At 44.4% G+C, this 72,089-nt stretch overlaps 2 protein-coding genes across 3 annotated transcripts in view; one reads left to right on the top strand and one right to left on the bottom strand.

The window, feature by feature from the left end:
* Nucleotides 1-5,641: 5,641 nt before the first annotated feature.
* On the bottom strand, nt 5,642-34,961 carry LOC138645677 (uncharacterized). Of its 2 annotated transcripts, none has more exons than XM_069735139.1 (10): nt 33,188-34,961; nt 26,719-26,933; nt 26,446-26,643; nt 26,123-26,211; nt 21,610-21,877; nt 19,427-19,699; nt 13,588-13,616; nt 10,668-10,938; nt 10,361-10,582; nt 5,642-6,338 (listed from the first exon to the last, which is right to left on the bottom strand). In XM_069735139.1, the coding sequence occupies exons 1-10, from the start codon at nt 34,741-34,743 to the stop codon at nt 6,229-6,231; spliced, it is 3,231 nt and encodes a 1,076-aa protein (XP_069591240.1). In that variant the 5' UTR covers nt 34,744-34,961; the 3' UTR covers nt 5,642-6,228. The 2 variants fall into 2 exon arrangements, with proteins under 2 accessions (XP_069591240.1, XP_069591239.1); XM_069735138.1 differs by having other exon boundaries at nt 13,588-13,619; nt 33,188-34,953.
* A 35,571-nt stretch (nt 34,962-70,532) lies between these two features.
* Nucleotides 70,533-72,089, top strand: part of LOC138645678 (uncharacterized) — a 5,613-nt gene continuing 4,056 nt past the window's right edge. Inside the window, exon 1 of the mRNA XM_069735140.1 lies at nt 70,533-70,897. Coding sequence (XP_069591241.1) covers nt 70,582-70,897 — 316 coding nt within the window. The 5' untranslated portion in view covers nt 70,533-70,581. The remainder of the gene's footprint in view (nt 70,898-72,089) is intronic.

The raw sequence follows: 72,089 nt of genomic DNA on the forward strand, positions 1-72,089 counted from the left end.
CTATACCAAGTTGTTAGGGCACTCTACACCAGGATGATAGGGCACTCTACACCAGGCTGTTAGTGCACTCTACACCAGGCTGTTAGGGCACTCTACACCAGGCTGTTAGGGCACTCTACACCAGGCTGTTAGGGCACTGTGCACCAGGATGTTCGGGCACTCTACACCAGGCTGTTAGTGCACTGTGCACCAGGCTGTTAGGGCACTCTACACCAGGATGTTAGGGCACTCTACACCAGGCTGTTAGGGTTCTCTACACCAGGCTGTTAGGGCACTCTATACCACGCTGTTATTGCACTGTGCACCAGGCTGTTAGGGCACTCTACACCAGGCTGTTAGGGTACTCTACACCAGGCTGTTAGGGCACTCTATACCAGGCTGTTAGTGCACTGTGCACCAGGCTGTTAGGGCACTCTACACCAGGCTGTTAGGATACTTTACACCAGGCTGTTAGGGTACTCTACACCAGGATGTTAGGGCACTCTACACCAGGCTGTTAGTGCACTGTGCACCAGGATGTTAGGGCACTCTACACCAGGCTGTTAGGGCACTCTATACCAGGCTGTTAGTGCACTGTGCACCTGGATGTTAGGGCACTCTACACCAGGATGTTAGGGCACTCTACACCAGGCTGTTAGGGCACTCTACACCAGGCTGTTAGTGCACTGTGCGCCAGGCTGTTAGGGCACTCTACACCAGGCTGTTAGTGCACAGTGCACCAGGCTGTTAGGGCACTCTACACCAGGCTGTTAGTGCACAGTGCACCAGGCTGTTAGGGCACTCTACACCAGGCTGTTAGGGCACTCTGCACCAGGCTGTTAGGGCACTCTACACCAGGCTGTTAGGGTACTCTACACCAGGATGTTAGGGCACTCTATACTAGGCTGTTAGAGCCTGCATTTATAGAGGCTTGGTCACATGTAGTGCCAGTCAATCACAGTCAAGCCAATACTTGGCATTGCTGTGATGGCTCCAGAAGTGCCAACAGCCTGAAATCTTGCTGATTGGCTGCACTGCAGTGTTTCAACAACTTTATTCATCATCAAACCTGAAAAGTTTACCAGAGTTCTGGAAAAAGTCTGAGTTCAGCACAGACACTAGGTTTCCGGTACACACCTCGAACTTTCCAGTTCGCTTTCACTCATCGCTACTTGGCTTATTAGTTGGAGGTGACTGAGCATGTGTTTCTGCCAGTTCACGACTCATTAGGTGAAGGTCACTGAGTCTGTGTTGCCTCCAGCACTTGGCTCATTAGGTGGATGTGACTGACTGTTTTTGACCACCAGCACTCGACTTATTAAGTGGAGATTATTAAGTATGTATGACCACCAGAACTCAGCTAAGTAGGTAGAGAAGACTGAGGATGTGAGTCCACCAGCACTTGGCTCATTAGGTGGAGGTAGCTGAGCATGTGTCTCATCAAGCATACAGGTCATTGGTTGGAGGTGAGTGACCATGTGTCTCCACCACTCTCTGCTAACTAGGTGTAGTTCACTGAGCATGTGTGACCACCAGCACTAGGCTTATTAGGTGGAGGTGACTGTGCACGTGTGTCCATCAGAACTCAGCTTATTAGGCGGTGGTGACTGAGCGTGTTTGTCCACCAGCATTCGAATCTTTAGATGAAAGTGACTGAGTGTGTGTGTCCATCAGCCCTCACCTCCTTAGGTGGAGAAGACTGAGGATGTGTAAGCGTGAGGAGACTGCAGGCATGTAGGATGCAGTAATGGACCGTACACGGACCAAGGGTGATAGGGGTTTATTTTACAACAGAAAAACTCCACGCAGGGAAAAAACAGAGGGATATTATTCTCTAATACAGCGAATGACTATTGGGGATAACTTAAGGCACAAGAGTAAGGGTACCATCACACAGTGCCATTTCGATCGCTACGACGGTACGATTCGTGACGTTCCAGCGATATCGTTACGATATCGCTGTGTCTGACACGCTCCTGCGATCAGGGATCCTGATGAGAATCGTACGTCGTAGCAGATCGTTTAGAACTTTCTTTCGTCGCTGGATCTCCCGCTGTCATCGCTAGATCGGTGTGTGTGACACCGATCTAGCGATGCGATCTAGCGATGCGTTCGCTTGTAACCAGGGTAAACATCGGGTTACTAAGCGCAGGACCGCGCTTAGTAACTCGATGTTTACCCTGGTTACAAGCGTAAAACTAAAAAAAAAAAAACAGCACATACTTACATTCTGGTGTCCGTCAGGTCCCTTGCCGTCTGCTTCCCGCACTCAGTGACTGCCGGCCGTAAAGTGAAAGCAGATCACAGCGGTGCTGTGCTTTCACTTTCACTTTACGGCCGGCAGTCACTGAGTGCGGGAAACAGACGGCAAGGGACCTGACGGACACCAGAATGTAAGTATGTGCTGTTGTTTTTTTTATGCTGGTAACCAGGGTAAACATCGGGTTACTAAGCGCGGTCCTGCGCTTAGTAACCCGATGTTTACCCTGGTTACCCGGGGACCTCGGCATCGTTGGTCGCTGGGGAGCTGTCTGTGTGACAGCTCCCCAGCGACCACACTACGATTTACCTACGATCACAGCCAGGTCATATCGCTGGTCGTGATCGTAGGTAAATCGTATAGTGTGACGGTACCCTAAGGCGGATAGTACAATTAAATACTACTTATCCCTCAGGTGTCAGTCACGGTTAAACTCCTGACCTTGACTGGAGCCGCTTAGGATGCGTTGCAGTGGAGGTCTGACACAGTCCTGAGGATAATATATCCTGACAATGGTGGTGTCCTCTCGTGGTCCTGACGATGGTGGTGACTCCTCGAGATCCTGATGCAGGTCTTGGATCCAGAAGATGAAGCGATGAAGAGGGAAAAGTCTTTTTCCTCAGCGTTGAGTGTCCCAACACATACGGAGACTTGCAGCACTGCCCAAACACAGATTACAATGGGCAGCCCGGTTCGCTGTGTTGACTCGACACACACCTAAGTCCCGTTCACAGACCTTGTCTCTCACGGTCAGTGCTGTCGGCGGGGGCGGCTGCGGCAGAGCTGTCAGCTGTGTCAGCGGTCACAGCGAGTAGAGAGATGTCAGCGCAGACAGCGGTGTCTCAGCGGTAGTCAGTCGGTAGTCTCCTGTCATAGCGCTCTGCCGTCCCAGGCTCTGCTCTATTCTGCCCAGTCGCCCCTCAGCTGATTTTACCTCACAGGTCTCTCGCGCGCTCAACGTTCCCACCCAAACTGTTTGAATCCTGGCGCGCGAACGTTCTCTTAGTTTGGCCACACACCCTTCTCTCGAATACAGGGAGCAGTCTCGCACTTTAAGCTTTGTCCCTGCGACTTAGGTGACAGCCCCAATGGTTCCGGACCCATCATGGAGGAGACATGCCTAACTAGTTCCTTCCCCTTACATATCCACCAGAGTTTGGCTCATTAGATGGAGGTGCCTGAGTGCGAGTGTCAATCTGCACTCATTTCATTAGGAGGAGGTGATTGAGTGTGTGTCCACCAGCACTCAGTTCATTAGGTGGAGATTACTAAGCATGTGTGTCCACTAGCAGTCGGCTCACTAGGTGGAAGAAACTGGGCATGTGTGCCCACCAGCACATGACTCGTTAGGTGGAGGGGAGTGAGCGTGTGTGTCCATCAGCACTCGGCCAGTTAGGTGAAGGTCACTGAGCATGTGTAACCACTAGCAGTCCTCTCATTAAATGGTGGTGACTGAGCGTGTGTGTCCACCAGCACTTAGTTCATTAGGTGGAGGTGACTGAGCTTTTGTGTCCACCAGCACTTAGATCATGAGGGGAATGTGGACTTTCCTAACCACTTTTGACCCCAGGCGGCCCCAGTAACGGTGCAAGTAAATGTCAGAACTCTGCTCAGTGTGCAAGTAAATGTCAATTATACGATCTCCACAATGAATGTGAAATGTAATGAGACATTCCCATACACTTTTATATTATTATTATTATTATTATTCATTTTTATAGCGCCATTTATTCCATGGCACTTTACATGTGACAAGGGGCAAATATAGACAAGAACAATAAACAGGAGCAATACAAGGTACACGGGTACAGAAGGATATCATCATTTTCCGTTTACAGCTGCACCATCCACTCATTTTCCCCATAGAATCATTATCCACCATTGTTCCTTGTGTATGAAGATGATTACAAGATGATTGTTTGCTTTCAAGTGATTTTTATTTTGTAGCATATTAATACCTTCTACTTAATGAAAGAAAACATCGACTGGTGCCCTGGACTGACCGAGTGTGCGAGCGTCTGTGAGTGCGAAATTAAAGAGACCAAGCGCCCCTATAATAATGATCACTATAATAACCATCGCCCTGGGGAGCTGAGCAAAGGAGGAAGAGAACAAGGGAAGGAGGAAGGAAACCAGAAGGGGGAAACTAAAGAAAGGGAGGAGCGAAAGCAAGAACAGGGAAAAATAAAACAGGAAGGAAAAAGGGTAGGAAACAAATAACGGAAAAAAGGGAGAAGAAGATAAAGAAACAGAGCAAGGAAAGAAGGGGGAAAGAAAGGGATGAAGAAAGTGAGGGGAAGAGTAATGAAAGTAGGGAGATCAATGAAAAAAGGAAACACAAGATTGCTGGAAATGGAAATATGAGAGCAATAAGGGAGGCGATGGGAGAAAAACAGAAGCTGGAGAAGCAAAAAAGGAAAAGGGCAGAATGAGAGAAGGAAATGAGATAAAAGGCGAGAAAGAGGGAAGAGAAAAGGAAAGACAGGAAGGGAAATGTAAGAGGAACAAGTGATGGGAAGGGAGGGAAAACGGAAGAAAAGAGTGAGAACTAAGGGGAAAAGAACAAGAAATTAAAACAGGAACAAGGAAACTAAAAAAAAGAAAAGGCGTTAAAGACAAAGAATGGATGAAACAATAGGGAAAAGGGGGAAGAAAATGGAACGGAAGAGTAAGAACAAGTGAACGGGGAGAACAGGGGTAGGAAAGAAGAGGAAAAGGGTCAAGCAGAAAACAGAGGACAAGAGAAGGGAGAAGAACAATGGAGGGAGAATAGAGGAGCCTCTCAAAACCTTAACCCCAAGGGGAAAAGAAAAGCAGGAGCCCTCACATGTCCATGTTCACACCTTCATAGACAGTCCAGGATGTATGAACAGACCTGACATCTACAGAACCAAATAATGTTACGATTACTGATGAGGCCACAAGAAGAAACCATTGATCCCGTGTAAATCCTCAGAAGCTTCCTTACTCTGTTCACAGGATAAATCAGCCCAAAACTGATTCCAAAGGATTCCGCTAGTTCTTCTTAGTGAAGACTTTGACCCAATCCATCCTCATTAGAAGTCTCTGTGCTGGGAGGATAGCCGTGATTGCTGCAGGGACTGTCCCAGCCACTATTACATCTGACATATACAGATATATCTTGTTTTTTTATTCTCCCTCTTCAATTCAAAAATGTGCTGAGAACATAAAAATCCTTTTGTTGGCTCTTCCAGTGTTTGTGCATTGTGTTTGCATTGCTGCTTTGTGTGTATTTTATTGCACTGTCTTGCATTACATTTGATTTGCTTGTGCCCATTGCAATGATGAACGTTTTGGTGATTTCTGTGCCGATGCCGATGCGTGTCCATCTTTGTGATTTTCTGACTGGAGCTTGTGTTTTGTTGGTTTATGTACTGTATGTTGTGTTGTGTTTTTTTTGTTTTGTTGGTTATGTATGTTGTGTTTTGCTGCTCTTTATGCATGATATCACGTTGTGTTTGTTGCTGTATGTGCATTGTGTTACATTTGTTAATTTGTGTGCACGATTTTGTATTATGTTTTCATGGTTTATGTTTATTTTGCTGTGTTTTACATATTGTGTTGTATTTTGTTGGTTTCTATGCATTACATGATGTTACTGTCGTTACCTTTGTGGGTTTGTGTGTGTTCTGTTGTGCTGGTTCTGTAGGTTTATACATTTTGTTGCTTTCTGTACATCACGTTACTTGTGTTGTTTTCTGTGTTGCAGATTGTGTTGTGCTGGTTTGTGAATGTTGCTTTATATTTTGATGATTTATGTGCATTGTTTTACATTTATTACTTTGTTTGCTTTACAGTTTGTCCAATTTCTGGTGTCAATTATTGATCAATATATAAAGTTAGAATATTTTCTTTTGATTCTTTTTTATTCTTTGTAGAATAATAATGAGATCCAGATCAGGTCTTGTCCATCAGGGTATAAGTCCCTGAATCTACACATTAGACGTCCTTTGTTAATAGTAATTATGTTAAAGAGAGGAACACATTGACGCCGTCTTCTCATTGTTACTTTGATCGTCTTGATTGCCGGTGTTTTTTTCCTTAATTTCAGGCTGATTTTTACGTGAATTCCTTGTGCCTGTAGAAGACAGAAAACATGAGACAGGAGTGTGACGCGGATGACGAGCCTCCTCTGCCAGATAGTGACCCCCAGATGTGGGGAATATTCTGCAGGGATGTGGTCGTGGGGTGGGTCGTGGATAGACGGCGGCCTCTACCAGGAATCTGCCTCATTGTTTATACTGCAGCGAATGGGAACCAGTTTTGGGGTAGGGATTGAGCCCCGTCCAAGTGCCCCTATTACAGTATGATGGTCGGTGTACATGATAGACATGGTCATTGTCACGCCCTGCAGGGTCACAGTTATGACCTGGATGTTGTCTGTAGGACAACTGTTCTTACATTGGTTGTAGGTCGTAGATAAGTGAAATGTCCCCAGGGGTATAGAGTTGGTGGGTGCTGGTGTGTAGTTGCCCCGGGGCCCCGGAGTCTAGGAGAAGATAAAGGTCCATGTTGCCCAGGTGATAATGACAATACTGCTAAATAGCCCTAAGAATTGGGAGCTTGGCTGGAGTTACCGCATTGGGCACATCACTGAATATTCCTCCACCCAATCATACGATGAGATGACAAGATTACCAGATTACTAGTAGTGATTGGGTGACATGATGATCTGCCTCCTAATCAATGCACATGATTTCCGTAACTCTATGGACAACTGCACGGCAAGAGGGAATATACACAGTCAGCCATAGTCCTACATGGGCGCTACAGGTCAGCGGATTGGTTTAAGATCAATCACATTTGCCAAGAATTTCGATTATTCTGATTTTTTGGTAATTTGCTTATAATAATAATAATTTTTATTTATATAGCGCCAACATATTCCTCAGCGCTTTACAAATTATAGAGGGAACTTGTACAGACAATAGACATTACAGCATAACAGAAATACAGTTCAAAATAGATACCAGGAGGAATGAGGGCCCTGCTCGCAAGCTACAAACTATGAGGAAAAGGGGAGACACGAGAGGTGGATGGTGACAATTGCTTTAGTTATTCGGACCGGCCATAGTGTAAGGCTCGGGTGTTCATGTAAAGCTGCATGAACCAGTTACCTGCCTAAGTATGTAGCAGTACAGACACAGAGGGCTATTAACTGCATAAAGTGTATGAGAACATGATGCGAGGAACCTGATTGCCTATTTAAAAAAAATAAATAAATAAAAATAATAGTTTTTTTTTCCTAAATAGGCCACACCGGGATAGTTAGTTTAATGCATTGAGGCGGTAGGCCAGTCTGAACAAATGAGTTTTTAGGGCACGCTTAAAACTGTGGGGATTGGGAATTAATCGTATTAACCTAGGTAGTGCATTCCAAAGAATCGGCGCAGCACGTGTAAAGTCTTGGAGACGGGAGTGGGAGGTTCTGATTATTGAGGATGCTAACCTGAGGTCATTAGTGGAGCGGAGGGCACGGGTAGGGTGGTAGACTGAGACCAGGGAGGAGATGTAGGGTGGTGCTGAGCCATGGAGTGCTTTGTGGATGAGGGTAGTAGTTTTGTACTGGATTCTGGAGTGGATGGGTAACCAGTGTAATGACTGGCACAGGGTAGAGGCATCGGTGTAACGGTTGGTGAGGAATATGATCCTGGCAGCAGCATTCAGGACAGATTGGAGCGGGGAAAGTTTGGTAAGAGGGAGGCCGATTAGTAGAGAGTTACAATAGTCCAGACGAGAATGAATAAGAGAAACAGTAAGAGGTTTTGCAGAGTCGAAAGTAAGAAAAGGGCGAATTCTAGAAATGTTTTTGAGATGCAGGTAAGAAGAGCGAGCCAGTGATCGGATGTAGGGGGTGAATGAAAGGTCAGAATCAAGGATGACCCCAAGGCAGCGGGCATGTTGCTTTGGAGTAATGGTGGAACCGCACACGGAGATGGCAATGTCAGGCAAAGGTAGGTTAGTAGAGGGAGAGAACACGAGGAGTTCAGTTTTTGACAGGTTTAGTTTCAGATAGAGGGAGGACATGATGTTAGAGACAGCGGTAAGACAATCACTGGTGTTTTCTAAAAAGGTCGGCGTGACAACAATTTGCTTTATTAAACAATTTGCTTTATTAAACCTAGAAAAATGGCAGTTTTCTGGATTGAAGAAAACTAAGAAAAGGGTTAAATTAGCAAAGTCACCTGATCGCTCACCTATCCGGCTGCAGCAGCTCCATGTACTGTATGTACTCATATAAAGTATATACTAACATGCATACACACACAAATATACAGTGGGTGCAGAACGTATTCAGACCCCTTTATATTTTTCACTCTTTGTTTCATTGCAGCCATTTGGTAAATTCAAAAAAGTTCATTTTTTTCTCATTAATGTTCACTCTGCTCCACATCTTGACTGAAAAAACAGAAATGTAGAAATTTTTGCAAATTTATTGAAAAAGAAAAACTGAAATATCCCATGATCATAAGTCTTCAGCCCCTCTGCTCAGACACTCATATATAAGTTCCATGCTGTCCATTTCCTTGTGATCCTCCTTGAGATGGTTCTCCTCCTTCATTGGAGTCCAGCTGTGTGTAATTTAACTGATAGGACTTGATTTGGAAAGGCGCACACCTGTCTATATAAGACCTCACAGTACATGTCAGACCAAATGAGGATCATGAGGCCAAAGGAACTGGCCAAGGAGCTCAGAGACAGAATTGTGGCCAGGCACAGATCTGGCCAAGGTTACAACAGAATTTCTGCAGTACTCAAGGTTCCTAAGAGCACAGTGGCCTCCAAAATCCTTAAATGGAAGAAGTTTGGGACCTCCAGAAGTCTTCCTAGACCTGGCCGTCCAGCCAAACTGAGCAATCGTGGGAGAAAAGTCTTGGTGAGAGGTAAAGAAGATCCCCAAGATCACTGTAGCTGAGCTCCAGAGATGCAGTAGGGGGATGGGAGAAAGTTCCACAAAGTCAACTCTCACTACAGCCCTCCACCAGTTGGGCCTTTATGGCAGAGTGGCCCGACGGAAGCCTCTCCTCAGTGCAAGACATATGAAAGTTTGCAAAAAAAACTCCTGAAGGACTCCCAGACTATGAGAAATAAGATTCTCTGGTCTGATGAGAGGAAGATAGACCTTTTTGGTGATAATTCTTAGCGGTATGTGTGGAGAAAACCAAGCACTGCTCATCACCTGCCCAATACAATCCCCACAGTGAAGCATGGTGGAGGCAGCATCATGCTATGGGGGTGTTCTTCAGCTGCAGGGACAGGACGACTGGTTGTCATTGAAGGAATCATAAATGCGGCCAAGTACAGAGATATCCTGGATGAAAACCTCTTCCAGAGTGCTCTGGACCTCAGACTTGGCTGAAGGTTCACCTTCCAACAAGACAATGACCCTAAGCACACAGCTAAAATAACAAAGGAGCGGCTTCAGAACAACTCTGTGACCATTGCTGACCGGCCCAGCCAGAGCCCTGACCTAAACCCAATGGAGCATCTCTGGAGAACTGAAAATGGCGTCCACCAACGTTCACCATCCAACCTGACGGAACTGGAGAGGATCTGCAAGGAAGAATGGCCGAGGATCCCCAAATCCAGGGGGGAAAAACTTGTATCATTCCCAAGAAGACTCATGGCTGTACGAGCTCAAAATGGGCTTCTACCCAATACTGAGCAAAGGGGCTGAAGACTTATGACCATGGGATATTTCAGGTTTTCTTTTCTATTTCTACATTTCTGTTTTTTTCAGTCAGGATGTGGAGCAGAGTGAACATTAATGGGAAACAATGAACTTTTTTGAATTTACCAAATGGCTGCAATGAAAGAAAGAGTGAAAAATTTAAAGGGGTCTGAATACTTTCTGCACCCACTGTATATTGATATGCACACATACACAGTATATACGCACATATATCTATCTATATATACATAGACAGTATACACACACAGTATATACACACACATACACAGTATATACACACATATATCTATCTATATATACATAGACAGTATACACACACAGTATATACACACACATACACAGTATATACACACATATATCTATATATACATAGACAGTATACACACACAGTATATACACACGCATACCTTCTGTCTTCTTCCCGGCAGCCAGTGATATAATCGCCTGCCTCAGTCTTTCCTTATGTTCACCATCTTTCTTCTCTTGCTCGCTGAACAGCAGCAGGTCGAAGGCATAGTCATCAATGCTGGGCTGAGTTTCTAGAATCCGTTCTTTTTCCTGAATCCGCTTTTTTTCCTCTAATATGCTGCTACTCAGATCATCGATCACCACGATGACATTTTCCCTCCCTGAGGACATAAGATGTGGGACATTGTGAGCCCTCAGTAGGTACCAGATGTGATGACTTCCCCTGTAGTCATGGCTGCCACTTACTGAGAATGAGGCTCATGGCCGCCAGCTCCTCGTCGTACAGGGAGTCTGTCACGTTGGTCACATTCACTCTGCCCCTGTTCTTGGTGTGATACAGGATCCCGAAGGAGCACAGGCCCAGTTCTTTATAAAATGTCCCAATTTGGTTATTGGATATATAAAAGGGTCTGACCCCGGAGACCACCGGACTCAGATCTGGAGACGTGAGCTCCTTCTCTATCCAGGAATAATCAGTGATAGAAGATCGAGAGAAAATCCCAACAATCCCGAGGTGCTGAAAGAAACAAAAGCAATGGATGACTGCTGGTAATGTGTGATCAACATGCCCAATGTCCAGACCTCCATTATCAGCACACTAGAAGATGAGAAGGACGAAGGCGCCATCATAGTCAAAAGAACAAAGGTCCTTCACCCTGCAGGAGATGAAAGGGACAGCAGAGGAGGAGGCAGCCTGGACATCCGGCCCTACACTCAACCTCCACCATCAGCTCCATCTGCAATAAGAGGGGATGTAGAAAAGAGCACAGGTCACCTGCTAATGGGGAGAGGGAAGAGGGGGCACAGTGCTGGGAACCCAGGGTAAGCCATGGTGAAGGTGACTGCTGCCAGTGGGGAGGGGGACAGGGTACTGCACAGAGGGGAAGAGGGGGCACAGTGCTGGGAACCCAGGGTAAGCCATGGAGAAGGTGACTGCTGCCAGTGGGGAGGGGGACAGGGTACTGCACAGAGGGGAAGAGGGGGCACAGTGCTGGGAACCCAGGGTAAGCCATGGAGAAGGTGACTGCTGCCAGTGGGTGGGGGACAGGGTACTGCAGAGAGGGGAAGAGGGGGCACAGTGCTGGGAACCCAGGGTAAGCCATCGTAAAGGTGACGGCAGCCAGTGGGGAGGGGGACAGGGTACTGCACAGAGAGGAAAAGGGGGCACAGTGCTGGGAACCCAGGGTAAGCCATGGCAAAGGTGACTGCAGCCATTGGGGAGGGGGACAGGGTACTGCAGAGAGGCGAAGAGGGGGCACAGTGCTGGGAACCCAGGGTAAGCCATGGTAAAGGTGACTGCAGCCAGTGGGTGGGGGACAGGGTACTGCAGAGAGGGGAAGAGGGGGCACAGTGCTGGGAACCCAGGGTAAGCCATGGTAAAGGTGACTGCAGCCAGTGGGTGGGGGACAGGGTACTGCACAGAGAGGAAAAGGGGGCACAGTGCTGGGAACACAGGGTAAGCCATCGTAAAGGTGACTACAGTCAGTGGGGAGGGGGACAGGGTACTGCACAGTGGGGAAGAGGGGGCACAGTGCTGGGAACCCAGGGTAAGCCATGGTAAAGGTGACTGCAGCCAGTGGGGAGGGGGACAGGGTACTGCAGAGAGGGGAAGAGGCGTATGAAGGGTATATATTACTGCTGCCAGTGAGGGGGGCTAGTACTGTGGACAGTGCATACCAGGGAGGCGGGGGTGCGGCACTGTGTGTTGGGTGCTGCTGGGGGGTATTTAGTGCTGCATTATGGGATTTCTTTTTCAGTGATGAGCAGATATTTTTTCTTACACTCTGATATTTGGCCCTTTTGGTGGGGTGCAGCACTGTACGGCGTGTGCGCGTCTCTGCTATTTGGTCCCATTCAGAGATCCTATCATATATACAGTGCATACATCAAATAGATAGATAATAGATAATAGATAGATAGATAATAGATAGATAGATAATAGATAGATAGATAGATAGATAATAGATAGATAGATAGATAGATAATAGATAGATAGATAGATAGATAGATAGATAGATAGATAATAGATAGATAGATAGATAATAGATAGATAGATAGATAGATAGATAGATAGATAGATAGATAGATAGATAGATAGATAATAGATAGATAGATAGATAGATAGATAGATAGATAGATAGATAATAGATAGATAATAGATAGATAATAGATAGATAGATAGATAGATAGATAGATAGATAGATAGATAGATAGATAGATAATAGATAGATAGATAGATAGATAGATAGATAATAGATAATAGATAGATAATAGATAGATAGATAATAGATAGATAATAGATAGATAGATAATAGATAGATAATAGATAGATAGATAGATAATAGATAGATAGATAATAGATAGATAGATAATAGATAATAGATAGATAGATAATAGATAGATAATAGATAGATAGATAGATAATAGATAGATAATAGATAGATAGATAGATAATAGATAATAGATAGATAATAGATAGATAGATAATAGATAGATGATAGATAATAGATAGATAATAGATAGATAATAGATAGATGATAGATAGATAATAGATAGATAATAGATAGATAATAGATAGATAGATAGATAGATAGATAATAGATAGATAATAGATAGATAGATAATAGATAGATAATAGATAATAGATAGATAATAGATAATAGATAGATAGATAATAGATAGATGATAGATAATAGATAGATAGATAATAGATAGATAATAGATAGATAATAGATAATAGATAGATAATAGATAATAGACAGATAGATAGATAGATAGATAATAGATAGATAGATAGATAGATAGATAATAGATAGATAATAGATAATAGATAGATAATAGATAATAGACAGATAGATAGATAGATAATAGATAGATAGATAATAGATAGATAATAGATAGATAGATAATAGATAGATAATAGATAATAGATAGATAGATAATAGATAATAGATAGATAGATAATAGATAGATGATAGATAATAGATAGATAGATAATAGATAGATAATAGATAGATAATAGATAATAGATAGATAATAGATAATAGACAGATAGATAGATAGATAATAGATAGATAGATAGATAATAGATAATAGATAGATAGATAGATGGATAATAGATAGATTGATAATAAATAGATAATAGATAAATATCAGACGTTCTCACCCCTGGAGTTCTCGTGTCTTTTTCATTATCTGCTGAACCCAAAGATAAAACATTACCATTTTATTATTGACATCACACTGCATAATGTAACTAAGTAAGTGACCCCCTGATGATGTGCGTAGACTCCATGTTCCTTCCATGTGACTGACGATGATCACCGGGCGGTCACTATGGAGGGAGGACAGTCAGCGTCTGATTCCTCCTCATCTACAAATACAGATTGTCCCTCTGTGTATATGACACCTCCCAACCTCCTAAGAACAGGAAGAACAAGCCATGTGATGCGTGGAGGGCGCATGGAAAATGTTGGCCACACCCCCTAGCCACACCCCAATCCACGCCCATTTCCCATTTCTTTCTCTCCTGGCAGGAGGAGTTGTCAGAGGGACGCTGGCAGTGAGGGACATTCAGTAGATGCTCAAAACTGCAGGGCCCAGACCCAAATCTGGGACTGTTCTCTGTATCCGGGCTGTGTGCTGCATCTCGGGGGCTGTCCTCTGTATCTGGGGGCCGTCCTCTGTATTCGGGGGCCGTCCTCTGGATCTGGGGGCTGTGTGCTGCATCTCGGGGGCCGTCCTCTGTATCCGGGACAGTTGGGTCTAGACATGAGCGGATCGACTCACAGGACTCGGGTCCAGGTCAGAGGTACCCGGAGGGGAGGCCGCCAATCTCTTTCCTTGCAGTGTCTGTGAGGCCGTGTTCACACGCTGCAGAAATCCTGTGTTTTTGTTTTCTGCAGGATCCGCACCAAACTACACAGTAGCAATCTTCTCCCCCTCATTTGATGCATTTTTGGTGCAGATGTGAAGCATCTTCAAAAACAGGGGATGACACCAGTGTGAGGGACAGCGATCGTGACACTGAGCCGACCTGTGAGACACATCCGAGGACGGGGGATGACACCAGTGTGGGGACAGTGATCGTGACACTGAGCCCCGGCCTGTGAGATACAGCCGAGAACAGGGGGTGACACCAGTGTGGACAGGCGATTGTGACACTGAGCCCGGCCTGTAAGACACATCCGAGGACAGGCGATGACACCAGTGTGGGGACAGTGATCGTGACACTGAGCCGACCTGTGAGGTACAGCCGAGGACAGTGGGTGACACCAGTGTGAGGGACAGCGATCGTGACACTGAGCCCAGCCTGTGAGACACATCCGAGGACAGGGGGTGACACCAGTGTGGGGACAGTGATCGTGACACTGAGCCCAGCCTTTCAGATACAGCCGAGAACAGGGGGTGACACCAGTGTGAGGGACAGTGATCGTGACACTGAGCCGACCTGTGAGATACAGCCGAGGACAGGGGATGACACCAGTGTGGGGACAGTGATTGTGACACTGAGCTCAGCCTGTGAGACACATCCGAGGACAGGGGGTGACACCAGTGTGAGGGACAGCGATCGTGACACTGAGCCGACCTGTGAGATACAGCCAAGGACAGGGGGTGACACCAGTGTGGGGACAGTGATCGTGACACTGAGCCCAGCCTTTCAGATACAGCCGAGAACAAGGGGTGACACCAATGTGAGAGACAGTGATCGTGACACTGAGCCGACCTGTGAGATACAGCCGAGGACAGGGGATAACACCAGTGTGGGGGACAGCGATTGTGACACTGAGCCCGGCCTGTAAGATACAGCCAAAAACAGGGGATGACACCAGTGTGGGGACAGTGATCGTGACACTGAGCCCGGCCTGTGAGACATATCCGAGGACAGGGGATGACACCAATGTGAGGGACAGCGATCGTGACACTGAGCCCGGCCTGTAAGATACAGCCAAAAACAGGGGGTGACACCAGTGTGGGGGACAGTGATCGTGACACTGAGCCCAGCCTGTGAGGTACAGTCGAGGACAGGGGATGACACCGGTGTGGGGGACAGTGATCGTGACACTGAGCCCGGTCTGTGAGATACATCCGAGGACAGGGGATGACACCAGTGTGAGGGACAGTGATCATGACACTGAGCCCAGCCTGAGAGATACATCCGAGGACAGGGGATGACACCAGTGTGGGGACAGCGATCGTGACACTGAGCCCGGCCTGTGAGATACAGCTGAGAACAGGGGATGACACCAGTGTGGGGACAGCGATCGTGACACTGAGCCCCGGCCTGTGAGACACATCCGAGGACAGGGGGTGACACCAGTGTGGGGACAATGATCGTGACACTGAGACTGGCCTGTGAGATACAGCTGAGAACAGGGGATGACACCATTGTGGGGACAGCGATCGTGACACTGAGCCCAGCCTGTGAGACACATCCGAGGACAGGGGGTGACACCAGTGTGGGGACAGTGATCGTGACACTGAGCCCGGCCTGTGAGATACAGCCGAGAAAAGGGGATGACACCAGTGTGAGGGACAGTGATCGTGACACTGAGCCGACCTGTGAGATACAGCCGAGAACAGGGGATGACACCAGTGTGGGGACAGTGATCGTGACACTGAGCCGACCTGTGAGATACAGCCGAGGACAGGGGATGACACCAGTGTGGGGACAGTGATTGTGACACTGAGCTCAGCCTGTGAGACACATCCGAGGACAGGGGTGACACCAGTGTGAGGGACAGCGATCGTGACACTGAGCCGACCTGTAAGATACAGCCGAGGACAGGGGATGACACCAGTGTGGGGACAGTGATCGTGACACTGAGCCCGGCCTTTCAGATACAGCCGAGAACAAGGGGTGACACCAGTGTGAGAGACAGTGATCGTGACACTGAGCCGACCTGTGAGATACAGCCGAGGACAGGGGATGACACCAGTGTGGGGGACAGCGATTGTGACACTGAGCTCAGCCTGTGAGACACATCCGACGACAGGGGATGACACCAGTGTGAGGGACAGCGATCGTGACACTGAGCCCGGCCTGTGAGATACATCCGACGACAGGGGATGACACCAGTGTGGGGACAGAGATTGTGACACTGAGCCCGGCCTGTAAGATACAGCCAAAAACAGGGGATGACATCAGTGTGGGGACAGTGATCGTGACACTGAGCCCGGCCTGTGAGACACATCCGAGGACAGTGGATAACACCAGTGTGGGGGACAGCGATTGTGACACTGAGCCCGGCCTGTAAGATACAGCCAAAAACAGGGGATGACACCAGTGTGGGGACAGTGATCGTGACACTGAGCCCGGCCTGTGAGACATATCCGAGGACAGGGGATGACACCAATGTGAGGGCCAGCGATCGTGACACTGAGCCCCAGCTGTGAGATACAGCTGAGAACAGGAGATGACACCAGTGTGAGGGACAGCGATCGTGACACTAAGCCCGGCCTGTAAGATACAGCCAAAAACAGGGGGTGACACCAGTCTGGGGGACAGTGATCGTGACACTGAGCCCGGCCTGTGAGGTACAGTCGAGGACAGGGGATGACACCGGTGTGGGGGACAGTGATCGTGACACTGAGCCCGGTCTGTGAGATACATCCGAGGACAGGGGGTGACACCAGTGTGAGGGACAGTGATCGTGACACTGAGCCCGGCCTGTGAGATACATCCGAGGACAGGGGATGACACCAGTGTGGGGACAGCGATCGTGACACTGAGCCCGGCCTGTGAGACATATCGGAGGACAGGGGATGACACCAATGTGAGGGACAGCGATCGTGACACTGAGCCCCGGCTGTGAGAAACAGCTGAGAACAGGAGATGACACCAGTGTGAGGGACAGTGATTGTGACACTGAGCCCGGCCTGTGAGGTACAGCCGAGGACGGGATGACACCAGTGTGGGGGACAGTGATCGTGACACTGAGACTGGCCTGTGAGATACAGCTGAGAACAGGGGATGACACAAGTGTGGGGACAGTGATCGTGACACTGAGACTGGCCTGTGAGATACAGCTGAGAACAGGGGATGACACCAGTGTGAGGGACAGCGATCGTGACACTGAGCCCCGGCTGTGAGAAACAGCTGAGAACAGGAGATGACACCAGTGTGAGGGACAGCGATCGTGACACTGAGACTGGCCTGTGAGATACAGCTGAGAACAGGGGATGACACAAGTGTGGGGACAGTGATTGTGACACTGAGCCCGGCCTGTGAGGTACAGCCGAGGACGGGATGACACCAGTGTGGGGGACAGTGATCGTGACACTGAGACTGGCCTGTGAGATACAGCTGAGAACAGGGGATGACACCAGTGTGGGGACAGCGATCGTGACACTGAGCCCCGGCCTGTGAGACACATCTGAGGACAGGGGATGACACCAGTGTGGGGGACAGTGATCGTGACACTGAGACTGGCCTGTGAGATACAGCTGAGAACAGGGGATGACACAAGTGTGGGGACAGTGATCGTGACACTGAGACTGGCCTGTGAGATACAGCTGAGAACAGGGGATGACACCAGTGTGAGGGACAGCGATCGTGACACTGAGCCCCGGCCTGTGAGACACATCTGAGGACAGGGGATGACACCAGTGTGGGGACAGTGATCATGACACTGAGTCTGGCCTGTGAGATACAGCCGAGAACAGGGGATGACACCAGTGTGGGGGACAGCGATCGTGACACTGAGCCCCGGCCTGTGAGATACAGCTGAGAACAGGGGATGACACCAGTGTGGGGACAGTGATCATGACACTGAGTCTGGCCTGTGAGATACAGCCGAGAACAGGGGATGACACCAGTGTGGGGGACAGCGATCGTGACACTGAGCCCCGGCCTGTGAGATACAGCCGAGAACAGGGGATGACACCAGTGTGGGGGACAGCGATCGTGACACTGAGCCGACCTGTGAGGTACATCCGAGGACAGGGGATGATACCGGTGTGGGGGACAGTGATCGTGACACTGAGCCCGACCTGTGAGGTACATCCGAGGACAGGGGGTGACACCGGTGTGGGGGACAGTGATCGTGACACTGAGCCCGACCTGTGAGGTACAGCCGAGGACAGGGGGTGACACCAGGGTGAGGGACAGCGATCGTGACACTGAGCTCGGCCTGTGAGATACATCCGAGAACAGGGGATGACACCAGTGTGGGGACAGTGATCGTGACACTGAGCCCGACCTGTGAGGTACATCCGAGGACAGGGGGTGACACCGGTGTGGGGGACAGTGATCGTGACACTGAGCCCGACCTGTGAGGTACATCCGAGGACAGGGGGTGACACCGGTGTGGGGGACAGTGATCGTGACACTGAGCCCGACCTGTGAGATACAGCCGAGGACAGGGGGTGACACCAGGGTGAGGGACAGCGATCGTGACACTGAGCTCGGCCTGTGAGATACATCCGAGAACAGGGGATGACACCAGTGTGGGGACAGTGATCGTGACACTGAGCCGACCTGTGAGGTACAGCTGAGGACAGGGGATGACACCAGTGTGGGGGACAGTGATCGTGACACTGAGCCGACCTGTGAGGTACATCCGAGGACAGGGGGTGACACCGGTGTGGGGGACAGTGATCGTGACACTGAGCCCGACCTGTGAGGTACATCCGAGGACAGGGGGTGACACCAGGGTGAGGGACAGCGATCGTGACACTGAGCCGACCTGTGAGGTACAGCCGAGGACAGGGGGTGACACCAGGGTGAGGGACAGCGATCGTGACACTGAGCCGACCTGTGAGATACAGCCGAGGACAGGGGATGACACCAGTGTGGGGACAGTGATCGTGACACTGAGCCCAGCCTGTGAGGTACAGCCGAGGACAGGGGGTGACACCAGGGTGAGGGACAGTGATCGTGACACTGAGCCCAGCCTGTGAGGTACAGCTGAGGACAGGGGTGACACCAGTGTGGGGGACAGTGATCGTGACACTGAGCCGACCTGTGAGGTACAGCTGAGGACAGGGGTGACACACACTGTTACCTGTAGGTGGGCGGGTGGCATCTGCTGTGTCACCGCTCTTGTGCACGGTCGCTTTCGTCTTAATCGATTCTTTGAATTTTCTCCATTTCTCCTCGGCCGTCGCTTCTGCTGAGATGTAATCCTGATACTCCGGCCCCTGCTCCTCCCGCCTGAACAGGAACAACTTCCACAAATCCTTGTACTCGGACTTCTTATACTTGTCTTCAAGATCTTTCTCTGAACTCTCATCATCCAGATCGTGAACTACTACAACCACTGTCAGATTTGTCTGTCCTGCATGTAATAAAATCATCTACTGTGACCTTATACAGTATAATCTACAGTATAATCTACAGTATAATCTACAGTATAATCTATGGTATAATCTATGGTATAATCTATGATATAATCTAGAATATAGTTGTAATCTACAATATAATCTGTGGTTCAACCAATAGGAAAATAAGTATAATCTACCACAAAATAACTGATATAATAAATGATATATCCTACATTATATGTTATGTCATAATCTATTATATAATCTATGGTATAATCCACAGTATATTCACATTATGATCTGCAGTATCATGTCTGTTATAATCTATGATACAAAATACAGCACAATCTGTGGTATAATCTATATAAATATTTGTCTAAGGAGTACTTCCGTCTGTCTGTCTGCAACTTCCATAACGGAAATCCCGCGTCGCTGATTGGCCGCGGCCGACGTGTGTGGTCTGTGTTATATACTACGTAGGCTGTGTTATATACTGCATGGGCTGTGTTATATACTATGTGGCTGCTATATACTATGTGGCTGTGCTATATACTACGTGGCTGTGCTATGTAATATGTGGCTGTGTTATATACTTCGTGACAGTGTTATATACTACGTGGCCTGTGCTATATACTACGTGGCTGTGCTATATAATACGTGTCTGTGTTATATACTACGTGGCTGTGCTATATAATACGTGTCTGTGTTATATACTACGTGGCTGTGCTATATAATACGTGTCTGTGTTATATACTACGTGGCTGTGCTATATAATACGTGTCTGTGTTATATACTACGTGGCTGTGCTAAGCGCAATGTACATACATGCATATTTTAGAATAGCCGATGCTTTAGAATCGGGCCCCCATCTAGTCTGCATTATAATCTACAGTATAATCTACTCTGGGCAGCACGGTGGCGCAGTGGTTAGCACAGCAGCCTTGCAGCGCTGGAGTCCTGGGTTCAAGCCCCACTAAGGACAACATCTGCAAAGAGTTTGTATGTTCTCTCCGTGTTTGCGTGGGTTTCCTCCGGGTACTCCGGTTTCCTCCCACATTCCAAAGACATACTGATAGGGAATTTAGACTGTGAGCCCCAACGGGGACAGCGATGAAAATGTGTGCAAACTGTAAAGCGCTGCGTAATATGTTAGCACTATATAAAAATAAAGATTATTTATTATTATTATTACAATAGTCTAGACTCTAGAGCATAGTCTACGTGATTGAATCGGGGTCTAATCTTTCATCAAAGTGTTGACTCTGGGTCAGTTTGAAGATACCACAATAATTGATGAGGGGCACTCGAAGCAAGAATCACTGAGCTATGACTTATGGACACATCCTACGGAGAGAGCGATCACTGGAGAAGGACATCATGGTCAGAAGAATAGAAGGAACAAGGCAAAGAAGAAGACCGGCAGCAACTGATGGCTGGATACCATCAAAATAACGGTGGAGAAGACCCTGGTGGTCCAGTCTAGGCTGCACAAGATCCATCTTCCTACAAATCAATCATCCGTTGTCGCCACGGGCGAGATAAATAATAATACAGCAGGTTAAACATAGAGCCGCCAAACTTACCCCAGCTCTTCAGTAGAGATAAAGTATAATCTACGGTCTAATCTTTGGCTTACTATACACCATAATGTAAAGTAATCAAGCCGGACATGATCAATCAATGTCCTCTGCCCCATGGAGAAGAACGGGGGGACTTGGCTGATACCATAACGGCCTATATGTCCGGGCTACGACTTATGGAAGAACCCTGCCTACAGGTCAGTGATGGTGCGGGACACACAGAAGTATGGAGACGTAGATGAGCTACTGACACCATAATATGGCCTATCAATGTGATGCGGGGCCCATCTTTTGGAGGAGCCGCCTTTCTGTGTCTGAGGGCAGTTATGGGGCACACTCTTTACCTTTCAGCTTCTTGATATATTGTTGATCTGAATTCTTCTTCTCGGTAATAATCTTCTGGAAGGTTTCCTTGGTGAAGAGCAGGATGCACGTGAGGCTGGTCTCCTCTTTGGGTAAGACGTTCTTAATCTCTGAGATGTGGCAGAATGTAAAATCCAGCATCTCATCGTCTCTCAGCAGCATCTCCAGCCATCGTGCCTCTTTCTGGGGGGGGTCTCGGTTTAGGTTGTCGTTGACACTTCCTCTCTTTTGAGCTTGTTTCTTGCTTTCCTAATGGAGAAATAAAATCTAAGATCGGACAAACAGATCCCACCATGGAGAAGCTGTAGGCACATTTACCTCTCTGAGGAAAGCAGACCCCTCCGAACCCCACGCATCGTATAATCAGTTAGTGCTTGTCGGTCAATAAGATAAATATTGGCGTTACCATATAATCTTCTGTGTCGTATCTCGCCGTCATGTCCTGAAATCCTGAGACACAACCTCGTGACGGGTTCTGGGGCCGATGCTCCTCTGAGGGTCTACAGTTACTTTTCTAAGGCCTCAGTGAGAGGGCGATCTGTGAAGATCTCGATACCCCGACTCATCTCTCACCGGATGGATCCAGAGAGGTTTGTAAATAAACATTTTATAGAATTGCGAGAGATTCATTTCAAAATCAACGGTACTGAATTTATAGGATGGGCAAAAATGAACCTTTCAGTACTTGGGAAGATTTGGCCGGACCCGGACCCCGGCCACTGTGGACCACGTTCGCCACATGGACCACAGCATTTTACATTTGAAAAACTCAGGTGACTGAGCAAGTGCCATAGCTGCGCTGAGAAGGAGGGTGGCATCTAACCTTGAGAAGAAGGGAGGCCTACTGGATCCATGACCTTCAATTGTGGAACCAGAAGGTCCAAATAGGGAGCCTGAAATTCAGCTTCATTTCATTTCTGTTCTTTTGATCCCTGCCTGACCATAGAGATCCTATAGCTTTACTCCTACATTAGTTGGCTTTATTGGGGTATTGATTTCTGTATTTCCCCCTTATCATATTGCCGCACTGTGGGGTTTATAATTTAGATGACTTATTACATCACTTAGTGCATCCTTCCCGGCTGCTGAATCGTGTATTACTTCACATCCATTACACTCGCCATGATATGGATATGTCACAGTCATCCAAGTCACGCACATAGGTGGCGCACATGGTTCATGGACCCACTAGACCACGATCGGGCTTACCCGGAAAGGGGCATAGCTAAGCGGCTACCTGGTGTTCACTGGAGCTCCTGAGGGTGGAGTCACACTGGGCTGCAGGTAGCCGCGAGGTACCGTTCCTGGCCAGATCCTGGTACTGCAGCTACTGACCCCAGGGGGTCATTCAGATTACACAAGTTTTGGATCCTCGTGCAGAGCGGATACTGACACAGAGTCTCAGATACGGCACTGGCCACACACGGACCAGGGGAACATATTCAGTCACTGGCCACACACGGACCAGGGGAGCATATTCAGTCACTGGCCACACACGGACCAGGGGAGCATATTCAGTCACTGGTCACACATGGACCAGGGGAGCATATTCAGTCACTGGTCACACACGGACCAGGGGAGCATGTTCAGGAATTGGTCACAAACGTACCAGTATTTTGGTTCAGTACCTGGCAGCTCGAGAACCAGGGGTTCAGAATCAGGAACTGGCCATACAAGTACCACAGGTTCGGTTTCAAGACCTGGCCACACAAAGACCAGGGGTTCAGGACCTGGTCACACAAAGACCAGGGGTTCAGGTTCAGGACCTGGTCACAGAAGGACCAGGGTTTCAGGTTCAGGACCTGGTCACACAAGGACCAGGGTTTCAGGTTCAGGATCTGGTCACACAAGGACCAGGGTTTCAGGTTCAGGAATTGTTCGCACAAGGGGCTGGGGGCAGTTTTCCAAGTGCACAAGCGGACTCTTTAAAAACAGGAGAGCATGCGCTTGCACTAGGCGCAACGGGGGGAAGTCTTGCGGCATGCACAGGACACGCAGCAGAAAATGGGGCTGGCCGGTGAGTATGTCGGCGTCCCTGTATGGAGGAGAAAGGAGAACCATGCAGGGGTGCCGGCATTAGTGTTACAGTCCATACTTATGGCACAGCTTCACGCTTACACATCTCTCTGCGGGACACATGATATATACCTTATTTCTAGATATAAGTAAAAGGAGCGCTGATGCTTTATCGGGACACGGTCCTCTGGAGCCGCCGTATGGGTTGTGATTGCCTCACACCTGTAGTAACGAACTATGTATGTTCCTTTATAGCCCATAAGGGATTTGTCCTTAATTCAGCCATATTGGCCCTTTACATATATCAGCCTCTAGGTCTCTAGCCATATTCCATAGGTTTGGCTTTCTATATATTTCACCAATTATTTATTTATTTTACATTATTATTTTAGTTAGATTTCTTCTCTTTTTTATGTTTATACTGTATTCCATCAGAAGATCTAAGATACTGAACAAACCATGAAACCATCAATATCACTTCTATGTGCTACAGAGGGCCTACAGATAACATAGTTAGTAAGTAAGGCCGAAAAAAAGACATTTGTCCATCCAGTTCAGCCTATATTCCATCATAATAAATCCCCAGATCTACGTCCTTCTACAGAACCTAATTGTATGATACAATATTGTTCTGCTCCAGGAAGACATCCAGGCCTCTCTTGAACCCCTCGACTGAGTTCGCCATCACCACCTCCTCAGGCAAGCAATTCCAGATTCTCACTGCCCTAACAGTAAAGAATCCTCTTCTATGTTGGTGGAAAAACCTTCTCTCCTCCAGACGCAAAGAATGCCCCCTTGTGCACGTCACCTTCCTTGGTATAAACCGATCCTCAGCGAGATATTTGTATTGTCCCCTTATATACTTATACATGGTTATTAGATCTCCCCTCAGTCGTCTTTTTTCTAGACTAAATAATCCTAATTTCGCTAATCTATCTGGGTATTGTAGTTCTCCCATCCCCTTTATTAATTTTGTTGCCCTCCTTTGTACTCTCTCTAGTTCCATTATATCCTTCCTGAGCACCGGTGCCCAAAACTGGACACAGTACTCCATGTGCGGTCTAACTAGGGATTTGTACAGAGGCAGTATAATGCTCTCATCATGTGTATCCAGACCTCTTTTAATGCACCCCATGATCCTGTTTGCCTTGGCAGCTGCTGCCTGGCACTGGCTGCTCCAGGTAAGTTTATCATTAACTAGGATCCCCAAGTCCTTCTCCCTGTCAGATTTACCCAGTGGTTTCCCGTTCAGTGTGTAATGGTGATATTGATTCCCTCTTCCCATGTGTATAACCTTACATTTATCATTGTTAAACCTCATCTGCCACCTTTCAGCCCAAGTTTCCAACTTATCCAGATCCATCTGTAGCAGAATACTATCTTCTCTTGTATTAACTGCTTTACATAGTTTTGTATCATCTGCAAATATCGATATTTTACTGTGTAAACCTTCTACCAGATCATTAATGAATATGTTGAAGAGAACAGGTCCCAATACTGACCCCTGCGGTACCCCACTGGTCACAGCGACCCAGTTAGAGACTATACCATTTATAACCACCCTCTGCTTTCTATCACTAAGCCAGTTACTAACCCATTTACACACATTTTCCCCCAGACCAAGCATTCTCATTTTGTGTACCAACCTCTTGTGCGGCACGGTATCAAACGCTTTGGAAAAATCGAGATATACCACGTCCAATGACTCACCGTGGTCCAGCCTATAGCTTACCTCTTCATAAAAACTGATTAGATTGGTTTGACAGGAGCGATTTCTCATAAACCCATGCTGATATGGAGTTAAACAGTTATTCTCATTGAGATAATCCAGAATAACATCCCTCAGAAACCCTTCAAATATTTTACCAACAATAGAGGTTAGACTTACTGGCCTATAATTTCCAGGATCACTTTTAGAGCCCTTTTTGAATATTGGCACCACATTTGCTATGCGCCAATCCTGCGGAACAGACCCTGTCGCTATAGAGTCCCTAAAAATAAGAAATAATGGTTTATCTATTACATTACTTAGTTCTCTTAGTACTCGTGGGTGTATGCCATCCGGACCCGGAGATTTATCTATTTTAATCTTATTTAGCCGGTTTCGCACCTCTTCTTGGGTGTATTATAATGTATTATAAGATGTATTATAAGAGATAGGACTGTGTTAGAGCACCACCTTTCTGGACTGCCATTATCTTCATTTACTTATATGAAACTTGTCTCTTTTTGCCTGGTATTCTGTAGTGTAACTGCTCTTACTACTGTATAAAGAATCCTTCCCTGTCTGATGGAGCCGTCTCCATACATACATAATACCACACGGCACTTTCTATAGTTGCAGGTCTTGTAAATTATTTTTGGGTTCCCAGGATTTCTTGCACCTTAGCATTGCATTTGCTTTTGCAGCCGCTGCATGGCATTGAGCGCAGTAGGTAACAACTGCAGGATATACAGTATAATGTGCAGTAAACCTACTTTTTTCTGGTTCTTGAGGTTATCTGACATAGAAACAAGTTTCACATGGAACTTCTGTTTTCCCTTTAACGTTATGTCCTCCTGGTAATCTGGAAATTAGAGAAAGCGAGAGAGGAACATCGTCTATGAATAAGATGGACCAAGGACAACATCATATAAGTGTCAATGAGACAAAAGAAAAGTGAGAAATATAGAATGCCACCATTCCCAGGTTCAAGCTTCAAGGCCAGGTCTCCCCACCCCAGTCACCATCACATCACGAGAGCAGAAGCCAACAACAAGGCGTCTCCATTTCTCCCCATACAATGATGTCCTTCACTCACCTCTAAGTACAATGTCCCTGATCTTCTGTATCTTACTCGACATTTCCTGCATTCGGGGGTCTTCGCGAATCCACTGCAGCTCTGTCTTTGTGAATAAGTGCAGTTCCCACTGAGGACAGCGGCCACCATCCCACTCCGATCTCACCTCATTCTCTGATGTCTGGATGTCTCCGACCACCACAATCACTTTCTCATATCCTGGACAAGATGAACATCAGAATGAGAGGAAAGAAGCACAGAATTTCCTAAGCACAGAATTGTCCTAATCCCAACCTTTCCAGTGATCCATGTACTCTCCCATCTTCTCCATGAATCTTTCATAAGAGGATGAAGTGGTGTAGACTATGACTATGGCGGAGTCCTCCACCACCGATTTCCAGTCTTCGATAGTAGTTGGATTGATGAGTTGGCAGTCAGGGATGATGTTTCTCGTCCAATTCTCCAGACTCTTCATATCATCGTCCTTCTCCACTGAGAAGATCACCGCTCTGAGAGAGGAGCACACCCATCATGGAGAGATTAGATCCTCTGAGCAGCACCATTACTCTCACACTTGTGAAAAGGTTCCCCACCCTGTAACCAAGATAAAGGACTGATGCCACCTAAACCCTGGGGCTAAGATACCTACAGGTTCATATGTGTGCTATGTGTCAGCTTTGAATTACGGTGGTCTCTGGTAGTGCCTTATTGGCATGCCACTATCATACTGTGCTATTACATACTATGAGACCCATTACATTGTGTTATTCCTGCTGTGTTCCTTTGGGAATGTTTTGCTCAATGAAGGTGGCAACAAATGTTCTGCAGATCTAGTACTGTACCATTGGAGTGATATCAGTGATTGGTGGTTTGTGGTCAAAATTTTGATTCAAATTAACTTTGCTTGTGGGAAAACTCATTTAACATATGTGTCACGGTTCCACCCCTCAGTGTGTCTGGGAGGTGGTTACTGGCAGCTCGGCCGTACAATCTGGTACAGGGGCGTGCTGAGCTGTCAATATGTTGATTGACATCTTGACTATCCAATCTGAGACTGGGAGGCGTCGGTTGTCTCAGGTGTTCATCCTTCCAGTTAATGGCCATGCCTCTTGACTGAGCTGAGGCCGATTTCATGAGTTTTATTTTTTTAAAATTTGGTGGATTTCATTTTGTGTTTTGTGCTGTGTGTTTTGTCTTTTGATTTGTGCTGTGTTTTGTTCTGTGTGTTTTGTGCTTTGGGTTTTGTGTTTTTTGCTGTGTGTTTTGTTTTGTGCTGTGTCTTTTGTTCTTTGTGCTGTGTTTTGTGTTTGGTGCTGTGTGTTTTGTGCTTTGTGCTGTGTTTTGTTTTGTGCTGTGTCTTTTGTTCTTTGCGCTATGTGTTTTGTGTTTGGTGCTGTGTGTTTTGTGCTTTGTGCTGTGTTTTCTGCTGTGCCTTTTGTTCTTTGTGCTGTGTCTTTTGTGCTTTGTTTTTTGAGCTTTGTACTGTGTGTGTTGCTGTGTGTATTTTGGGCTTTGTGCTTTGTTATTTGTGCTGTGTCCTTTGTGTTTTGTGCTTTGTATTTTGTGCTTTATGTTCTGTGCTTTGTGCTGTCCTGTGTGTTTTGTGCTTTGTGCTGTGTGTGCTGCTGTGTGTGTTTTGTGCTTTGTGGTTTGTGCTTTGTTATTTGTGCTTTGTTTTGTGCTGTGTCCTTGGTGTTTTGTGCTTTGTGTTTTGTGCTGAGTGGATTGTGCTTTGTGTTTTGTTCTCTGTTTTGTGCTTTGTGCTGTGTGTGTTGCTGTGTGTTTTGTGCTTTGTTATTTGTGCTTTGTTTTGTGCTGTGTCCTTTGTGCTGTGTTTTCTGCTGTGTCCTTTGTCTTTTGTGCTTTGTGTTCTGTGCTTTGTGTTTTGTGCTTTGTGTTCTGTGCTTTGTGTTTTGTGCTTTGTGTTCTGTGCTTTGTGTTTTGTGCTTTGTGTTCGGTGCTTTGTGCTGTCCTTTGTATTTTTTGCTGTGTGTTTGGTGCTTTGTGTTTTGTGCTGTGTGGTGCTGTGTGTGTTTTGCGCTTTGTGATGTGGGGTTTCTGATTTCTCCTTTGTGTTTTGTGCTGTGTGTTTTGTGCTTTGTGTTTTGTGCTGTGTGTTGCTGTGTGTGTTTGTGCTTTGTCATGTGGGGTTTCTGGTTTCTGCTTTTTGTTTTGTGCAGTGTCCTGTGTGTTTTGTGCTTTATGTTCCGTGCTTTGTGTTTTGTGCTTTGTGTTCTGTGCTTTGTGCTGTCCTGTGTATTTTGTGCTGTGTGTTTGGTGCTTTGTTTTTTCTGCTGTGTGTTGCTGTGTGTGTTTTGTGCTTTGTGATGTTGGGTTTCTGCTTTCTCCTTTGTGTTTTCTGCTGTGTCCTGTGTGTTTTGTGCTTCCTGCTTTGTACTTGTCCCAGGCTGGTGTTTACAATCAGTCCTTCCCTGAGAGACAATAGACACTAAGCTTCCTGCATTCTTTCTGGGGTTTGTAGATTCCGCGCCATTCTGTACTTTGTACTTTGCACCTTGTTAATGTCATTCGCTCTTTCTCGCTCTCATATCCTTGTTGGCACCACATTGTATAAGTGGCTGATGGCCAGAGGCGAGCGCCACATTCTGCATTTCTGGTCCAGCTCTAGATCCCATCATGGCCCCATTAATCATCTCTGACCAGGAGGAGATCGGTTTTCCTTCCTTCTAGGAGTGATCCCTTTATTCTCTAACCAGATGAATGATATTTGCAGCTTTCAGAGCACAGCGGCTCCCTCATCAGGTGGTTTACAAATGAATGACTGAGACGAGGGCACGAACCTGACCAGGGTTCATGCTGTCACATTCTGGGGACATCACAGCAGGAGCCCAAGAGTTTTTGTGAACCCTGGTTGGGTTATACTGCACCACATGTATTTGGGGTCAGTGGATCCCATTATATCAACTTTGCTCTTTTTATTATAATTATTATGGTAAATCATGACAGTTTCGGTTGCTGCTGTCCCACATCTGGAAATACAATGGAGAAGTCATGGAGCTTGCGGTATGGGGTGCTGACATGCTATTATTTGGTGACCTGCATTGCCCTTATTATTAGGGGGCTCTTTGGGTTCAGCTGGTGCTCCGTTATCATTCACAGATCTACGGTGAATATTGCAGTAGTTTCATCTCTAGCGACGTTAAGGTCATGAACAGAACAATCCGCACTATGAATATTATTATATGCCCCATTAAGAGGGGCAGACTGAAGACTATGGAGTGCGGGGTCCAACCACAGAGGCACCTACTGAGCCGTGTAGCCTTGTTCACCAGGGGGAGTGTAACGAAGGAACGCACTCACTGCCCACCATGAAGAGTAGGGTTATATAGAACTGTACTAATGCAGGGATGACTCCTGGATGACTGTCCTTGTCGGCCAACTTCCTGGAAAGCTTCTAAAAGAGAGGAGTGCAAGAGGCACCAGCGTGCACTCGTACATACCCCACCCATCCGCTGCCTCTCTGGGTCCAGAGAGGAACCTTCTAGAAGTTCTAGCTTATGAGAGATGTTGGGATATACAGAGCACGACCAGGAGATTTCACATCTTGAGCTCCCATGGGGTTTTCCCCATAGTGGAAGCCTTTGACAAGTGTCAGGAGTGTCGACAGGTCTGCTGCTGCCTGACTAGTGATCTCCAGTGTGGCCCGATTAGCTCGGGAAGTGACAGGTGCACAAATCCGGCATCTGTTTGATTGCTTATATCCAGGACCTTTGTGTACAGATATCAAAAGACTGACAGCCACTTCCAAACAGAAACCAGGTGTGAACAGGTGCTTACTAAGAGTAGCCAGGTACACATGAATTGGCCAACTTGTGCGCTAAGTTTTATCAATTTTTCCTATTTTCTAGAGCAGTAATGCCATTCATATATCATTTATATATTGGTTATATCTTGGACCTGTCTAAGGAGGAAGTTGGGTGGGGTCATGGGGGAGATAAGGATGCAATAAGATCCCATGCACACTGTGTGGCACTGCTGTGTGCATGCTATATATACTATGTGGCACGAATTAATAGCAATTGTCGCACTTTATTGCGATCATTGGTGACAGGAGGATGAGGAGCTCACAGTGATACAACCCGGGCGGCTCCGGAAGTGTCATCGGAGTGAGCAGACGATGACCGAGGCCTGGGACTAGCAGCTTCTATCCAGGGAGGGCCAAGCCCATATGAATGATAGGCTGGCAGCTGTTTTATCGATTGCAGTGTAGGAAGCCGATGCATTGTGCACTGCAGTACATTTCAGGGCCCCAGCTCGTCAGTACCGGATTCAGGCGCTGATACTTGTGGGATCGGCGAACCGGCTGTGATTTGAACAACCGGTTCCCCCGAATCAGTAAGAACCGGCTGAATCCCACCCTTGCTTCCATGGTCCCACAACCAGACAGCAGCTTTCTGTGGCTTCCTATAATTGCCATCACCCTCTATCATCAGCCTCAGGTGGATGTGACCATAATAACAAGCCCCCCAATATGCAGAACCCCAAAGAACGGACACTACGTGAACACGTCCTCAGTATCTCACATCACATATAACATTCCAACACTGACATAAACTAATCCATCCTGGACTGTACTTTGTGCTGAGAGCTTTACGGAAATGTCCAACCTGAGAATTACCCAACACGATAACGAGCAAATAACTCAGAAAACTCCAATAACTTCCTCATACACTTCAGTGAGACTATACATATATCTACACAGTTGTGTGAAAAAGTGTTTGCCCCCTTCCTGATTTCCTATTCTTTAGCTTGTTTGTCACACTTAAATCTTTAAGATCAGCAAACAAATGTGAATATTAGGCAAAGATAACACAAGAAAACACAAAATGTAGTTTATAAATGAAAGTCTCTATTATTAAGGGAAAAAGAAATCCCAACTTACAGGATCTTGTGTGAAAAAGTGATTGCCCTCCCACTAAAACTAAATTAAGTGTGGTTTATTACACGCAGGCCTGATTATTGCCATACCTGTACTCAATCAAGAAGTCACTGAAATAGGACCTGCCTGACAAAAGATCCTCAAAAGCTGGACATCATACCGCGATCCAAAGAAATTCTGGAACAAGTGAGAAACAAAGTAATTGAGATCTGTCAGTCTGGAAAAGGTCATAAAGCCATTCCTAAAGCTTTTGGACTGCAGCAAAAAACAATGAGAGCCATTATCCACAAATAGTGAAAGCATGGAACAGTGGTGAACCTTCCCAGGAGTGGACGGCTGACCAAAATTACCCCAAGAGCGCAGCAACTGCTCATCCAAGAGGTCATGAAAAACCTAAAGAACATCCAAAGACCTGCAGTCCTCACTTTTCTCAGTTAAGGTCAATGTTCATGACTCTACCATAAGAAAGAGACTGGGCAAAAATGTTCTAAGATGAAAACCACTGCTGAGCAATAAGAGCATGAAGGCTCGTCTCAGTTTTGTCAGAAAAATTCTTGATGATCCCCAAGACTTTTGGGAGAATTCTCTGAGGACCGACATGACAAAAGTTTAACTTTTTAGAAGGTGTATGTCCCATTACATCTGGCGTAGAAGTAACACAGCATTTTAGAAAAGGAACATCATACCAACAGTAAAATATGGTGGTGGTAGTGTGGTCTGGGGCTGTTTTGCTGCTTCAGGACCTGGAAGACTTGCTGTGGGAAATGGAGCCATGCATTTTGCTGTTTACCAAAAAGCCCTGAAGGAGAATGTGCGGCCATCTGATCGTAAACTCAGTCTGAAGCACACTTGGGTTATGCAGGAGGACAATGATCCAAGACACACCAGCAAGTCCACCTCTGAATGGCTAATGAAAACAAAATTAAGACTTTGGAGTGGCCTAGTCAAAATCCTGACCTTAATTGGACTGAGATGCTTAAAAAGGCGGCTCATGCTTGGAAACCCTGCAATGTGGCTGAATTACAACAATTCTGCAAAGATGAGAGGCCAAAATTCGTCCAGAGCATTGTCAAGACTCATTGCCAGTTATCACAAATACTCAATTGCAGTTGTTGCTGGTAAGGGCCCAACCAGTTCTAAGGTTTAGGGGGCAATCACTTTTTCACACAGGGCCCTGTAGGTTTGGATTTCTTTTTCCCTTAATAATAAAGACCTTCATTTATAGACTGCATTTTGTGATTATTGTGTTATCTTTCTCTAATATTTACATTTGTTTGGTTATCAGAAACATTTAAGTGTGACAAACAAGAATAGGAGACCAGGAGTGGAGTGAACACTTTTTCACACAACTCTGTGTGTATGTGTATATATATATATATATATATATATATATATATATATATATATATATGCACCATATAGTATAGATGTCCCATCTATTACTGCTGACAACCAGTCTGTAAATGGTATGTGAGAGGTTGTCAGCCCCTCCCCCTGGTGATGATATCACTGATATAAGGACATGTGATCAGACATGAGACCAAACCCCTTTTATTACAGCACCAGCTCATCTCCTATATCCCGTATCAACTGTATCAACCAAATACCCTGTTTTTTTCCATCTTTTTACTAGCACTTGCTTATTACTGTGTTTTTTTGCATTAGATTGTTTTTGGTCTTACTGTGCTCTTTTGTGTCTTCATGTATATACAGTAAGTTTGAGAAGTTGTCCCGGTTTATACAACAGTATATGAGCTATTTTGTTTAGCTGCCTGAACTTTTGAATGAGTAAATGTTGAGATGCAATTAAAAAATGTCTAAAAAGCCACTTGGTCTGGACAATTTAATACTTTTTACACCTACCTTGGACTTGTTTCTATCTTTCTATTATTTTGTGTATGTCCTTGGTCTTGTGATGCTGATTTTTCCATCTGTGGCTTTGTCTCGGTTTGTGCTTCTGATGATACATTGGATTCTATATGTGGTTTCTTCTCAATTTTTGACTCTGATGATACATTTGAATCTGCTTCTGGCTTATGATCAGTTTGTGTCTTTGTTGGTGACGTGGCTCCTGTCTGGGGCTTCATCTCCATTTGTGACTCTGATGGTGTACTGGCTCCTGTCTGGGGCTTCATCTCCATTTGTGACTCTGATGGTGTACTAGTTCCTGTCTGGGGCTTCATCTCCATTTGTGACTCTGATGGTGTACTGGCTCCTGTCTGGGGCTTCATCTCCATTTGTGACTCTGATGGTGTACTAGTTCCTGTCTGGGGCTTCATCTCCATTTGTGACTCTGATGGTGTACTGGCTCCTGTCTGGGGCTTCATCTCCATTTGTGACTCTGATGGTGTACTGGTTCCTGTCTGGGGCTTCATCTCCATTTGTGACTCTGATGGTGTACTGGTTCCTGTCTGGGGCTTCATCTCCGTTTGCGACTCTGATGGTGTACTGGTTCCTGTCTGGGGCTTCATCTCCGTGTATGACTCTGATGGTGTACTGGTTCCTGTCTGGGGCTTCATCTCCATTTGTGGCTCTGATGGTGTACTAGTTCCTGTCTGGGGCTTCATTTCCATTTGTGACTCTGATGGTGTACTGGTTCCTGTCTGGGGCTTCATCTCTGTTTGTGACTCTGATGATGGACTGGTTCCTGTCTTTGGCTTCATCTCCGTTTGTGACTCTGATGGTGTACTGGTTCCTGTCTGGGGCTTCATCTCCGCTTGTGACTCTGATGGTGTACTGGTTCCTGTCTGGGGCTTCATCTCCGCTTGTGACTCTGATGATGTACTGGTTCCTGTCTGGGGCTTCATCTCCGCTTGTGACTCTGGTGGTGTACTGGTTCCTGTCTGGGGCTTCATCCCCGTGTGTGACTCTGATGGTGTACTGGTTCCTGTCTGGGGCTTCACCTCCATTGGTGACTCTGATGGTGTACTGGCTCCTGTTTGGGGCTTCATCTCCGCTTGTGACTCTGATGGTGTACTGGTTCCTGTCTGGGGCTTCATCTCCGCTTGTGACTCTGATGATGTACTGGTTCCTGTCTGGGGCTTCATCTCCGCTTGTGACTCTGGTGGTGTACTGGTTCCTGTCTGGGGCTTCATCCCCGTGTGTGACTCTGATGGTGTACTGGTTCCTGTCTGGGGTTTAATCTCCTTTTGTGGCTCTGATGGTGTACTGGTTCCTGTCTGGGGCTTCATCTCTGCTTGTGACTCTGATGGTGTACTGGTTCCTGTCGGGGGCTTCATTTCCGTTTGTGACTCTGATGGTGTACTGGCTCCTGTCTGGGGCTTCTTCTCGGTTTGTGACCCTGTTGGTGGATTCTCATCAGTTTGTTTAACTGGTTGAGGAGTTGGTTCATCTATTTTCTTAGTCTCTGCATCTGAAAATGTTTTTTTATTCTTAGGACAAGGTAAAAAGTTCCCCATTTTCCTCCCTGATCTTCTCTGAGGTCTGTGATGTTCCGCTTTGCTTTTTTAGGTAATTAATTCTGGTGGTCACTGACCTTTATGGACTTCATGTCTGTCTCGGTGGTCGGAGTGAGGACACAGGAGTCGCTCTTTTTGCTGTATTTGCAGCCGGATCTTCCGTGGTTGTCAGTAACGTCTTTCTTGTAGATCCCGCACTGCAGGAAACCTGAAGAAAATAAGAAAATTCCAAGTCCTAGAAAGCTTCTGTCCAAAGTACAAAGGGGAAGTATGCAGAGATTTAATTGCACCTGATATAGCATTAACCCTACTCTGCCTGGGCAATAATACATATCATTCACTGCACAATCCAGGCGGAGTGATAGAAGCCATGTTAGACGGACACAGTTCTAATTACACGGGGTCCAGAATGCTTCCTGCTGGTGCAGTGCCCACTTAGTGATGACCGCCCCTTGTTCCTCCATAGAGGCTGGGATGATGATGAATGTAAAGTGCTGTAGAATAAGATAGCGCTATATAAGCAAAGGTACACACAATGAGAATGCTGGTTCTGGTGGGAAATGTGTGTAAATGGGTTAGTAACTGGCTTAGTGATAGAAAGCAGAGGGTGGTTATAAATGGTATAGTCTCTAACTGGGTCGCTGTGACCAGTGGGGTACCGCAGGGGTCAGTATTGGGACCTGTTCTCTTCAACATATTCATTAATGATCTGGTAGAAGGTTTACACAGTAAAATATCGATATTTGCAGATGATACAAAACTATGTAAAGCAGTTAATACAAGAGAAGATAGTATTCTGCTACAGATGGATCTGGAGAAGTTGGAAACTTGGGCCCAAAGGTGGCAGATGTGGTTTAACAATGATAAATGTAAGGTTATACACATGGGAAGAAGGAATCAATATCACCATTACACACTGAACGGGAAACCTCTGGGTAAATCTGACAGGGAGAAGGACTTGGGGATCCTAGTTAATGATAAACTTACCTGGACCAGGCAGTGCCAGGCAGCTGCTGCCAAGGCAAACAGGATCAAGGGGTGTATTAAAAAAGGTCTGGATACACATGATGAGAGCATTATACTGCCTCTGTACAAATCCCTGGTTAGACCGCACATGGAGTACTGTGTCCAGTTATGGGCACCGGTGCTCAGGAAGGATATAATGGAACTAGAGCAAGTACAAAGGAGGGCAACAAAATTAATAAAGGGGATGGGGGAACTACAATACCCAGAGAGATTAGCGAAATTAGGATTATTTAGTCTAGAAAAAAGACGACTGAGGGGCAATCTAATAACTATGTATAAGTATATAAGGGGACAATACAAATATCTCGCTGACGATCTGTTTATACCAAGGAAGGTGACGGTCACAAGGGGGCATTCTCTGCGTCTGGAGAAGAGAAGGTTTTCCCATCAATATAGAAGACTATTCTTTACTGTTAGGGCAGTGAGAATCTGGAATTCCTCGCCTGACGAGGTGGCGATGGCGAACTCAGCCAAGGGGTTCAAGAGAGGCCTGGATGTCTTCCTGGAGCGTAACAATATTGTATCTTACAGTTATTAGGTTCTTTAGAAGGACGTAGATCTGTGACGGAATATAGGCTGAACTGGATGGACAAATGGTTTTTTTCGGCCTTGATAATTATGTTACTATGTTACTATAATAAATAAATAGTACTGATGATAGAGGCGTCTCCCATCCCCAACACCCGCGGCACATTCTCCACAACCCCCCTGCACTTCTACCAATGTGAACAGGACTGAGAATAGTTCTGAAGAGCAGCTACCACCACGCGGAGAGGTTTGTGTGGACGACATCCAATATGGACTGGGGCTGGATTGTAATATGGAAGTCTGGAGAAGCAGAGGAACGTGTGGATTGAGTATCCCGTGCATCGATAGCACAAGTGAGCAGACAATTACATGTACAAACTACAATGTCTCCTCATTTTAGGTGGAGGCCAGGTGGATCCAATCAACTAAAAACATATTCCATTCACAGTCTACACACAGTGGAGATTATGTTGAGAGATGGGAGATGCAATGCTACCTAAAAAAAATAGGTACCGCAATGGGGACGAAAATCATGGCCAGCTGCATGAACCTGCTTATGACTAAGTGGGAGAAACCTTTTGCTTATGGGAAACCACTAGAAGGAATTAATGTGTGGCAGTGTTACACAGACGAATATCTCCTATATTTAGTTGGATCCTAAGACATATCGTATTTGTAATAAGATTCTCAGGAGATACACAAACAATTAAAAAGGTATTGGAAGAGAACGATCATAATCTTATTGCTGTTAGAGAGGCTGAAGATGATGTACAGGAGTATCTGGACACTCAAGTACCGGGTAGTGAAGCGATACTTTAAAGATAACACTAGAAAAGAGAAAGGAAGTAAAAAAAGGTGTTTGCTTGCTAAAATGTGTAGGTCATGTAAGAAACTGAAACTGATGAGCCAGACATTCAGACATTTTTTAATTCATTTTATTAAGTTTTCAAAGAATTAGCAAATTATAGAGTAAAATGTTCCTAGAAAAACTAAATAATTACAAATTACTAAGCAAAGTAGGCTCATTAAAGGGTCGATGTTGTCTTTTAGTATCGCTACTTACAATAGATGGCAATAGAATTTCTGTCCACTTCCCTTATGAAGAGGCAATTTGCATATTTAAATTCCCAGAAGAGCATTGCATGGCCTATAAGCCTCCTTACACTGGTGTGCCAGGCATGTCACTCTCCACAAGGAGAAATGTTAGACTTAGACTCAGAAGCCTCACATATAACCAAATCAGATCTCATGCTTTGTACTGATGAGAGGCAAAACCCCCAAATACTGTGTCTGGATTCTGGTTTGGCTTTATCCTAAGTCATATTTCAGGGCTCGATAAAATGTTGATATTGACTTTTAGGATCGCTGCTTCCAATAGGTGGCGCTAGAGTTCTAGTCCTCTTCCTCTTTGAAGAGGCAATTTGCATGTTCAAGCAAAGTAGGGATCAAAAACATTCATGTAACATATTAGGAAAATGTACATTGTCACTAAGAGTTGTAACAATAAAAGATACCATTAAAGAGTGGGGGGTGTATGAGAGGGGCACGGGATAGTCCAAATCATATCAGGTACAGTCAGGTGTAAAAGGTCACCCAAATCTGACCATGTGGAATTGGAGAGGCATCAAGACTGAGAAGGAGCATGGGAAAGAGGTTGGTGTGGAAAGAAGGGAGGAGAAAGGGGTTATTGCCCTGACTGTTGATGAGCATGACATGGTCAGTTTAGAGGAGAGGGATATCTACTCAGCATCAGACAACATACTTTGTATGGGGGCTCCGGTACCATGCCTTCTGAGTACACAAGGCTCAATGTTAATGAAGGGGGAAAAAAGAAAGATGTAATTGGCAGACTGGAAATTCCACTATGTACAACAATACATGTTATGTCGGTGGTGGAGGAGGTGGACTGAGCAGAACACTGACTCAAGCCGACGTTGTCAGAGGCTACATCACCCTGCTCTGAGACAAGCAATGTGGCATATATTACATTATTCCCTCCATTTACACCCCACTAATACACTGCGCAGAGGCAAAGGAGGACAGTAGATTCAGTATATCCTGAGATGTACAGTATATATAGCAGTCTGTGTCTCATGTGATGTATATACAGCAGTCTCGGTGTCTCCTATGTGATGTATATACCGCAGTCTCGGTGTCTCCTATGTGATGTATAAACAGCAGACTTGGTGTCTTTTATGTAATGTTACAGGAGTCTCAGTTAGTGATTTGCAAGTATACTTGTTGCTCGGGTTTTCCCGACCACGCTTGGGTGGTCTCCGAGTATTTGTGACTGCTCGGAGATTTAGTTTTTGTTGACTCAGCTGCATGACTTACGGCTGTTAGCCACCATAAGTACATGCGGGGGTTGCTTGGTTGCTATGGAGTCCACACATGTAATCAAACTGGCTAACAGATGGAAATCATTCAGCTGCGGTGATGAAAACTAAATCTCCGAACACTAAAAAATACTCAGAGGACCCCCGAGCATGCTTGAGAAATCTCGAGTAACGAGTATATTCGCTCATCACTTATTATTATCTCTTCACCCATAGCTATATATGTATTTGTATTAAAGAACTTGAGAGGGGTTGATGCAGTTCTAGGAGACCTCAGAGTGTTACACATATTTCAGGGTAATTGGGGAGACACATCCAGAAATAGATAAATATATAAAGGGCAGCACGGTGGCTCAGTGGTTAGCATTGCAGCACTGGAGTCTCCCTTATTATTATATATACATATATATATGAATAAATGAACTTTAATTTGCAACTAAATAGGTCATCGATGTAACATCCATAGCAGAAAGTAATGCACAAAAAAGGATCATTGGTTGTATTAATGTATTTCTTGTTCTTTGCAGCCTTGTTTCACACATGAGACGCATGACATTAAGTCACATTTGAAAAAACATCCAGAGTTAAGTTTTTTTCTGATGAAACCATTCTGCGGCATCAGATATATTGGTGTTCGTGTTCGTTTTCTTTCTGTACAAGAAATGAAGAGACAATAGTTATAACTTCTCTGATATTCTTCACTGTGTGTAGTAACTCTACACATTAGGTGCTCTGGCCTCACGCCTGCTTGCTCAGCTGTGCCGCCAGCTTCCTCCTTGCTGTGCTACAAATGCCCAATGCTGTGTCCTCCACTTACTACGTTGATCACTATAAGGACAAAGGTTTCCAGATCACTTATATACATTGTCATCTCTGAACGCTATAGCTGATTTTGTAAATTTTACATGAAAGCAAATATTTAATTATCATCTTAGATTTTTTTCCATCCCGGACGTGTGGGGTGGTGGCTGCATTATGCTATATGTGGCTGCATTATACTGTATTGAGGATTATGGGGAATACATTATACTATATGAAGAACTATGGGGTGCATTATGCTATGGGAAGTGAATTGTACTACATGGATGACTGGCGGGGCATTATACTATATGGAGGACTATGAGGAGTGCGTTAGACTATATGGAGGACTGAGCAGTGTATTATACTATGTGGAGGACTGTGAGGAGTATATTATGCTATATGGAGGACTATGAGGAGTGTATTATACTATATGGAGGACTATGGGAAGTGTATAATACTATATGGAGTACTGAGGAGTGTATTATACTATATGGAGGACTATGAGGAGTGTATTATACTATATGGAGGACTATGGGAAGTGTATAATACTATATGGAGTACTGAGGAGTGTATTATACTATATGGAGGACTATGAGGAGTGTATTATACGATATGGAGGACTATGGGAAGTGTATAATACTATATGGAGTACTGAGGAGTGTATTATACTATATGGAGGACTATGAGGAGTGTATTATACTATATGGAGGACTATGGGAAGTGTATAATACTATATGGAGTACTGAGGAGTGTATTATACTATATGGAGTACTATGAGGAGTGTATTATACTATATGGAGGACTATGGGAAGTGTATAATACTATATGGAGTACTGAGGAGTGTATTATACTATATGGAGGACTGTGGTGCACATTATAAAATATTGAGGACTATGGGGTGTATTATACTAAACAAGTAAAATGCTGCCTATTCATTGGGTGATTGGATTGTTTATGCCGGAATAAAAATCCTTGTTCTCAGCAGCACATCGCCGGTGTAAACTGTAGATGTGCTGCTGATAACATGATCCTGTATGGTGATCTGTTAGTGATCTATTAGTGATGGTTCTGTCCCATCATTATTCCTCAGCTGGTGGAAAGAGGCCGGGAAACAAGTGAACGACTTCAGTATTGTCGATCAAACTCATTTAGCGGCCTGAGATCAGCGCATGTAAATACAACCGAAATGCTTCAGTGTAATGTGCAATATGTCAGCATTTGGGGCCACATTTTAAACTTTGCCTAGGGCCCCACTTTGCCTAAAACCGGCCCTGATCATATACATTGTATCTACAGTATGTATAATATATGTATATACAGTGGGGCAAAAAAGTATTTAGTCAGTCAGCAATAGTGCAAGTTCCACCACTTAAAAAGATGAGAGGCGTCTGTAATTTACATCATAGGTAGACCTCAACTATGGGAGACAAACTGAGAAAAAAAAATCCAGAAAATCACATTGTCTGTTTTTTTAACATTTTATTTGCATATTATGGTGGAAAATAAGTATTTGGTCAGAAACAAACAATCAAGATTTCTGGCTCTCACAGACCTGTAACTTCTTCTTTAAGAGTCTCCTCTTTCCTCCACTAATTACCTGTAGTAATGGCACCTGTTTAAACTTGTTATCAGTATAAAAAGACACCTGTGCACACCCTCAAACAGTCTGACTCCAAACTCCACTATGGTGAAGACCAAAGAGCTGTCAAAGGACACCAGAAACAAAATTGTAGCCCTGCACCAGGCTGGGAAGACTGAATCTGCAATAGCCAACCAGCTTGGAGTGAAGAAATCAACAGTGGGAGCAATAATTAGAAAGGAAGACATACAAGACCACTGATAATCTCCCTCGATCTGGGGCTCCACGCAAAATCCCACCCCGTGGGGTCAGAATGATCACAAGAACGGTGAACAAAAATCCCAGAACCACGCGGGGGGACCTAGTGAATGAACTGCAGAGAGCTGGGACCAATGTAACAAGGCCTACCATAAGTAACACACTAGGCCACCATGGACTCAGATCCTGCAGTGCCAGACGTGTCCCACTGCTTAAGCCAGTACATGTCCGGGCCCGTCTGAAGTTTGCTAGAGAGCATTTGGATGATCCAGAGGAGTTTTGGGAGAATGTCCTATGGTCTGATGAAACCAAACTGGAACTGTTTGGTAGAAACACAACTTGTCGTGTTTGGAGGAAAAAGAATAGAGTTGCATCCATCAAACACCATACCTACTGTAAAGCATGGTGGTGGAAACATCATGCTTTGGGGCGGTTTCTCTGCAAAGGGGCCAGGACGACTGATCCGGGTACATGAAAGAATGAATGGGGCCATGTATCGTGAGATTTTGAGTGCAAACCTCCTTCCATCAGCAAGGGCATTGAAGATGAAACGTGTCTGGGTCTTTCAACATGACAATGATCCAAAGCACACCGCCAGGGCAACGAAGGAGTGGCTTCGTAAGAAGCATTTCAAGGTCCTGGAGTGGCCTAGCCAGTCTCCAGATCTCAACCCTATAGAAAACCTTTGGAGGGAGTTGAAAGTCCGTGTTGCCAAGCGAAAAGCCAAAAACATCACTGCTCTAGAGGAGATCTGCATGGAGGAATGGGCCAACATACCAACAACAGTGTGTGGCAACCTTGTGAAGACTTACAGAAAACGTTTGACCTCTGTCATTGCCAACAAAGGATATATTACAAAGTATTGAGATGAAATTTTGTTTCTGACCAAATACTTATTTTCCACCATAATATGCAAATAAAATGTTAAAAAAACAGACAATGTGATTTTCTGGATTTTTTTTTCTCAGTTTGTCTCCCATAGTTGAGGTCTACCTATGATGTAAATTACAGATGCCTCTCATCTTTTTAAGTGGTGGAACTTGCACTATTGCTGACTGACTAAATACTTTTTTGCCCCACTGTATATATAGATCATATACATTGTATCATCAGTATGCAGATATACATTGGGGTATATATACTGTATACACACACAATCTAGAGCAAACATTGTATCTCATCCACACGCTGTATCTGGTCCGTGTACACGAGTTTTGCAGCCCCGATGACGCGCCGTGATCTGTCCTCTTTCTGGACATTTGCTCACATGAAGCTGAGAACAGAGGGGAGACACAAGATCCCTGATGTGATCCGCTCACCGTGTGATCTCTTCTCTGGTTTCTAATTTTTGCTTTTCTTTGCTTTTTTCTTCTTTCTTCTTTCCACATAGTTGGCTGAAATAAAAGTAAGAGAGAAATCACCTGAGATAGACAGGACAGACATTGGTGACTTTCTATGAGATCTTCTGCCGTCACTTCTCCTTGTGGCTTCGTTGTTATACTGTCCTATGACGTTTGATAAATCTGAAGCTGCAGAGGAGGCGGCCGGGATGTGTCTAAGGAAGGGTTAACCTGCTACCCCTGTAATCTACAGACCTGTCCTCTGGGGGGCGCCCTGCCGGGGAGCGCAGAAGTGGCCTTATACCTTGTATTGTTCTCTTATCTCACCTTTTTTTAACGTCTTATACAATGTACTCAGTCTCATCTGCAGATCGGGGGGAGCAGATTTCTCATCTCGTAAGTTATTTTTATCATCTTCGGAGAAAAGGAAGAGACCGCCGGAATATTCCTTTATAGATGATTGACTGTGGATAATTCTCTCCTTTTCACGGTCAGTGCTGTTCTCCAAATCATCAATCACCACAATCACATTGTTCTTCCCTGGAATAAAAAGACAAAATGTTAGATAGATAGATAGATAGATAGATAGATAGATAGATAGATAGATAGATAATAGATAGATAGATAGATAGATATATACAGTGCCTTGCGAAAGTATTCGGCCCCCTGGAACTTTTCCACCTTTTCCCACATATCAGGCTTCAAACATAAAGATACCAAATGTAAATTTTTGGTGAAGAATCAACAAGTGGGACACAATTGTGAAGTTGAATGAAATTTATTGGTTATTTTAAATTTTTGTGGAAATTCAAAAACTGTAAAGTGGGGCGTGCAATATTATTCGGCCCCTGTAACTTAATACTTTGTTGCGCCCCTTTTCCTGCGATTACAAGTCTCTTGGGGTTTGTCTCTATCAGTTTTGTACATGGAGAGACTGAAATTCTGTGAGGTTTGATGGAGATCGTTTGTGAACAGCAGTTTTCAGCTCTTTCCACAGATTCTCCGTTGGATTGAGGTCTGGACTGTGACTTGGCCATTCTAACACCTGGATACGTTTATTTGTGAACCGTTCCATTGTAGATTTTGGTTTATGTTTGGGATCATTGTCTTGTTGGAAGACAAATCTCCGTCCCAGTCTCAGGTCTTTTGCAGACTCCAACAGGTTTTCTTCAGGAATGTTCCCCCTCTCTGCCTGCAGCACCTGGTTATCCACCGTCATGTCTCAAGGTAACAGCATATTATCTCTAGTTCACCTTTTGTATTTATAACTACGTCGCTTGTACCTTGTTACACACTCCCTGATCAGTATCTCATTTCAGGGTTTTGACATAGGGCTTTGCCCACTGTTTATATTATGTGCACAGTCAGGAGCATCACTCCTGAGCATTTTCTCTTTTCCCTCTGTCTGCAGTCAGAGTAGGGTGCTCTATATATTTTTCCTTGCTGTCTTTAGCATTGTGTGATTCCATCTTTCACATGCCATTTTTTAGCTGTTCCCCTTGAATACCCGTTTTTTGTCTCTATCGTATGACTCTTTATTACTATCTGTTCTGTATATTTATACTTTAATAAAATTATACTAGCATACTTCTGTAGTACCTCTATTTTGTATGCACAGACCTGGGTTCATTACCTCTCCCCTCATGATCCCGTGGATCGGGGCATTATTTGTGGGTCTGGTGCTTTGTGTTTTTTAGGTTTATATGTTCATGCCTAGAAGTACGCCCCCTGCTGGCCGAGAGGGCATTTATGTTTAGGGCTTTTTTTCTTCAAGAATGGTCCTGTAATTGGCTCCATCCATCTTCCCATCAATTTTAACCATCTTCCCTGTCCCTGCTGAAGAAAAGCAGGCCCAAACCATGATTCTGCCACCACCATGTTTGACAGTGGGAATGGTGTGTTCAGGGTGATGAGCTGTGTTGGATTTACGCCAAATATATCGCTTGGCATTATTGCCAAAAAGTTTGATCTTGGTTTCATCTGAGCAGAGCACCTTCTTCCACATGTTTGGTGTCTCCCAGGTGGCTTATTGTTTATGGATACCTTTGAGAAATGGCTTTCTTCTTGCCACTCTTCCATAAAGGCCAGATTTGTGCAGTGTACGACTGATTGTTGTCCTATGGACAGACTGTCCCACCTCAGCTGTAGATCTCTGCAGTTCATCCAGAGTGATCATGGGCCTCTTGGCTGCATCTCTGACCAGTCTTCTCCTTGTCTGAGATGAAAGTTTAGAGGGACGGCCGGGTCTTGGTAGATTTGCAGTGGTATGATGCTCCTTCCATTTCAATATGATCATTGCACAGTGCTCCTTGGGATGTTTAAAGTTTTGGAAATCATTTTGTATCTAAATCCGGCTTTAAACTTCTCCACAACAGTATCATGGACCTGCCTGTTGTGTTCCTTGGTCTCCATGATGCTCTCTGTGCTTCAAATATAACCCTGAGACTATCACAGAGCAGGTGCATTTATACGGAGACTTGATTACACACAGGTGGATTATATTTATCATCATTAGGCACTTAGGACAACATTGGATCATTCAGAGATCCACAATGAACTTCTGCACTGAAAGTAAAGGGGCCGAATAATATTGCACGCCCCACTTTTCAGTTTTTGAATTTCCACAAAAATTTAAAATAACCAATACATTTAATTCAACTTCACAATTGTGTTCCACTTGTTGTTGATTCTTCACCAAAAATTTACATTTGGTATCTTTATGTTTGAAGCCTGATATGTGGGGAAAAGGTTGAAAAGTTCCACTGAGCCGAATACTTTAGCAAGGCACTGTACAGATAATAGATAGATGATAGATAATAGCTAGATAGATAGAAAGATAATAGATAGGTAGATAATAGATAGGTTCATAGATAGATAATAGATAGATAATAGAAAGAGTAGATAGATAGATAGATAGATAGATAGATAGATAGATAGATAGATAGATAGTGTCACGCACAATGTGGGAAAGACTAAACACAACATGAAGGGATGAGGGGAAGGGAACCCAAACCTAGGTCTCCTCTCTTTTTTGCAAACCTCCCTGGAAATGTACAATGCAGAGGCGCCCCCTAACAGCATGGGTTCCTCCACCCGCTCCTGTTCAGGTTCACCGCTAGACTGCGCCCCTGGCAAAGGGCAATACCCCAAAAAAGAGTCTCCGGAGAGGGTGGTCTTACTCACCGATTCCAAAGGCGTCTATCAACACGTATAGCCAACGACATAGCGGCCTCCAAAGACTCAGGGGTTTCATATACCACCAAGGCATCTTTTAACCTTACAGTAAGGCCCTGAAGAAATTGGCTTCTGAGAGCCGGGTCATTCCACTTAGTATCAGTTGGCCACTGGTGGAATTCAGAGCTAGACGTCTCCACTGCCCGAATCTCCTCTTGAAGGCGACGCAACCTGGACTCAGCCAAGGTGACTCAGTCAGGGTCATCATAGAAAAGGACTAGAGCCAAAAAAAATCCCTTCACAGACTGGAGACAAACTGAATCCTACGGCCAGAAGCCCAGGACTGTGGATCTCCTTGTAGCAGAAAGATCACAATATATATAGAAAAGTTCGTAGCCAGCTCACCAGTAATCACCGCAGGTGAACGGAACTCCGCTGCAGGTAAACGTGACGATCATCAGGGAAACAAAGGAATTGAGTTCCAGCTCCTAAAACAATGTATTTATTAAATTCAAGCATAAAATCCAAATGTCCATAGTGTACAGACTCCCGTCGGTAAGTGCCCAAGGAGACAGAGACTAACGGCAACGCGTTTCGATCAAGATGATCTTTATCTGTACACTATGGACATTTGGATTTTATGCTTGGATTTAATAAATACATTGTTTTAGGAGCTGGAACTCAATTCCTTTGTTTCCCAGAAAGATCACAATACCATTTCACTGCTCCTCATTTCCGGAGGAGTTAGGACAAAGTTCAAACTAAAGCTTGAAAACTTCCTTAAACACAAAAAACTTGTCCCTTCCTCCGGAAAACCTGTCTGGGAGGACAACCTTAGGTTCAGGTTGGACCGGCCTACCTGCAGAGACCCCAACATCAGTGAGCTGCAGCCGCTGTTGCTGCTGCTGAACCTCATATCGGAGGTCTTTCACCTCCAGAGACAAACAGCACAGCAGCTCTGTCAGTCCTGCGACCGGATCCATACCAAGGGAGAAAATGAAGAAAAATACTCCCGAAAAAAAAAACCACACAAATAAAACGTGTCATTTTATTTCTTTTTTTTTCCTTAAACATGCATGGGCGGTGAAAATGTAATGCACAGTGTGGGAAAGACTAAGTGCAACACGAAGGGATGAGGGGAAGGGAATCCAACACTTGGGAAGGGGGAGTGGGGCCCCTAGACAGATCTAACATCACCCTGTCTGCCCTAAACGTCCCTATATAGGTTCTGCACCTATCGCCGAGCAGGAATCTAATCCCAGCCTGAACCTGGCAATAAGCCCTGCTTTGGGAAGGGCGGGATAGAATTAGTCAATCCCCACTATAACGAAAGGCACCTGGGATAGTAAAACAAGGGGAACACTTATCTTGAATAGACTCAGAGAAGTAACACAGATGTCCTCCAACAGCACCAAAGAGGAAGATAGCCGACTGCTGTAACTCCAAGGCTCAACAGGGGGAATTGGAAATATTAACTACAATTCCCAGCAGCAGGCTGGGAGTCTATAAACACCCAGGTCCAGGTGTGTCAATTAGAGCAGGAGAAAGGTTGCTACTGAGTCAAATAATCAGAAGGGTTAAGAATGTGTCTGCAAAGCCAAACACAAAGACCTTCTGCAGCCAGATACAGTGCGACTGTCTGTAGCTTCTGATACACCCGTGACAGATAGATAGATAATAGATAGACTTTATTCCTCACCAAGCTCATCGTGGAGAAACTTCAGCTCCTCGTCGTACAGAGAGTCCGTAACGTTTGTGACGTTTATTCGTCCCCGTTTCCGCGTGTGATATAAGACAGCGAATGTGAATTGTGACATCTCCTGGGAGAAGCGCGAGAAGTCGTTGGTCACAGTCACGGTGTCTGCACTTTTCACTTTCTTGCTTCTTCTCATCAGGTCCTTCAGCCATTGGAAGTTGGCCTCGTTATCCCTGGAGCAGATGGCCACATGGAAATGTTTCTCACCAAAGGGCTTTATCTGAAATCAATAATTAAAGCCGATTAGAGGCTCATTGATTGTGTCCAGAGGAAAAGTCATTACCACCACAATACTACAGCAGAAGTCCTGGTTTCCAGGGTTCCTCATGTAATATGCTGAATATTTCTCACAGTGATTAGAAGTCGATCAGCACCAATGTACTTGTTCACATTTTGCTGTTTTGTTGTGCATGGTTCATGGTCCCTAAGTGTCATCATTGTAGGAGCCTTTGCAGCAGCCGCCTGACTCTCACGGCTGCAGTTTAGGAGACTATAGCTACCGCTGTCCCTTATGTTCTGATCTGGGAGCTGGACCTTAATTTACTCATCTATTTTATATGAGAAATGGATTCACATCCAGTGGCTGTTTCCTGCTGTATGGCTGTTGTGTTGGTGTGGATTGTTGTGATGTCTGGGGTGTTTTTTGCTGTATGGTTGTTGCTTTGGTGCTGATTGTTGTGTTGGCAGGTATGTGTTTCCTGTTTTATGGTTGCTGTTTCAGTGCTGGCCGATGTGCTGGTTGTTGTAGCATGCTTTTCCTATTGTATGGCACACACGCCCCACGCTGACACCGATACTATAAGGTACCCTTTGTGTCCGGACCATTATAACCAATTACCCCTTTTTGATTTATGGTACGTCTGGGACTGCTGCGTTATATTCACATTGGTTTCCCCTTCCCTATCCCCCTCTTCTCAGTACTGGCACTATCTCACTTTATATATTATTTTATTGATAATATTACCACACAGTGGTTATTGTACGACATTGGTCTCAGATACTAGCCACGTTTTACTAAATATACTGTGGGACCTTTTGTGTTTTACCAACAGATATTTTCCCTCCCCCTTCTTGGCTGTGACACTTGTGCACCTTAAATATATATATATTTTTATTTTTTATTTTTTGCTTGATATTGCACTTTATAGTCATTTTTTTCACATTTTTAACAAGTATTTATTTCACTGTTTCTACGTCCCAAGATCGTTTTTTACCATTTTTATCTTTTTTATTCCGGACACATTGCTCAATATATATTATATAATATCAGGTCTCTTTTTTGTACATGAACTATTTTGTACCTTAGTGGTTGTCTCGTGCTACACTTTTTTCTTATATAATTTTGTATTAAAAATATATTTAAATATTTTTATATTGTTTTATTTTCTGTAATTTGACTTGCTGCTGCCTCAATAAAGATACACCTATATGAACTCCGTGCTGGCATCTCTCTCTTTTTCTTTGGTTCATTCTCTGGGTTTGGTGTCTGTTCTGATGTATTGCTGTAGTGTTGATTGTTGTGTAGGATTGCATGTATGTTTTCTGATGTACGGCTGTAGTGTTGGCTGTTGTGTAGGATGGAATATTTGTTTCCTGTTGTATGGCTGTAGTGTTGGTCACTGTGTAAGATGGTACGAGTTTTCTGATGTACGGCTGTAGTGTTGGTTGTTATGTAGGATGGTATGTATATTTCCTGTTGTATGGCTGTAGTATTGGTTGCTGGCTAGCATGGAATGTATGTTTCCTGCTGTGCGGCTGTAGTGCTGGTTGTTGTGTAGGATGATATATATGTTTTCTGATGTATGACTGTAGTGTTCGTTGCTGTATAGGATGGTATGTATGTTCCGTGATGTATGGCTGTAGTGTTGCTTGTTGTGTAGGATGGTATGTATGTTTCCTGTTGTACGGCTGTAGTGTTGCTTGTTGTGTAGGATGGTATGTATGTTTCCTGTTGTACGGCTGTAGTGTTGGTTGTTGTGTAGGATGGTATGTATTGTTGGTTGTTGTGTAGGATTTTATGTATGTTTCCTGTTGTATGGCTGTAGGGTTAGTTGTCATGTAGGATGGTATATATGTTTTCTGATGTACGGCTGTAGTGCTGGTTGCTATGTTGGATGGTATGTATGTTTCCTGATGTATGGCTGTAGTGCTTGTTGCTGTATAGAATGGTATATATGTTTCGTAATGTACGGCTGTAGTGTTGGTTGTTGTGTAGGATGGTATATATGTTTCCTGATGTATTGCTGTAGTGTTGGTTGTTGTCTAGGATGGAATGTATGTTTTCTGTTGTACGGCTGTAGGGTTAGTTGTCATGTAGGATGGTATATATGTTTTCTGATGTACGGCTGTAGTGCTGGTTGCTATGTTGGATGGTATGTATGTTTCCTGATGTATGGCTGTAGTGCTTGTTGCTGTATAGAATGGTATATATGTTTCGTAATGTACGGCTGTAGTGTTGGTTGTTGTGTAGGATGGTATGTATGTTTCCTGTTGTATGGTTCTAGTGTTGGTTGTTGTGTGGAATTGTATGTATGTTTCCTGATGTATGGCTGTAGTGTTGGTTGTTGTGTAGGATGGTATATATGTTTTCTGATGTACAGCTGTAGTGTTGGTTGTTGTGTAGGATGGTATGTATCTTTTCTGATGTACGGCTGTAGTGTTGGTTGTTGTGTAGGATGGCATGTATCTTTTCTGATGTACGGCTGTAGTGTTGGTTGTTGTGTAGGATGGTATCTTTTCTGATGTACGGCTGTAGTGTTGGTTGTTGTGTAGGATGGTATCTCTTCTGATGTACGGCTGTAGTGTTGGTTGTTGTGTAGGATGGTATGTATCTTTTCTGATGTACGGCTGTAGTGTTGGTATGTTGTGTAGGATGGTATGTATCTCTTCTGATGTACGGCTGTAGTGTTGGTTGTTGTGTAGGATGGTATGTATGTTTTCTGATGTATGGCTGTAGTGTTGGTTGTTGTGTAGGATGGTCGGTATGTTTTCTGATGTATGGCTGTAGTGTTAGTTGTGTAGGATGGTATGTATGTTTTCTGATGTATTGCTGTAGTGTTGGATGTTATGTAGGATGGTATGTATCTTTTCTGATGTACGGCTGTAGTGTTGGTTGTTGTGTAGGATGGTATGTATGTTTTCTGATGTACAGCTGTAGTGTTGGATGTTGTGTAGGATGGTATGTATGTTTTCTGATGTATGACTGTAGTGTTGGTTGTTGTGTAGGATGGTATGTATGTTTTCTGATGTATTGCTGTAGTGTTGGATGTTATGTAGGATGGTATGTATCTTTTCTGATGTACACCTGTAGTGTTGGATGTTGTGTAGAATGGTATGTATGTTTTCTGATGTACAGCTGTAGTGTTGGTTGTTGTGTAGGATGGTATGTATGTTTTCTGATGTACGGCTGTAGTGTTGGATGTTGTGTAGGATGGTATGTATGTTTTCTGATGTATGACTGTAGTGTTGGTTGTTGTGTAGGATGGTATGTATGTTTTCTGATGTACGGCTGTAGTGTTGGATGTTGTGTAGGATGGTAGGTATGTTTTCTGATGTATTGCTGTAGTGTTGGTTGTTGTGTAGGATGGTATGTATGTTTTCTGATGTACGGCTGTAGTGTTGGATGTTGTGTAGGATGGTAGGTATGTTTTCTGATGTATGGCAGTAGTGTTGGTTGTTGTGTAGGATGGTAGGTATGTTTTCTGATGTACGGCTGTAGTGTTGGTTGTTGTGTAGGATGGCATGTATGTTTTCTGATGTATGGCTGTAGTGTTGTGTAGGATGGCATGTATGGTTTCTGACTTACGGCTGTAGTGTTCGTTGTTGTGTAGGATGGTATGTATGTTTTCTGATGTATGGCTGTAGTGTTGTGTAGGATGGCATGTATGGTTTCTGACTTACGACTGTAGTGTTGGTTGTTGTGTAGGATGGTATGTATGTTTTCTGATGTACGGCTGTAGTGTTGGATGTTGTGTAGGATGGTAGGTATGTTTTCTGATGTACGGCTGTAGTGTTGGATGTTGTGTAGGATGGTATGTATGTTTTCTGATGTACGGCTGTAGTGTTGGATGTTGTGTAGGATGGTAGGTATGTTTTCTGATGTATTGCTGTAGTGTTGGTTGTTGTGTAGGATGGTATGTATGTTTTCTGATGTACGGCTGTAGTGTTGGTTGTTGTGTAGCATGGTATGTATGTTTTCTGATGTATGGCTGTAGTGTTGGTTGTTGTGTAGGATGGTATGTATGTTTTCTGATGTATGGCTGTAGTGTTGGATGTTGTGTAGGATGGTAGGTATGTTTTCTGATGTATTGCTGTAGTGTTGGTTGTTGTGTAGGATGGTAGGTATGTTTTCTGATGTACGGCTGTAGTGTTGGTTGTTGTGTAGGATGGTATGTATGTTTTCTGATGTATGGCTGTAGTGTTAGTTGTGTAGGATGGTATGTATGTTTTCTGATGTACGGCTGTAGTGTTGGATGTTGTGTAGGATGGTAGGTATGTTTTCTGATGTATTGCTGTAGTGTTGGTTGTTGTGTAGGATGGTATGTATGTTTTCTGATGTACGGCTGTAGTGTTGGTTGTTGTGTAGCATGGTATGTATGTTTTCTGATGTATGGCTGTAGTGTTGGTTGTTGTGTAGGATGGTCGGTATGTTTTCTGATGTATGGCTGTAGTGTTAGTTGTGTAGGATGGTATGTATGTTTTCTGATGTATGGCTGTAGTGTTAGTTGTGTAGGATGGTATGTATGTTTTCTGATGTACGGCTGTAGTGTTGGATGTTGTGTAGGATGGTAGGTATGTTTTCTGATGTATTGCTGTAGTGTTGGTTGTTGTGTAGGATGGTATGTATGTTTTCTGATGTACGGCTGTAGTGTTGGTTGTTGTGTAGCATGGTATGTATGTTTTCTGATGTATGGCTGTAGTGTTGGTTGTTGTGTAGGATGGTATGTATGTTTTCTGATGTATTGCTGTAGTGTTGGTTGTTGTGTAGGATGGTATGTATGTTTTCTGATGTACGGCTGTAGTGTTGGTTGTTGTGTAGCATGGTATGTATGTTTTCTGATGTACGGCTGTAGTGTTGGTTGTTGTGTAGGATGGTATGTATGTTTTCTGATGTATGGCTGTAGTGTTAGTTGTGTAGGATGGTATGTATGTTTTCTGATGTACGGCTGTAGTGTTGGATGTTGTGTAGGATGGTAGGTATGTTTTCTGATGTATTGCTGTAGTGTTGGTTGTTGTGTAGGATGGTATGTATGTTTTCTGATGTACGGCTGTAGTGTTGGTTGTTGTGTAGCATGGTATGTATGTTTTCTGATGTATGGCTGTAGTGTTGGTTGTTGTGTAGGATGGTATGTATGTTTTCTGATGTATGGCTGTAGTGTTAGTTGTGTAGGATGGTATGTATGTTTTCTGATGTATGGCTGTAGTGTTAGTTGTGTAGGATGGTATGTATGTTTTCTGATGTATGGCTGTAGTGTTAGTTGTGTAGGATGGTATGTATGTTTTCTGATGTATGGCTGTAGTGTTGGTTGTTGTGTAGGATGGTATGTATGTTTTCTGATGTATGGCTGTAGTGTTAGTTGTGTAGGATGGTATGTATGTTTTCTGATGTACGGCTGTAGTGTTGGATGTTGTGTAGGATGGTAGGTATGTTTTCTGATGTATTGCTGTAGTGTTGGTTGTTGTGTAGGATGGTAGGTATGTTTTCTGATGTATTGCTGTAGTGTTGGTTGTTGTGTAGGATGGTATGTATGTTTTCTGATGTACGGCTGTAGTGTTGGTTGTTGTGTAGCATGGTATGTATGTTTTCTGATGTACGGCTGTAGTGTTGGTTGTTGTGTAGGATGGTATGTATGTTTTCTGATGTATGGCTGTAGTGTTAGTTGTGTAGGATGGTATGTATGTTTTCTGATGTACGGCTGTAGTGTTGGATGTTGTGTAGGATGGTAGGTATGTTTTCTGATGTATTGCTGTAGTGTTGGTTGTTGTGTAGGATGGTATGTATGTTTTCTGATGTACGGCTGTAGTGTTGGTTGTTGTGTAGCATGGTATGTATGTTTTCTGATGTATGGCTGTAGTGTTGGTTGTTGTGTAGGATGGTCGGTATGTTTTCTGATGTACGGCTGTAGTGTTAGTTGTGTAGGATGGTATGTATGTTTTCTGATGTATGGCTGTAGTGTTAGTTGTGTAGGATGGTATGTATGTTTTCTGATGTATGGCTGTAGTGTTAGTTGTGTAGGATGGTATGTATGTTTTCTGATGTATGGCTGTAGTGTTGGTTGTTGTGTAGCATGGTATGTATGTTTTCTGATGTATGGCTGTAGTGTTGGATGTTGTGTAGGATGGTCGGTATGTTTTCTGATGTACGGCTGTAGTGTTAGTTGTGTAGGACGGTATGTATGTTTTCTGATGTATTGCTGTAGTGTTGGTTGTTGTGTAGGATGGTCGGTATGTTTTCTGATGTACGGCTGTAGTGTTGGTTGTTGTGTAGGATGGTATGTTTTCTGATGTATTGCTGTAGTGTTGGTTGTTGTGTAGGATGGTCGGTATGTTTTCTGATGTACGGCTGTAGTGTTGGATGTTGTGTAGAATGGTATATATGTTTCTTGTTGTATAGCTCTTTATCTGATGATTACGGCTCCTTCCAGACTTTAGTGTGATATGATATTCGCCGGCTCCTCGTGCTCAGAGATTTTCTACCTGACTCCACCATTCATTGTTCCCTCTTGGATAAAAACCATATAAAACAACAGATTCTAATTTACACAGGAAAACGTGATAAATCTCTGTACACCGAGGTTCTCTCCCCTCCAGGCTTCACAACAAACGTTATGACTGTACGTACCGTCCTCCTCATGCTCCACTCGTCAGGCTCAGGAGAAAATGCTAGAAGACGTGTTCAGGGGGTCAGACCTGAGTCAGGTGTCGGGGGGCGGCTGGTAATCCGGCAGGGGCTGGGTGTAGTATCCCTCCTGCACTGTTGCTGTCTGGTATCAGGACTCCAGTTTCTCTTTCAGTTTTGCAGATTTCCTCTGATGTAATGTCTCTCCGCATTTGCTGGTTGTTTTGCAGTGTGCGGTCCTGGGTTCAGATCTGACCAGGGGAACATCTGCGGGGAGTTTGTATCTTCTCCCAGAGTTCATCGAAGTGTTTGCAGATTGTATTGCGGAGATTATTACCCCCACCTTGGTGACAATATCTGCAGGGTGTGAACACTTCTCTGCAGCGAGACCCACAATCAGTCCAGAAGCTGTGCTGTGACGCAATACACCATGTTCTGTAACATTATCTGCATTATTCACGGGATGTACCAAAAAGAATGAAGAAAAAAATAAGGAAAAAGAATGAACATAATAACTTATAGGTCCAAAGAGATGAAGAGGTACAGTCATGGCCAAAAGTATTGACACCCCTGCAATTCTGTCAGATAATACTCAGTTTCTTCCTGACAATGATTGCAATCACAAATTCTTTAGTATTATCATCATTTAATTTGTCTTAAATAAAAAACACAAAAGAGAATGAAGCAAAAATCAAAATATTGATCATTTCACACGAAACTCCAAAAATGGGCCAGACAAAAGTATTGGCACCCTCAGCCTAATACTTGGTTGCACAACCTTTAGCCAAAATACCTGCGACCAACCGCTTCCGGTAACCATCAATGAGTTTCTTACAAAACTCTGCTGGAATTTTAGACCATTCTTCCTTGGCAAACTGCTCCAGGTCCCTGATATTTGAAGGCTGCCTTCTCCAAACTGCCATTTTCAGATCTCTCCACAGGTGTTCTATGGGATTCAGCTCTGGACTCATTGCTGGCCACCTTAGAAGTCTCTAGTGCTTTCTCTCAAACCATTTTCTAGTGCTTTTTGAAGTGTTTTGGGTCATTGTCCTGCTGGAAGACCCATGACCTCTGAGGGAGACCCTGCTTTCTCACACTGGGCCCTACATTATGCTGCAAAATTTGTTGGTAGTCTTCAGACTTCATAATGCCATGCACACGGTCAAGCAGTCCAGTGCCAGAGGCAGCAAAGCAACCCCAAAACATCAGGGAACCTCCGCCATGTTTGACTGTAGGGACCGTGTTCTTTTCTTTGAATGCCTCTTTTTTTCTCCTGTAAACTCTATGTTGATGCCTTTGCCCAAAAAGCTCTACTTTTGTCTCATCTGACCAGAGAACATTCTTCCAAAACGTTTTAGGCTTTTTCAGGTAAGTTTTGGCAAACTCCAGCCTGGCTTTTTTATGTCTCGGGGTAAGAAGTGGGGTCTTCCTGGGTCTCCTACCATACAGTCCCTTTTCATTCAGATGCCGACGGATAGTACGGGTTGACACTGTTGTACCCTCGGACTGCAGGGCAGCTTGAACTTGTTTGGATGTTAGTCGAGGTTCTTTATCCAACATCCGCACAATCTTGCGTTGAAATCTCTTGTCAATTTTTCTTTTTCGTCCACATCTAGGGAGGTTAGCCACAGTGCCATGGGCTTTACACTTCTTGATGACACTGCAAACGGTAGACACAGGAACATTCAGGTCTTTGGAGATGGACTTGTAGTCTTGAGATTGCTCATGCTTCCTCACAATTTGGTTTCTCAAGTCCTCAGACAGTTCTTTGGTCTTCTTTCTTTTCTCCATGCTCAATGTGGTCACACAAGGACACAGGACGGAGGTTGAGTCAACTTTAATCCATGTCAACTGGCTGCAAGTGTGATTTAGTTATTGCCAACACCTGTTAGGTGCCACAGGTAAGTTACAGGTGCTGTTAATTACACTAATTACAGAAGCATCACAGGATTTTTCGAACAGTGCCAATACTTTTGTCCACCCCCTTTTTATGTTTGGTGTGGAATTATATCTAATTTGGCTTTAGGGCAATTCTTTTTGTGTTTTTTTCATTTAAGACAAATTAAATGAAGATAATAATAACAAAGAATTTGTGTTTGCAATCATTTTCAGGAAGAAACTGAGTATTATCTGACAGAATTGCAGGGGTGTCAATACTTTTGGCAATGACTGTATTATAGATTTCTTAGGCATCTTGGATATGAACTGAACATGAATTATATGTAGACAATTAGGAAATCAACACAGATCCCATATAAACAGGTGTATATTATATTCCCTGAGCTTCATAGGTGAGGAATGAACATGAAATATACAGGGTGGGCCATTTATATGGATACAACTAAATAAAATGGGAATGGTTGGTGACATCTGCTTCCTGTTTGTGGCACATTAGTATATAGGAGGGGGAAAACTTTTCAAGATGGGTGGTCACCATGGCGGCCATTTTGAAATCGGCCATTTTGGATCCAATTTTATTTTTTCCAATGGGAAGAGGGTCATGTGACATCAAACTTATTGAGAATTTCACAAGACAAACAATGAGGTGCTTGGTTTTAATGTAACTTTATTCTTTCATGAGTTATTTACATGTTTCTGACCACTTATAAAATGTGTTTAAAGTGCTGCCCATTGTGTTGGATTCTCAATGCAACACTCTTCTCCCACTCTTGACACACTGATAGCAACATCACAGAAGAAATGCCAGCACATGAAAGAATAAAGTTATGTTAAAACCAAGCTCACCAGTGTTTGTCTTGTGAAATTCTCAAAAAGTTTGATGTGTCACATGACCCTGGTCCCATTGGAAAAAATAAAGTTGGATTCAAGATGGCTGACTTCAAAATGGCCGCCATGGTCACCCCCATCTTGAAAAGTTTTCCCCCTCCCATATACTAATGTGCCACAAACAGCAAGTTGATATCACCAACCATTCCCATTTCATTTAGCTGTATCCATATACATGGCCCACCCTGTATTTCCTAATTATCTACATATAAATCATATTCATTTCATATCCAAGATGCATAAGAAATCTATAATACCTCTTGATCTCTTTGGACTTATAAGTTGTTACGTTCATTCCTTTTCATTATTCCTTTTCTTCATTCTATTTAGTACGTCCCCAAATTGTGCCAAGATAATGAAAAATAACTGAAAAAACAAAAATGAGGGGGGCGAGATTCTCAGTTACAACTGCAGGTGGCGCCAACAGACAGGTAGAGTTTTCCCAGCAGCCATAGACCATTAAAAGTCATCCACTAATTATACCTGTTGTCCTTCTATATAGCGCCAACATATGCTGCAGAGCTGTACAGAGATCACTGTCACTTCTGGAGCTCACAATCCACATTCCCTATCACTTTGTCTTTGGAATTTAGAAGTAAACCTGATGAAACCCACAACCTCCTTGCAGATATTTCCTTGGAATTTGAATCCTGGACCCCAGCGCTGCAATGCACCAGTGCTAACCACTGAGCCACCATACAGTGCTAACCACTGAGCCACCATATAGAACTAACCACTGAGCCACCATATAGTGCTAACCACTGAGCCACCATATAGTGCTAACCACTGAGCCACCATATAGTGCTAACCACTGAGACGCCATGTAGTGCTAACCACTGAGCCACCATATAGTGCTAACCACTGAGCCACCATATAGTACAAACCACTGAGCCACCATATAGTGCTAACCACTGAGCCACCATATAGTGCTAACCACCATATAGTGCTAACCACTGAGCCACCATATAGTGCTAACCACTCAGGCACCATATAGTGCTAACCACTGAGCCACCATATAGTGCTAACCACTCAGGCACCATATAGCGCTAACCAATGTGCCACCATATAGTTCTAACCACTCAGGCAATATATAGTGTTAACTACTGAGCCACCATACAGTTGTAACTACTGAGCCACCATACAGTGGTAACTACTGAGCCACCATATAATGCTTAACACTCAGCCACCATATAGTGCTAAAAACTGAGCTGCCATACAGTGCTACCAACTTAGCCACCATATAGACCTAATCACTGAGCCACTATATAGTGCTAACCTCTCAGCCAGCATACGGTGTTAACCACTTAGCCAGAAAACAGTGCTAAACACTGAGCCACCATATAGTGATAAACACTCAGCCACCATATAGTGCTATTCACTGAGCCACCATATAATGTTAACCACTGATCCACCATACAATATGAACCCCTGAGCCACTATACCGTGCTAACCACTGAGCCACCATAAAGTGCTAATCACTGAGCCACAATATTGTGCTTGTACATATATCCTCTATGCCTCTACCTACAGATATCAGCTCTCCATATAGTCTCTATGCCTTGTAGTGCAGTAGTTGCCCTCTGTGCAGTGATGAGGTAGTGACCACACTAAGTTCAAAGCAAAACGTATCTTTAATGTTCAACTCATAAAAACACAGCACACGATATCCTCCAGATCGCAGCCGGGCACATATCCTCTGGATTACAGTCACTAAATACGCCAGTCCACCTCTGACCGGTTGCCGTGGGCGACTGCACCACCGTGTTAATGTCTCTTTAGTGACAGCATTACACAGTATATGATATCCTCTAGATTAGTCACTAAATACGATATCCTCCAGATCGCAGGCGGGAATCATTCTCCAGTTTACAGTCACTAAACACGCCAGTCCACCTCCTGAGACAAGTTCCCGTGGGCAACTGGACCGCTGTGTACACTCTGGGGTGCCAGACTTTTCAGCTGCCTTGGCCGTTTGGCTTCGCTGGCCTCTGTTGCCTCACACAGCATGGTGTTCTGCGGAGCCTCCTGCTCTGTACTCCTGCCAATACCAGACTGACACTCTCTGACCCTGACACACCCAAATCCTATACTGCAGGGTTCTTAACTAGCAACCTGTGGCCTTCATCCACATGGAAAACATGGCCTGGAATGAAACAGACTGCACCACTACCGTCCTGTAGTCTGTTTCAATACACAAAAGCCCAGAGCAGGTTTTCCATAAATCTGCCTTGGACAACCAGCATGTCCAAGACCTATACTCACTTTAGTCTGCATTGCAACCACAGCAATGACTGTGACTGCAATGCCCTCTCATAGCCTCAATACGCCTCCATGCGCATCCTGGGGGGGATCGTATAGCGACCCTCACATATAACACCAGTCACTGCCTCACATACCCCCTCCTTTGTTGAAACCTGTGGAGTTGAACACTTGCCACCCAACATGGGTGCGTGACAGGGCATCAGCATCACCCTGTGACCTCCCTGCCCGACACTGTACTGAGAAACCAAAGTAGGGACCGGAACCATCAGTTGACGCATTCATCCCTCCCCTTTGTGTTTCCCCTCCATACTTTGTTACGTGACCACCCATCTCTCCGTTCTCTGTTGCAGAAGACACGCCCACTTTCCTGACTGTAGATTTGGGCGTTTTGGGTGGTCTCGACTTTTTTATTGTTTATTTGGGGTTCACTAACCCTGCAGCTCATGCCGTGACCTAAGTACCTGCCTTCAGGTACTTGGTACCGTTTCCTCCATACACTTACCCGTGCCTCGATAACTACATCCCGCCTAGACGTCGAGGTCCACCAGGGCAACTCCGGGCATGCATCCGTACCACGTTGCACTTGAACCTTTTCCTCCCAATGCTGTTGTCTAGTGAGAGCTCTATCCATTTTACCCTGACCCCTGGCCACATCCTTGGCCGGTGCCAGAGAGTTCCTCGTGTGTATGTCCCCAGTCACCTCCGCGACCACACACTCCAATTTCTTCCTGGCTTTCTTTTTATATGTGCATTTTTTATACCTGCACCTCTGCATGGGACCCTGGGTCCTGGGGTTATACTCTGTCCCTAGGTTGGTGACCCCTGTGGCATATATCCCTGACTTGGGATCTTCGGGTTCTAGACCTGGAACATTTACCTTGAGAGGATTGACCCTGGTCTCCCACAAGGACCAGAACAGAGACAAGTCTCTTCCCAATATAGCCCCATATGGAAGGGTCTTCACCACTTCCCACTATGTTTAGTGTCCCCACATGTTGTGGGAAAATTATCCTTCTCCGTTGGGTACTCTGGGATTTCCCCATGGATACCCATCACATCCACTTACCGTCCTTTGGGATTGTCCCCGGCAAGAAGGGACCCATGGACTAAAGTCACAATGCTCATCGAGTCCAGGACGGCCTCTGTTTGGTACCCATTCACGAGTACCTGGCACAGCTGGGGTTCGCAGTCTGCAGTGCCTGTTGTGGTGTTACAGACTTGCTGGGCATACACAGACATTCGGTAATACCCACAGTCCATGGGTTCAGATATCAGGGGGCAGTTAGCCGCCACATGTCCAGGACCTTGGCACCGCCAGCACCTGATTGCAGTGGCACGACTATACCTCTATACCTTAGGGCTATTTTACGGGAAACGGGACATCTGTCACCTTCACTTCGGGTTACCCCCTTAACCCGGGCTCAGTCCGAGTTAGCCCCAACAGAGGTTTTCCCTGACTCCGGAGCCGGTGGGGCCTTACGTGTCAGCCTAAGTGGAGCCGTGTCCCGTATAAAGTCCTGAGTTACTGTATACTGCTCTACCAGACTAACCACCTGGGTCCCCTTGTCCCACTTAATGCTGTATGGCTGCTGGTAGAACCCTTACCAGCTGGTCGACCACCACCCTCTCTACCATCTGGGACGGTGTTAATGCCTCAGGCTGGAGCCATTTTTTACCAACTGCAGCAAGACATATCTCTGAAACCTGGTGGGGCGAGACTTCACAAAGGACCACTGATATACCCGCTGAGCCCGCACATATGTATTAATTCCCAGTCAGGCAAGGATCTCACCTCTCAGCTTCTCATAGTCCAGGGCATCCTCCCGACTGAGGTCCAGGAAGGCCTCCTGGGCATCTACTGTCAGGAAAGGGGCCACCACTTCAGCCCACTGTGGCATCGGAAAGCTCTCCCGCTCTGCAGTGTGTTCGAGGAGGGTGAGGAAGGCCTCCATGTCGTTCTGAGGCACCATCTTCTTCAGCGCTGGCCAGACATTGAACCAGGCCTCAGAACGGATATGGGTCATTGTGGAGTGTGCCTCTCGCATAGCCGTTACCTGCTGCAGGATCAGCTCATTAGTCTTTTGTTGCTGCTGATACAACTGCAATTGCTGCTGCTCCTGCTGACGTTTCTTTTCTTGTTGACATTGAAACTGCAGCGCCTCCTGTTGACGCTCCTGCCGCCATTGCAACACCTTTTGCTCCTGCTGCTGAGAGGACCAACTGCTTCAAAAGTGCCTGCATTTTGTTAGCAGGCTTCAGCTGTAGCGTTGCAGGCTTAGTCACTGACATGCAGTACGCTTTGGGGTATGCCTCAGTTCAGACTTCTCACATTCTTTCCACCTATATATAGTGCAGCGGTAGCACTCTGGGCAGTGATGAGGCAGTGACCCAGCAAAATTCAAAGCAAAACGTCTCTTTAATGTTCAACTCATATAAACACAGCACAAGAAATCGTCTGGACCATAGCCAGGCACATATCTTCTGGATTACAGTCGCTAAACACGCCAGTCCACCTCTGACCAGTTACCATGGACGACTGCTCCGCTGTGTTAAAATCTCTTTACTTACAGCATTACACAGTACATGATATCCTCCGTATCGCAACCAGGAACCGTATCCTTCAGTTTACAGTCACTAAACATGCTAGTCCACCTCCTGAGACCAGGTGCCATGGGCAACTGCACCACTGTATACGCTGTGGGGTGCCAGGGTTTTCAGCTGCCTTGGCTGTTTGGCTCTGCTGGCCTGTGGTGCCTCACACAGGTGGAGCTCTGCAGAGCCTCCTGCTCTGCACTCCTCCAGACATTAGCCTGACACTCTCTGAACCTGACACACCCAAAGCCTATACTGCAGGGTTTTTACCTAGCAACCTGTGGCCTTCAGCCATATGGAAAACTCGGCCAGGAATGAAACAGACTGCAACACTACCGTCCTGTAATCTGTTTCAAAACACAAAAGCCAAGAGCAGGTTTTCCCTAAATTTGCCTTGGACCAACAGCATGTCCAAGACCTATACTCACTTTAGTCTGCATTGCAACCATGCTTGTGACTTCAATGTCCTCTCATGGCCTCAATACGCCTCCACGCGCATCCTGGAGGGAACATACAGTGACCCTCACATGTAACACCAGTCACTGCCTCACAGCCTCTCCCTATAGATATCAGCTCTCCATATAGTCTTTATACCTCTCCCAATAGATATCAGCTCTCCATGTAGTCTCCATACCTCCACCTATAGATATCAGCTCTCCATATAGTCTCTATGCCTCTCCCTATAGATATCAGCTCTCCATATAGTCTCTATGCCTCTCCCAATAGATATCAGCTCTCCATGTAGTCTCTATACCTCTCCCAATAGATATCAGCTCTCCATGTAGTCTCCATACCTCCACCTATAGATATCAGTTCTCCATATAGTCTCTATGCCTCTCCCTATAGATATCAGCTCTCCATGTAGTCTCCATACCTCCACCTATAGATATCAGCTCTCCATGTAGTCTCTATACCTCTCCCAATAGATATCAGCTCTCCATGTAGTCTCCATACCTCCACCTATAGATATCAGCTCTCCATATAGTCTCTATGCCTCTACCTATAGATACAGTGCCTTGCGAAAGTATTCGGCCCCCTGGAACTTTTCAGCCTTTTCCCACATATCAGGCTTCAAACATAAAGATACCAAATGTAAATTGTTAGTCAAGAATCAACAACAAGTGGAACACAATTGTGAAGTTGAACAAAATGTATTGGTTATTTTAAATTTTAGTGGAAATTCAAAAACTGAAAAGTGGGGCGTGCAATATTATTCGTCCCCTTTACTTTCAGTGCAGCAAACTCCCTCCAGAAGTTCATTGTGGATCTCTGAATGATCCAATGTTGTCCTAAATGCCTAATGATGATAAATATAATCCACCTGTGTGTGATCAAGTCTCCCTATAAGGCTATGTGCACACGTCTGGAATTGCCGCAGAAATTAGCGTTTTCCAAGCGATCTGTAGCATCGCTTGGAAAACTGATTGACAGGTTGGTCACACTTGTCAAACATAGTGTTTGACATGTGTGACCCACGTTTTACTATTGATGCTCCCTATGCAGTGATCACTCTGGATGAACTGCAGAGATCTACAGCTGAGGTGGGACAGTCTGTCCATAGGACAACAATCAGTCGTACACTGCACAAATCTGGCCTTTATGGAAGAGTGGGAAGAAGAAAGCCATTTCTCAAAGATATCCATAAAAAGTGTTAAAGTTTGCAACAAGCCACCTGGGAGACATCAAACATGTGGAAGAAGGTGCTCTGGTCAGATCAAACCAAAATGGAACTTTTTGGCAACAATGCCAAGCAATATATTTGGCGTAAAGGCAACACAGCTCATCACCCTGAACACACCATCCCCACTGTCAAACATGGTGGTGGCAGCATCATGGTTTGGGCCTGCTTTTCTTCAGCAGGGACAGGGAAGATGGTTAAAATTGATGGGAAGATGGATGGAGCCAAATACAGGAACATTCTTGAAGAAAACCTGTTGGAGTCTGCAAAAGACCTGAGACTGGGACGGAGATTTGTCTTCCAACAAGACAATGATCGCAAACATAAAGCAAAATCTACAACGGAATGGTTCACAAATAAACGTATCCAGGTGTTAGAACGGCCAAGTCACAGTCCAGACCTCAATCCAATCGTGAATCTGTGGAAAGAGCTGAAAACTGCTGTTCACAAACGATCTCCATCAAACCTCACTGAGCTCCAGCTGTTTGCCGAGGAAGAACGGGCGAGAATTTCAGTCTCTCCATGTACAAAACTGATAGAGACAAACCCCAAGAGACTTGTAATCGCAGCAAGAGGGGCGCAACAAAGTATTAAGTTACAGGGGACGAATAATATTGCACGCCCCACTTTTCAGTTTTTGAATTTCCACAAAAATTTAAAATAACCAATAAATATCGTTCAACTTCACAATCGTGTTCCACTTGTTGTTGATTCTTCACCAAAAATTTACATTTGGTATCTTTATGTTTGAAGCCTGATATGTGGGAAAAGGTTGAAAAGTTGCAGGGGGCCAAATATTTACGCAAGGCACTGTATCAGCTCTCTTTATAGTCTCTTTACCTCTCCCTATAGATATCAGCTTTCCATATAGTCTCTATGCCTCTCCCTATAGATATCAGCTCTCCATATAGTCTCTTTACCTCTCCCTATAGATATCAGCTCTCCATATAGTCTCTATGCCTCTCCCTATATATATCAGCTCTCCATATAGTCTCTATGCCTCTCCCTATAGATATCAGCTCTCAATAGCCTCTATGCCTCTCCCTATAGATATTCGCTCTCCATATAGTCTTTATACCTCTCCCTATAGATATCAGCTTTCCATATAGTCTCTATGCCTCTCCCTATAGATATCAGCTCTCCATATAGTCTCTATGCCTCTCCCTATAGATATCAGCTCTCCATATAGTCTCTATACCTCTCCCTATAGATATCAGCTCTCCATATAGTCTCTATGCCTCTCCCTATAGATATCAGCTCTCCATAGTCTCTATGCCTCTCCCTATAGATATTCGCTCTCCATATAGTCTTTATATCTCTCCCTATAGATATCAGCCCTCCATATAGTCTCTACACCTCTCCCTATAGATATCAGCTTTCCATATAGTCTCTATACCTCTCCCTATAGATATCAGCTCTCCATATAGTGACTATGCCTCTCCCTAGAAATATCAGCTCTCCATATAGTCTCTACACCTCTCCCTATAGATATCAGCTCTCCATATAGTATCTATAACTCTCCCTATAGATATCAGCTCTCAATTTAGTCTCTACACCTCTCCCTATAGATATTATCTCTCCATATAGACTCTATACCTCTCCCTATAGGGTAGCAGCTCTCCATATAGTCTCTATACCTCTCCCTATAGAAATTAGCTCTCAATTTAGTCTCTACACCTCTCTCTACAGATATTAGCTCTCCATAGTTTCTATACCGCTCCCTATAGATGTCAGCTTTCCTTATAGTCTCTATACCTCACCGTAGAGATATCAGCTCTCCATATAGTTTATATGCCTCTCCCTATAGATATCAGCTCTTCATATAGTTTCTATAACTCTCCCTATAGATATCAGCTCTCCATATAGTCTCTATACCTCTCCCTATAGATATCAGCTCTCCATATAGTCTCTCTGCCTCTTCCTATAGATATCAGCTCTCCACATAGTCTCTATACCTCTCTCTAGAGATGTCAGCTCTCCCTATATTCTCTACCTATAGATATCAGCTCACCATATAATCTGTATACCTCTCCCTATATATATCTGCTCTCCATACAATCTCTATGCCTCTCCCTGTAGATATTAGCTCTCCATATAGTCTCTATGCATCTACCTATAGATATCAGCTCTCCCTATAGTCTCTATGCCTCTCCCTATAGATATTAGCTCTCCATATAGTCTCTATGCCTCTCCCTATAGATATCAGCTCTCCATATAGTCTCTATACCTCTCCCTGTAGATATTAACTCTCCATATAGTCTCTATGCCTCTCCCTATAGATATCAGCTCTCCATATAGTATCTATAACTCTCTCTATAGATATCAGCTCTCAATTTAGTCTCTACACCTCTCCCTATAGATATTATCTCTCCATATAGACTCTATACCTCTCCCTATAGGGTAGCAGCTCTCCATATAGTCTCTATACCTCTCCCTATAGAAATTAGCTCTCCATATAGTCTCTATACCTCTCCCTATAGATATTAGCTCTCCATAGTCTCTATGCCTCTCCCTATAGATATTAGCTCTCCATATAGTCTCTATGCCTCTCCCTATAGATATCAGATCTCCATATAGTCTCTATGCCTCTCCCTATAGTATCTATGCCTCTCCTGTAGATATCAGCTCTCCATATAGTCTCTATACATCTCCCTATAGATATCAGCTCTCCCTATAGTCTCTATGCCTCTCCCTATAGATATCAGCTCTCCATATAGTCTCTATGCCTCTCCCTATAGATATCAGCTCTCAATATAGTCTCTATACCTCTTCTTATAGATATCAAATCTCCATATAGTCTCTATACGTCTAACTATAGATTTCAGCTCTCCGTATAGTCTCTATACCTGTATCTATAGATATCAGCTCTCCATATAGTCTCTCTGCCTCTTCCTATAGATATCAGCTCTCCATATAGTTTCTATACCTCTACCTATAGATTTCAGCTCTCTGTATAGTATATATACCTCTCCCTATAGATATCAGCTCTCCATAGTCTCTATACCTCTCCCTATAGATATCAGCTCTCCATATAGTCTTTATACCTCTCCCTATAGATATCAGCTCTCCATATAGTCTACATACCTCTCCCTATAGATATCAGCTCTCCATATAATCTATATGCCTCTCCTTATAGATATCAGCTCTCCATATGGTCTCTATACCTCTCCCTATAGATATCAGCTCTCCATATAGTCTCTATACCTCTCCCTATAGATATCAGCTCTCCATATAGTCTCTATACCTCTCCCTATAGATATCAGCTCTCCATATAGTCTTTATACCTACCTCTCCCTATAGATATCAGCTCTCCATAGTCTCTATACCTCTCCCTATAGATATCAGCTCTCCATATAGTCTCTATATCTCTCCCTATATATATCAGCTCTCCATATAGTCTCTATACCTCTCCCTATAGATATCAGCTCTCCAAAAAGTCTCTATACTGCTCCCTATAGATATCAGCTCTCCATAGTCTCTATACCTCTCCCTATAGATATCAGCTCTCCATATAGTCTTTATACCTCTCCCTATAGATATCAGCTCTCCATATAGTCTCTATATCTCTCCCTATAGATATCAGCTCTCCATATAGTCTCTATACCTCTCCCTATAGATATCAGCTCTCCAAAAAGTCTCTATGCTGCTCCCTATAGATATCAGCTCTCCAGTCTCTATACCTCTCCCTATAGATATCAGCTCTCCATATAATCTATATGCCTCTCCCTATAGATATCAACTCTCCATATAGTCTTTATACCTCTCCCTATAGATATCAGCTCTCCATATAGTCTTTATACCTCTCCCTATAGATATCAGCTCTCCGTATAGTCTATATACCTCTCCCTATAGATATCAGCTCTCCATATAATCTATATGCCTCTCCCTATAGATATCAGCTCTCCATATAGTCTCTATACCTCTCCCTATAGATATCAGCTCTCCATATAGTCTCTATACATCTCCCTATAGATATCAGCTCTCCATATAGTCTCTATACCTCTCCCTATAGATATCAGCTCTCCATATAGTCTCTATACCTTTCCCTATAGATATCAGCTCTCATATAGTCTTTTGTCATGATCCCAATGGCAGGGAATCACAAAAGGACAAGCACAAACGAGCTCTAGGGTGATGGAACATGAGCTGACCGCGACCCTAAACCTAAACACACAAATAATAATAGCCGGGGAACGTGCCTACGTTGATCCTAGACGTCTCGCACCAGCCGAAGATCTAACTTCCCCTATTAGAAGAAACACAGACCTCTCTTGCCTCCAGAGAAATACCCCACAGAAATAGCAGCCCCCCACATATAATGACGGTGAAATGAGAGGAAGGCACATACGCAGTATGAAAACAGATTCAGCAAAATGAGGCCCGCTAAAACTAGATAGCAGAGGATACAAAAGTAAACTGTGCGGTCAGCAAAAAACCCTTCAAAAAACCATCCTGAAATTACTTGAACTCATGTTCCAACTCATGGAACATGAGGAGCAATTACAGCCCACTAGAGCAACCAGCAGCAAAGAAACAATTATATGCAAGCTGGACAAGACAAAAATAAAGCAAAGCGTGGAGCAAGAAAATCAAAACTTAGCTTGTCCTGAAGATTACTGAAGCCAGAAGCTGAGGTAACAAAACACTCTGATAACCTTGATAGCCGGCCAGGAAATGACAAGAAGGCCCGGTTAAATAGGAAACTCCCATATCCTGATAGAACAGACACCAGAGACAGCAGAACACAAATCACCCAGTACCATCTGTAACCACCAGAGGGAGCCCAAAAACAGAACTCACAACAGTCTTTATACCTACCGCTCCCTATAGATATCAGCTCTCCATAGTCTCTATACCTCTCCCTATAGATATCAGCTCTCCATATAGTCTCTATATCTCTCCCTATAGATATCAGCTCTCCATAGTCTCTATACCTCTCCCTATAGATATCAGCTCTCCATAGTCTTTATACCTCTCCCTATAGATATTAGCTCTCCATATAATCTATATGCCTCTCCTTATAGATATCAGCTCTTCGTATAGTCTCTATGCCTCTCCCTATAGATATCAGCTCTCCATATAGTCTCTATACCTCTCCTTATAGATATCAGCTCTCCATATAGTCTCTATACCTCCCTACAGATATCAGCTCTCCATATAGTCTCTATACCTCGCCCTATAGATATCAGCTCTCCAAAAAGTCTCTATACTGCTCCCTATAGATATCAGCTCTCCATAGTCTCTATACCTCTCCCTATATATATCAGCTCTCCATAATCTCTATACCTCTCCCTATAGATATCAGCTCTACATATAGTCTTTATACCTCTCCCTATAGATATCAGCTCTCCATATAGTCTTTATACCTCTCCCTATAGATATCAGCTCTCCATATAGTCTTTATACCTCTCCCTATAGATATCAGCTCTCCATATAGTCTCCATATCTCTCCCTATAGATATTAGCTCTCCATATAGTCTATATGCCTCTCCCTATAGATATCGGCTCTCCATATAGTCTTTATACCTCTCCCTATAGATATCGGCTCTCCATATAGTCTTTATACCTCTCCCTATAGATATCAGCTCTCCATATAGTCTTTATACCTCTCCCTATAGATATCAGCTCTCCATATAGTCTCCATATCTCTCCCTATAGATATTAGCTCTCCATATAGTCTATATGCCTCTCCCTATAGATATCGGCTCTCCATATAGTCTTTATACCTCTCCCTATAGATATCAGCTCTCCATATATTCTCTATACCGCTCCCTATAGATATCAGCTCTCCATATATTCTCTATACCGCTCCCTATAGATATCAGCTCTCCATAGTCTCTATACCTCTCCCTATAGATATCAGCTCTCCATATAGTCTTTATACCTTTCCCTATAGATATCAGCTCTCCATATATTCTCTATGCCTCTCCCTATAGATATCAGCTCTCCATATAGTCTCTATACCTTTCCCTATAGATATCAGCTCTCCATAGTCTCTATACCTCTCCATATCGATATTAGCTCTCCATAGTCTCTATACCTCTCCATATCGATATCAGCTCTCCATATAGTCTCTATACCTCTCCCTATAGATATCAGCTCTCCATATAGTCTCTATACCTCTCCCTATAGATATCAGCTCTCCATATAGTCTCTATACCTCTCCACATCGATATGAGCTCTCCATATAGTCTCTATACCTCTCCCTATAGATATGAGCTCTCAGTAAAGTCTCTACGCCTCTCCCTATAGATATTATCTCTCCATATAGTCTCTACGCCTCTCCCTATAGATATTATCTCTCCATATAGTCTCTACACCTCTCCCTATAGATATCAGCTCTCCATATAGTCTCTATACCTCTCCACATCGATATGAGCTCTCCATATAGTCTCTATACCTCTCCCTATAGATATGAGCTCTCAGTAAAGTCTCTACGCCTCTCCCTATAGATATGAGCTCTCAGTAAAGTCTCTACGCCTCTCCCTATAGATATTATCTCTCCATATAGTCTCTACGCCTCTCCCTATAGATATCAGCTGTGGGGGATTCACATGGACCCCGTCTGTCATCCTACCTGAGCTGATATCGAGATGGCTGCAGAGATGTGATAACTACAGATCACTACACACCAGCCCAATGTTCTGCTTATTGACCAGAACCCAAACTAATATTTATACTATAGATGGTGACACTGAAAAAGATACCAATAACTAAAAAACAAGTGTTGGATTTTTCCAGCAGAACAAATCAGACGTTATCATTACTACATTCCCCTCTCCTTCCTGTCCTCACATGGAGCCTCCTCCTCCTTCTTGGAAATTCATTTACTTTCACTTCTATTGTTTCGCCTCGTGTGTGAACACCCGGTCCTAGGTCAGATATGGATATTGGCCAGCTGAAGGAATATATTGCATCTTACACCCTGAATAACTGCCCCCTGGGAAACCAGGGCTACAATCAGGTCCTCATCCAGCTGATGGGCTTCCTGGGACACGGGAAATCCTCCCTAATCAACTCCTGTAAATATGCCCTCCATGATAAGGAGTTCACAGTCCACGCTGAGTCTGGCTCGGCCGACGGCGGCCTCACCACGGTCAGGAGAACCTACCCACTCACCAACACCATCACCATGGTGGACAACCGAGGATGCGCCACGCTAAACCCCTTTGAGGCCGGGGAGTTTTACACCCAGCTGGGTAAGTCCCATTCATTAGGGGAAAAATGCAGAAAACCCAAATTTGGTATCAGGTCAAAGTCCGGGATGGGAAAAACGGGACCCACAGCAGACCCTAATGGATACGTCTCCTGATTATCCCCTCCGTCCCCCTAAAATTTCCCATGAATGTTGTTACGTCACATTAAAGCTAAACATATGACTGAAGGATGATCCTGCACAGGATCTGTCGAGTGATCCCAACACCTGTGACTTGAGAACTGTTCACCCCTTCCTGTCTCTGACAATTTCACATTGATTTTTCCGCCCCTTCTTAAAAGAGACATCACTTTTCTATTTTCCCCTCTCTACAGCCGGATGGGGCTTGATTTTTGTAGGATGACTCAAGGTTTCAATGACACCATTAATTTTACCTTTAATGTCGGGGAAAATGGGAAAAAAATCCAAGAGGATAAAAAGTAGAAAACAATGCAATTCTACCATTGTCTGAAAATGTTACCGTCAGGGTTCATTGTGTTTATTGCTCATCGAGACCCAGAACTTTATTTTTCCATGGAGCCGTATGTGGGATTTTTTTTTTAATGGGGGGGCTGGTATTTTTATTAACACTATTTTGCAGTAGAAATAAAAAGTAATAAATTGGACTCTTATGGACACAAAAATACCAAATATGTTTATTTTTTATTATTTTATTTCTGTTTTTTTTTAAATTGGGAGGAGGGGTGTGATTTAAACTCTTATGTTTTATTTTTAATTGTTAAAACTTTTTTTATTTAACTTTCACAATAAAATAGAGTTTAGCTCATAATGAATGATGGAATAACAAGAGTAAATAATCTAAAATGTCACAAAGATCACAGAGAAGGCGTCACATCCATAATTAAAGGACCATAAAGCCATAGTATCAAAGTTCTCTGCTCGTCCTCCACCACAAGTTTCGCAATGCTTCCTCAGGGAGTGGTATTGGTTTATTTTATCTCATCTGTCTTGTTGTTCACACTTTTAATTGTCTTGTCCCCTATAGACTAAAACCTGTGATCATTTGATTACTTGCACTTTATACTGATGTACTTGGCAATTGAGCTAGGCCTTTGTTAGGCCACTGGCTGCATCCTGGATCTCACTGGGCACAAAGATAGAATGCGGCAATCTAAATTCTGATGTCAGAGATTGGCAGCTACATCTAAATGGTTGAATATCTGTGTTGGGCGTCG

This window comes from Ranitomeya imitator, chromosome 7 (genome assembly GCF_032444005.1).
Source record: "Ranitomeya imitator isolate aRanImi1 chromosome 7, aRanImi1.pri, whole genome shotgun sequence".
Taxonomy (NCBI): Eukaryota; Metazoa; Chordata; class Amphibia; order Anura; family Dendrobatidae; genus Ranitomeya; species Ranitomeya imitator.

Bases quoted from the DNA above. Each gene is read 5' to 3' on its own strand.
- LOC138645677 (XM_069735138.1), bottom strand. From the start codon at position 34,743: ATGGGGAACTTTTTACCTTGTCCTAAGAATAAAAAAACATTTTCAGAT. The intron at 26,644-26,718 runs GTTGGGATTAGG...CATCTTGTCCAG, and splicing joins GTACATGGATCACTGGAAAG to GATATGAGAAAGTGATTGTG. The intron at 13,620-19,426 runs GTAACAGTGTGT...CTTTGGGTTCAG, and splicing joins TGCCACCCGCCCACCTACAG to CAGATAATGAAAAAGACACG.